The sequence below is a fragment of the Heterodontus francisci genome, chromosome 41 (genome assembly GCF_036365525.1).
Source record: "Heterodontus francisci isolate sHetFra1 chromosome 41, sHetFra1.hap1, whole genome shotgun sequence".
Taxonomy (NCBI): Eukaryota; Metazoa; Chordata; class Chondrichthyes; order Heterodontiformes; family Heterodontidae; genus Heterodontus; species Heterodontus francisci.
In genome coordinates, this window is record NC_090411.1 from 8706199 (window position 1) to 8774689 (window position 68491).

Consider the following 68491-nt stretch of genomic DNA (forward strand, 5'->3'; position numbering starts at 1 on the left):
TCCTGGGTGGGGAGGTTGATGAAAGGGTCTTTGGGATTTCCTGGGGGTAGGCTGATGAATGGGTCTTTCGGATTTCCTGGGGGTGGTGGTAGCGTGATGAAAGGGTCCTTGGGATTTCCTGGGGGGGAGGGTGATGAAGGGGTCTTTGGGATTTCCTGAGGGGGAGAGTGATGAAAGGGTCTTTGGGATTCCGTGGGAGGGGTGGGTGATGAAAGGGTCTTTGGGATTTCCTGAGGGGGAGAGTGATGAAAGTGTCTTTGGGATTTCTTGGGTGGGAGGGTGATGAAAGGGTCTTTGGGATTTCCTGAGGGGGAGAGTGATGAAGGGGTCTTTGGGATTTCCTGGGCAGGGAGGGTGATGAAAGGGTCTTTGGGATCTCCTGGGGGGGAGGGTGATGAAGGGGTCTTTGGGATTTCCTGGGTGGGAGGGTGATGAAAGGGTCTTTAGGATTTCCTGGGAGCAGGGTGATGAAAGGGTCTTTGGGATTTCCTGGGGGGTGGGTGATGAAGGGGTCGTTCAGATTTCCTGTGGGGGGAGGGTGTTGAAAGGGTCTTTGGGATTTCCTGAGGGGGAGAGTGATGAAAGGGTCTTTTGGATTTCCTGGGTGGGAGGGTGATGAAAGGGTCTTTGGGATTTCCTGGGTGGGAGGGTGATGAAAGGGTCTTTGGGATTTCCTGAGTGGGAGAGTGATGAAAGGGTCTTTGGGATTTCCTGGGTGGGAGGGTGATGAAAGGGTCTTTGGGATTTCCTGAGGGGGAGAGTGATGAAAGGGTCTTTTGGATTTCCTATGGGGGGAGGATGATGAAATGATCTTTGGGATTTCCTGGGCGGGGTGGGTGATGAAAGGGGCTTTGGGATTTCCTGGGGGGAGGCTGATGAATGGGTCTTTGGGTTTTCCTGGGGGGGTTTGGGTAGCGTAATGAAAGGGTCCTTGGGATTTCCTGGGAGGGAGGGTGATGAAGGGGTCTTTGGGATTTCCTGAGGGGGAGAGTGATGAAAGGGTCTTTGGGATTCCGTGGGAGGGGTGGGTGATGAAAGGGTCTTTGGGATTTCCTGGGTGGGAGGGTGATGAAAGGGTCTTTGGGATTTCCTGAGGGGGAGAGTGATGAAGGGGTCTTTGGGATTCCGTGGGAGGGGTGGGTGATGAAGCGGTCTTTGGGATTTCCTTGGGGGAGGGTAATGAAAGAGTCTTTGGAATTACATGGGGGGGCGAGGGTGATGAAAGGGTCTTTGGGATTTCCTGGGTGGGGATGTTGATGAAAGGGTCTTTGGGATTTCCTGGGGGTAGGCTGATGAATGGGTCTTTCGGATTTCCTGGGGGTGGTGGTAGCGTGATGAAAGGGTCCTTGGGATTTCCTGTGGGGGAGGGTGATGAAGGGGTCTTTGGGATTTCCTGAGGGGGAGAGTGATGAAAGGGTCTTTGGGATTCCGTGGGAGGGGTGGGTGATGAAAGGGTCTTTGGGATTTCCTGAGGGGGAGAGTGATGAAAGTGTCTTTGGGATTTCTTGGGTGGGAGGGTGATGAAAGGGTCTTTGGGATTTCCTGAGGGGGAGAGTGATGAAAGGGTCTTTGGGATTTCCTGGGGGGGGGAGGGTGAAAAAAGGGTCTTTGGGATTTCCTCGGTGGAGTATGATGAAGGGGTCTTTGGGATTTCCTCGGGCGTTGGGTGATGATAGAGTCTTTGGGATTTCCTGACGGGGAGGGTGATGAAAGGGTCATTGGGATTTCCTGGAGGGGAGAGTGATGAAAGGGTTTTTGAGATATCCTGGTGGTGGGGGAGGGTGATGAAAGGATCTTTGGGATTTCCTGGGTCTGGAGGTTGATGAAAGGGTCTTTGGGATTTCCTGGGGTAGGCGGATGAATGGGTCTTTCGGATTTGCTGGGGGGGCGTGTGGGAGCGAGATGAAAGGGTCCTTGGGATTTCCTGGGGGGGGTTGGGTGATGAAGGGGTCTTTGGGATTTCCTGAGGGGGAGAGTGATGAAAGGGTCTTTGGGATTCCGTGGGAGGGGTGGGTGATGAAAGGGTCTTTGGGATTTCCTGGGTGGGAGGGTGATGAAAGGGTCTTTGGGATTTCCTGAGGGGGAGAGTGATGAAAGGGTCTTTGGGATTCCTCGGGAGGGGTGGGTGATGAAAGGGTCTTTGGGATTTCCTGGGTGGGAGGGTGATGAAAGGGTCTTTGGGATTTCCTGCGGGGGAGAGTGATGAAAGGGTCTTTTGGATTTCCTATGGGGGGAGGATGATGAAATGGTCTTTGGGATTTCCTGGGCGGGGAGGGTGATGAAAGGGGCTTTGGGATTTCCTGGGGGGGGAGGGTGAAAAAAGGGTCTTTGGGATTTCCTCGGGGGAGAATGATGAAGGGGTCTTTGGGATTTCCTCTGGTGTTGGGTGATGAAAGAGTCTTTGGGATTTCCTGACGGGGAGGGTGATGAAAGGGTCATTGGGATTTCCTGGAGGGGAGAGTGATGAAAGGGTTTTTGAGATTTCCTGGTGGTGGGGGAGGGTGATGAAAGGGTCTTTGGGATTTCCTGGGTGGGGAGGTTGATGAAAGGGTCTTTGGGATTTCCTGGGGTGGGGAGGGTGATGAAAGTGTCTTTGGGATTTCCAGGGAGGTGAGGGTGATGAAAGGGTCTTTGGGATTTCCTGGAGGGAGGCTGATGAATGGGTCTTTGCGATTTCCTGGGTGGGAGGGTGATGAAAGGGTCTTTGGGATTTCCTGGAGGGGTGGGTGATGAAAGGGTCTTTGGGATTTCCTCGGTGGGAGGGTGATGAAAGGGTCTTTGGGATTTCCTGAGGGGGAGAGTGATGAAAGGGTATTTTGGATTTCCTATGGGGGGAGGATAATGAAATGGTCTTTGGGATTTCCTGGGCGGGGAGTGTGATGAAAGGGGCTTTGGGATTTCCTGAGGGGGAGAGTGATGAAAGGGTATTTTGGATTTCCTCGGGGGAGAATGATGAAGGGGTCTTTGGGATTTCCTCGGGCGTTGGGTGATGAAAGAGGCTTTGGGATTTCCTGACGGGGAGGGTGATGAAAAGGTCATTGGGATTTCCTGGAGGGGAGAGTGATGAAAGGGTCTTTGGGATTTCCTGGTGGTGGGGGAGGGGGATGAAAGGGTCTTTGGGATTTCCTGGGTGGGAGGGTGATGAAAGGGTCTTTGGGATTTCCTGAGGGGGAGAGTGATGAAAGGGTCTTTGGGATTCCATGGGGGGGTGGGTGATGAAAGGGTCTTAGGGATTCTGTGGGAGGGGTGGGTGATGAAAGGGTCTTTGGGATTTCCTGGGTGGGAGGTGGATGAAAGGGTCTTTGGGATTTCCTGAGTGGGAGAGTGATGAAAGGCTCTTTGGGATTCTGTGGGAGGGGTGCGTGATGAAAGGGTCTTTGGGATTTCCTGGCTGGGAGGGTGATGAAAGGGTCTTTGGGATTTCCTGAGGGGGAGAGTGATGAAAGGGTCTTTGGGATTTCCTGGGTGGGAGGGTGATGAAAGGGTCTTTGGGATTTCCTGATGGGGAGAGTGATGAAAGGGTCTTTGGGATTCCGTGGGAGGGGTGGTTGATGAAAGGGTCATTGGGATTCTGTGGGAGGGGTGGGTGATGAAAGGGTCTTTGGGATTTCCTGGGTGGGAGGGTGATGAAAGGGTCTTTGGGATTTCCTGAGTGGGTCAGTGATGAAAGGGTCTTTGGGATTTCCTGAGGGGGAGAGTGATGAAAGTGTCTTTGGGATTTCTTGGGTGGGAGGGTGATGAAAGGGTCTTTGGGATTTCCTGAGGGGGAGAGTGATGAAAGGGTCTTTGGGATTTCCTGGGGGGGGGAGGGTGAAAAAAGGGTCTTTGGGATTTCCTCGGTGGAGTATGATGAAGGGGTCTTTGGGATTTCCTCGGGCGTTGGGTGATGATAGAGTCTTTGGGATTTCCTGACGGGGAGGGTGATGAAAGGGTCATTGGGATTTCCTGGAGGGGAGAGTGATGAAAGGGTTTTTGAGATATCCTGGTGGTGGGGGAGGGTGATGAAAGGATCTTTGGGATTTCCTGGGTCTGGAGGTTGATGAAAGGGTCTTTGGGATTTCCTGGGGTAGGCGGATGAATGGGTCTTTCGGATTTGCTGGGGGGGCGTGTGGGAGCGAGATGAAAGGGTCCTTGGGATTTCCTGGGGGGGGTTGGGTGATGAAGGGGTCTTTGGGATTTCCTGAGGGGGAGAGTGATGAAAGGGTCTTTGGGATTCCGTGGGAGGGGTGGGTGATGAAAGGGTCTTTGGGATTTCCTGGGTGGGAGGGTGATGAAAGGGTCTTTGGGATTTCCTGAGGGGGAGAGTGATGAAAGGGTCTTTGGGATTCCTCGGGAGGGGTGGGTGATGAAAGGGTCTTTGGGATTTCCTGGGTGGGAGGGTGATGAAAGGGTCTTTGGGATTTCCTGCGGGGGAGAGTGATGAAAGGGTCTTTTGGATTTCCTATGGGGGGAGGATGATGAAATGGTCTTTGGGATTTCCTGGGCGGGGAGGGTGATGAAAGGGGCTTTGGGATTTCCTGGGGGGGGAGGGTGAAAAAAGGGTCTTTGGGATTTCCTCGGGGGAGAATGATGAAGGGGTCTTTGGGATTTCCTCTGGTGTTGGGTGATGAAAGAGTCTTTGGGATTTCCTGACGGGGAGGGTGATGAAAGGGTCATTGGGATTTCCTGGAGGGGAGAGTGATGAAAGGGTTTTTGAGATTTCCTGGTGGTGGGGGAGGGTGATGAAAGGGTCTTTGGGATTTCCTGGGTGGGGAGGTTGATGAAAGGGTCTTTGGGATTTCCTGGGGTGGGGAGGGTGATGAAAGTGTCTTTGGGATTTCCAGGGAGGTGAGGGTGATGAAAGGGTCTTTGGGATTTCCTGAGGGGGAGGCTGATGAAAGGGACTTTGGGATTTCCTGGAGGGAGGCTGATGAATGGGTCTTTGCGATTTCCTGGGTGGGAGGGTGATGAAAGGGTCTTTGGGATTTCCTGGAGGGGAGAGTGATGAAAGGGTCTTTGGGATTCCGTGGGAGGGGTGGGTGATGAAAGGGTCTTTGGGATTTCCTCGGTGGGAGGGTGATGAAAGGGTCTTTGGGATTTCCTGAGGGGGAGAGTGATGAAAGGGTATTTTGGATTTCCTATGGGGGGAGGATAATGAAATGGTCTTTGGGATTTCCTGGGCGGGGAGTGTGATGAAAGGGGCTTTGGGATTTCCTGAGGGGGAGAGTGATGAAAGGGTATTTTGGATTTCCTCGGGGGAGAATGATGAAGGGGTGTTTGGGATTTCCTCGGGCGTTGGGTGATGAAAGAGGCTTTGGGATTTCCTGACGGGGAGGGTGATGAAAAGGTCATTGGGATTTCCTGGAGGGGAGAGTGATGAAAGGGTCTTTGGGATTTCCTGGTGGTGGGGGAGGGGGATGAAAGGGTCTTTGGGATTTCCTGGGTGGGAGGGTGATGAAAGGGTCTTTGGGATTTCCTGAGGGGGAGAGTGATGAAAGGGTCTTTGGGATTCCATGGGGGGGTGGGTGATGAAAGGGTCTTAGGGATTCTGTGGGAGGGGTGGGTGATGAAAGGGTCTTTGGGATTTCCTGGGTGGGAGGTGGATGAAAGGGTCTTTGGGATTTCCTGAGTGGGAGAGTGATGAAAGGCTCTTTGGGATTCCGTGGGAGGGGTGCGTGATGAAAGGGTCTTTGGGATTTCCTGGCTGGGAGGGTGATGAAAGGGTCTTTGGGATTTCCTGAGGGGGAGAGTGATGAAAGGGTCTTTGGGATTTCCTGGGTGGGAGGGTGATGAAAGGGTCTTTGGGATTTCCTGATGGGGAGAGTGATGAAAGGGTCTTTGGGATTCCGTGGGAGGGGTGGTTGATGAAAGGGTCATTGGGATTCTGTGGGAGGGGTGGGTGATGAAAGGGTCTTTGGGATTTCCTGGGTGGGAGGGTGATGAAAGGGTCTTTGGGATTTCCTGAGTGGGTCAGTGATGAAAGGGTCTTTGGGATTTCCTGGGTGGGAGGGTGATGAAAGGGTCTTTGGGATTTCCTGAGGGGGAGAGTGATGAAAGGGTCTTTTGGATTTCCTATGGGGGGAGGATGATGAAATGATCTTTGGGATTTCCTGGGCGGGGAGGGTGATGAAAGGGTCTTTGGGATTTCCTGAGGGGGAGAGTGATGAAAGGGTCTTTGGAATTACATGGGGGGCGAGGGTGATGAAAGTGTCTTTGGGATTTCCAGGGGGGTGCGGTGGGAGGGTGATGAAAGGGTCTTTGGGATTTCCTGGGTGGGGAGGTTGATGAAAGGGTCTTTGGGATTTCCTGGGGGTAGGCTGATGAATGGGTCTTTCGGATTTCCTGGGGGTGGTGGTAGCGTGATGAAAGGGTCCTTGGGATTTCCTGGGGGGGAGGGTGATGAAGGGGTCTTTGGGATTTCCTGAGGGGGAGAGTGATGAAAGGGTCTTTGGGATTCCGTGGGAGGGGTGGGTGATGAAAGGGTCTTTGGGATTTCCTGAGGGGGAGAGTGATGAAAGGGTCTTTGGGATTCCGTGGGAGGGGTGGGTGATGAAGCGGTCTTTGGGATTTCCTTGGGGGAGGGTAATGAAAGAGTTTTTGGAATTACATGGGGGGCGAGGGTGATGAAAGTGTCTTTGGGATTTCCAGGGGCGTGCGGTGGGAGGGTGATGAAAGGGTCTTTGGGATTTCCTGGGTGGGGAGGTTGATGAAAGGGTCTTTGGGATTTCCTGGGGGGAGGCTGATGAATGGGTCTTTAGGATTTCCTGGGGGTGGTGGTAGCGTGATGAAAGGGTCCTTGGGATTTCCTGGGGGGGAGGGTGATGAAGGGGTCTTTGGGATTTCCTGAGGGGGAGAGTGATGAAAGGGTCTTTGGGATTCCGTGGGAGGGGTGGGTGATGAAAGGGTCTTTGCGATTTCCTGAGGGGGAGAGTGATGAAAGTGTCTTTGGGATTTCTTGGGTGGGAGGGTGATGAAAGGGTCTTTGGGATTTCCTGAGGGGGAGAGTGATGAAGGGGTCTTTGGGATTTCCTGGGAGGGGGAGGGTGATGAAAGGGTCTTTGGGATCTCCTGGGGGGGAGGGTGATGAAGGGGTCTTTGGGATTTCCTGGGTGGGAGGGTGATGAAAGGGTCTTTAGGATTTCCTGGGAGCAGGGTGATGAAAGGGTCTTTGGGATTTCCTGGGGGGTGGGTGATGAAGGGGTCGTTCAGATTTCCTGTGGGGGGAGGGTGTTGAAAGGGTCTTTGGGATTTCCTGGGAGGGGAGGGTGATGAAAGCGTCTTTTGGATTTCCTGGGTGGGGGTGGGTGATGAAAGGGTCTTTGGGATTTCCTGGTGGGGGGGGAGGGTGATGAAAGGGTCTTCGGGATTTCCTGGGTGGGGGGGGGTTGATGAAAGGGTCTTTGGATTTTCCTGAGGGGGTGGGAGGGTGATGAAAGGGTCTTCGGGATTTCCTGGGGTGGGGAGTGTGATGAAAGGGTCTTTGGGATTTCCTGGGGGGGAGGGTGATGAAAGGGTCTTTGGGATTTCCTTGGGGGAGGGTAATGAAAGAGTCTTTGGAATATCATGAAGGGGGAAGGTGATGAAAGAGTCTTTGGGATTTTCTGAGGGGGGTGGAGTGTGATGAAAGGGACTTTGGGATTTCCTGGTGAGGGGGAGGGTGATGAAAGAGTCTTTGGAATTTCATGGGTTGGGGTGGGTGATGAATGGGTCTTTGGGATTTCCTGGGGTGGGGGGGAGTGTGATGAAAGGGACTTTGGGATTTCCTGGTGGCGGGGATGGTGACAAAAGGGTCTTTTGGGATTTCCTGCTGGGGTGGGTGATGAAAGGGTATTTGGGAATTCCTGGTGGGTGTGAGTTTAATGAAAGGGTCTTTGGGATTTCCTGGTGTGTGGGAGGGTGATGAATGGGTCTTTGGGATTTCCTGGGGGGAGGGTGATAAAAGGTTCTTTGGGATTTCCTGGGGGGCAGGGTGATGAAGGGGTCTTTGGGATTTCCTGGGGGAGGTGGTGGGTGATGAAGGGGTGTTTGGGATTTCCTGGGTGGGGAGGTTGATGAAAGGGTCTTTGGGATTTCCTGGGGGGAGGCTGTTGAAAGGGTCGTTGGGATTTCCTGGGGGGGGGAGGGTGATGAAAGGGTCTTTGGGATTTCCAGTGGGGGAGGGTGACGAAGGGTTCTTTGGGGTTTCCTGAGGGGGAGAGTGATGAAAGGGTATTTTGGATTTCCTGTTGGGGGAGGGTGATGAAATGGTCTTTGGGATTTCCTGGGGGGGGTGGTTGATGAAAGGGTCTTTGGGATTTCCTGGGTGGGAGGGTGAAGAAAGGGTCTTTTGGATTGCCTGGGGGGGGGTGATGAAAGGGTCTTTGTTATTTCCTGAGAGGGAGGGTGAATAAAGGGTCTTTGGGATTTCCTGGGGGGAGAATGATGAAGGGGTCTTTGGGATTTCCTGGGGGGGCGGTGGTGGGTGATGAAGGGTTGTTTGGGATTTCCTGGGTGGGGAGGTTGATGAAAGGGTCTTTGGGATTTCCTGGGGGGAGGCTGTTGAAAGGGTCTTTGGGATTTCCTGGGGGGGGAGGAGGGTGATGAAAGGGTCTTTGGGATTTCCTGTGGGGGAGGGTGACGGAGGGTTCTTTGGGGTTTCCTGAGGGGGAGAGTGATGAAAGGGTCTTTTGGATTTCCTGTGGGGGGAGGGTGATGAAATGGTCTTTGGGATTTCCTGGAGGGGTGGGTGATGAACGAGTCTTTGGGATTTCCTGAGTGGGAGTGTGATGAAAGGGTCTTTGGGATTTCCTGGAGGGGAGAGTGATGAAAAGGTCTTTGGGATTTCCTGGGGCGGGGGAGGGGAGGGTGATGGAAGGGTCTTTGGAATTTCTTGGGGGGGAGGGTGATGAAAGGGTCTTTGGGATTTCGTGAGGGGGAGGGTGATGAAAGGGTCTTTGGGATTTCCTGGGGTGGGGAGTGTGATGAAAGTGTCTTTGGGATTTCCTGGGTGGGAGGGTGATGAAAGGGTCTTTGGGATTTCCTGAGGGGGAGAGTGATGAAAGTGTCTTTTGGATTTCCTGTGAGGGGAGGGTGATGAAATGGTCTTTTGGATTTCCTGGGGGGGAGGGTGATGAAAGGGTCTTTGTTATTTCCTGAGAGGGAGGGTGAATAAAGGGTCTTTGGGATTTCCTGGAGGGGAGGGTGATGAAAGGGTCTTTGGGATTTCCTGGGGCGGGGGAGGGGAGGGTGATGGAAGGGTCTTTGGAATTTCCTGGGGGGGAGAGTGATGAAAGGGTCTTTGGGACTTCCTGAGGGGGGAGGGTGAGAAAGGGTCTTTGGGGGAGAGGGTGATGAAGGGGACTTTGGGATTTCCGTGGGGGGGAGGGTGATGAAAGGGTCTTTGGGATTTCCTGGGTGGGAGCATGATGAAAGGATCTTTGGGAGTTGCTGGGGGCAGGGTGATGAAAGGGTCTCTGGGATTTCCTGGGCGGTGGGTGATGAAGGGGGCGTTTGGATTTCCGGGGGGGTGGGTGATGAAGGGGGCGTTCGGATTTCCTGGGAGGGGTGGGTGATGAAAGGGTCTTTGGGATTTCCAGGTGGGGGGGGGTAGTTTGATAAAAGGTTCTTTGGGATCTCCTGGGGACAGGGTGATGAAAGGGTCTTTGGGATTTCCTGGGGGGTGGGTGATGAAGGGGGCGTTCGGATTTCCTGGGAGGGGAGGGTGATGAAAGCGTCTTTTGGATTTCCTGGGAGGGGAGGGTGATGAAAGAGTCTTTGGATTTTTCCTGAGGGGTGGGGGTGTGGGTGATGAAAGGGTCTTTGGGATTTCCTGTTGGCGGGGAGGGTGATGAAAGGGTCTGAGGGAATTCCTGGGAGGGGGAGGGTGATGAAAGGGTCTTTGGGATCTCCTGGGGTGGAGGGTGATGAAAGGGTCTTTGGGATTTCCTTGGGGGAGTGTAATGAAAGAGTCTTTGGAATTTCAAGGGGCGGGAGTGCGATGAAAGGGTCTTTGGGATTTCCTGGTGTGGGGGGAGTTTGATAAAAGGTTCTTTGGGATCTCCTGGGGACAGGGTGATGAAAGGGTCTTTGGGATTTCCTGGGGGGTGGGTGATGAAGGGGGCGTTCGGATTTCCTGGGAGGGGAGGGTGATGAAAGCGTCTTTTGGATTTCCTGGGAGGGGAGGGTGATGAAAGAGTCTTTGGATTTTTCCTGAGGGGTGGGGGTGTGGGTGATGAAAGGGTCTTTGGGATTTCCTGGTGGGGGGGAGGGTGATGAAAGGGTCTTAGGGAATTCCTGGGAGGGGGAGGGTGATGAAAGGGTCTTTGGGATCTCCTGGGGGGGACAGTGATGAAAGGGTCTTTGGGACCTCCTGGGGGGGGGGGTGGGAGGGTGATGAAGGGGTCTTTGGGATTTCCTGGGAGCAGGGTGATGAAAGGGTCTTTGGGATTTCCTGGGGGGTGGGTGATGAAGGGGTCGTTCAGATTTCCTGTGGGGGGAGGGTGTTGAAAGGGTAATTGGGATTTCCTGGGAGGGGAGGGTGATGAAAGCGTCTTTTGGATTTCCTGGGTGGGGGTGGGTGATGAAAGGGTCTTTGGGATTTCCTGGTGGGGGGGATGGTGACAAAAGGGTCTTTTGGGATTTCCTGCTGGGTGTGAGTGTAATGAAAGGGTCTTTGGGATTTCCTGGTGGGTGGGAGGGTGATGAATGGGTCTTTGGGATTTCCTGGGGGGAGGGTGATAAAATGTTCTTTGGGATTTCCTGGGGGCAGGGTGATGAAGGGGTCTTTGGGATTTCCTGCGGGGGGGGGTGGTGGGTGATGAAAGGGTGTTTGGGATTTCCTGGGTGGGGAGGTTGATGAAAGGGTCTTTGGGATTTCCTGGGGGGAGGCTGTTGAAAGGGTCTTTGGGATTTCCTGGGCGGGGGGAGGGTGATGAAAGGGTCTTTGGGATTTCCTGTGGGGGAGGGTGACGAAGGGTTCTTTGGGGTTTCCTGAGGGGGAGAGTGATGAAAGGGTCTTTGGGATTTCCTGTGGGGGGAGGGTGATGAAATGGTCTTTGGGATTTCCTGGGCGGGTGGTTGATGAAAGGGTCTTTGGGATTTCCTGGGTGGGAGGTGATGAAAGGGTCTTTGGGATTTCCTGAGGGGGAGAGTGATGAAAGTGTCTTTTGGAGTTCCTGTGGGGGGAGGGTGATGAAATGGTCTTTGTTATTTCCTGAGAGGGAGGGTGAATAAAGGGTCTTTGGGATTTCCTGGGGGGAGACTGATGAAGGGGTCTTTGGGATTTCCTCAGGCGTTGGGTGATGAACGAGTCTTTGGGATTTCCTGAGTGGGAGTGTGATGAAAGGGTCTTTGGGATTTCCTGGAGGGGAGAGTGATGAAAAGGTCTTTGGGATTTCCTGGGGCGGGGGAGGGGAGGGTGATGGAAGGGTCTTTGGAATTTCTTGGGGGTGAGGGTGATGAAAGGGTCTTTGGGATTTCGTGAGGGGGAGGGTGATGAAAGGGTCTTTGGGATTTCCTGGGGTGGGGAGTGTGATGAAAGTGTCTTTGGGATTTCCTGGGTGGGAGGGTGATGAAAGGGTCTTTGGGATTTCCTGAGGGGGAGAGTGATGAAAGTGTCTTTTGGATTTCCTGTGAGGGGAGGGTGATGAAATGGTCTTTTGGATTTCCTGGGGGGGAGGGTGATGAAAGGGTCTTTGTTATTTCCTGAGAGGGAGGGTGAATAAAGGGTCTTTGGGATTTCCTGGAGGGGAGGGTGATGAAAGGGTCTTTGGGATTTCCTGGGGCGGGGGAGGGGAGGGTGATGGAAGGGTCTTTGGAATTTCCTGGGGGGGAGGGTGATGAAAGGGTCTTTGGGACTTCCTGAGGGGGGAGGGTGAGAAAGGGTCTTTGGGGGAGAGGGTGATGAAGGGGACTTTGGGATTTCCGTGGGGGGGAGGGTGATGAAAGGGTCTTTGGGATTTCCTGGGTGGGAGCATGATGAAAGGATCTTTGGGAGTTGCTGGGGGCAGGGTGATGAAAGGGTCTCTGGGATTTCCTGGGCGGTGGGTGATGAAGGGGGCGTTTGGATTTCCTGGGGGGTGGGTGATGAAGGGGGCGTTCGGATTTCCTGGGAGGGGTGGGTGATGAAAGGGTCTTTGGGATTTCCAGGTGGGGGGGGGGTAGTTTGATAAAAAGTTCTTTGGGATCTCCTGGGGACAGGGTGATGAAAGGGTCTTTGGGATTTCCTGGGGGGTGGGTGATGAAGGGGGCGTTCGGATTTCCTGGGAGGGGAGGGTGATGAAAGCGTCTTTTGGATTTCCTGGGAGGGGAGGGTGATGAAAGAGTCTTTGGATTTTTCCTGAGGGGTGGGGGTGTGGGTGATGAAAGGGTCTTTGGGATTTCCTGTTGGGGGGGAGGGTGATGAAAGGGTCTGAGGGAATTCCTGGGAGGGGGAGGGTGATGAAAGGGTCTTTGGGATCTCCTGGGGTGGAGGGTGATGAAAGGGTCTTTGGGATTTCCTTGGGGGAGTGTAATGAAAGAGTCTTTGGAATTTCATGGGGCGGGAGTGCGATGAAAGGGTCTTTGGGATTTCCTGGTGTGGGGGGAGTTTGATAAAAGGTTCTTTGGGATCTCCTGGGGACAGGGTGATGAAAGGGTCTTTGGGATTTCCTGGGGGGTGGGTGATGAAGGGGGCGTTCGGATTTCCTGGGAGGGGAGGGTGATGAAAGCGTCTTTTGGATTTCCTGGGAGGGGAGGGTGATGAAAGAGTCTTTGGATTTTTCCTGAGGGGTGGGGGTGTGGGTGATGAAAGGGTCTTTGGGATTTCCTGGTGGGGGGGAGGGTGATGAAAGGGTCTTAGGGAATTCCTGGGAGGGGGAGGGTGATGAAAGGGTCTTTGGGATCTCCTGGGGGGGACAGTGATGAAAGGGTCTTTGGGACCTCCTGGGGGGGGGGGTGGGAGGGTGATGAAGGGGTCTTTGGGATTTCCTGGGAGCAGGGTGATGAAAGGGTCTTTGGGATTTCCTGGGGGGTGGGTGATGAAGGGGTCGTTCAGATTTCCTGTGGGGGGAGGGTGTTGAAAGGGTAATTGGGATTTCCTGGGAGGGGAGGGTGATGAAAGCGTCTTTTGGATTTCCTGGGTGGGGGTGGGTGATGAAAGGGTCTTTGGGATTTCCTGGTTGGGGGGATGGTGACAAAAGGGTCTTTTGGGATTTCCTGCTGGGTGTGAGTGTAATGAAAGGGTCTTTGGGATTTCCTGGTGGGTGGGAGGGTGATGAATGGGTCTTTGGGATTTCCTGGGGGGAGGGTGATAAAATGTTCTTTGGGATTTCCTGGGGACAGGGTGATGAAGGGGTCTTTGGGATTTCCTGCGGGGGGGGTGGTGGGTGATGAAAGGGTGTTTGGGATTTCCTGGGTGGGGAGGTTGATGAAAGGGTCTTTGGGATTTCCTGGGGGGAGGCTGTTGAAAGGGTCTTTGGGATTTCCTGGGCGGGGGGAGGGTGATGAAAGGGTCTTTGGGATTTCCTGTGGGGGAGGGTGACGAAGGGTTCTTTGGGGTTTCCTGAGGGGGAGAGTGATGAAAGGGTCTTTGGGATTTCCTGTGGGGGGAGGGTGATGAAATGGTCTTTGGGATTTCCTGGGCGGGTGGTTGATGAAAGGGTCTTTGGGATTTCCTGGGTGGGAGGTGATGAAAGGGTCTTTGGGATTTCCTGAGGGGGAGAGTGATGAAAGTGTCTTTTGGAGTTCCTGTGGGGGGAGGGTGATGAAATGGTCTTTGTTATTTCCTGAGAGGGAGGGTGAATAAAGGGTCTTTGGGATTTCCTGGGGGGAGACTGATGAAGGGGTCTTTGGGATTTCCTCAGGCGTTGGGTGATGAACGAGTCTTTGGGATTTCCTGAGTGGGAGTGTGATGAAAGGGTCTTTGGGATTTCCTGGAGGGGAGAGTGATGAAAGGGTCTTTGGGATTTCCTGGGGCGGGGGAGGGGAGGGTGATGGAAGGGTCTTTGGAATTTCCTGGGGGGAGGGTGATGAAAGGGTCTTTGGGATTTCCTGAGGGGGGAGGGTGATGAAAGGGTCTTTGGGGGAGAGGGTGATGAAGGGGACTTTGGGATTTCCGTGGGGGGGAGGGTGATGAAGGGGTCTTTGGGATTTCCTGGGTGGGAGCATGATGAAAGGATCTTTGGGAGTTGCTGGGGGCAGGGTGATGAAAGGGTCTCTGGGATTTCCTGGGGGGTGGGTGATGAAGGGGGCGTTTGGATTTCCTGGGAGGGGAGGGTGATGAAAGCGTCTTTTGGATTTCCTGGCTGGGGGTGGGTGATGAAAGGGTCTTTGGGATTTCCAGGTGGGGGGGTGAGTTTTATAAAAGGGTCTTTGGGATTTCCTGGTGGCGGGGATGGTGACAAAAGGGTCTTTTGGGATTTCCTGCTGGGTGTGAGTGTAATGAAAGGGTCTTTGGGATTTCCTGGTGGGTGGGAGGGTGATGAATGGGTCTTTGGGATTTCCTGGGGGGAGGGTGATAAAATGTTCTTTGGGATTTCCTGGGGGGCAGGGTGATGAAGGGGTCTTTGGGATTTCCTGGGGGGGGTGGTGGGTGATGAAGGAGTGTTTGGGATTTCCTGGGTGGGGAGGTTGATGAAAGGGTCTTTGGGATTTCCTGGGCGGGGGGAGGGTGATGAAAGGGTCTTTGGGGTTTCCTGAGGGGGAGAGTGATGAAAGGGTCTTTTGGATTTCCTGTGGGGGGAGGGTGATGAAATGGTCTTTGGGATTTCCTGGGCGGGTGGTTGATGAAAGGGTCTTTGGGATTTCCTGGGTGGGAGGGTGATGAAAGGGTCTTTGGGATTTCCTGAGGGGGAGAGTGATGAAAGTGTCTTTTGGAGTTCCTGTGGGGGGAGGGTGATGAAATGGTCTTTGTTATTTCCTGAGAGGGAGGGTGAATAAAGGGTCTTTGGGATTTCCTGGGGGGAGACTGATGAAGGGGTCTTTGGGATTTCCTCGGGTGTTGGGTGATGAACGAGTCTTTGGGATTTCCTGGAGGGGAGAGTGATGAAAGGGTCTTTGGGATTTCCTGGGGGGGTGGGGGGTGGAAGGGTGATGAAGGGGTCTTTGGGATTTCCTGTGTGGGAGGGTGATGAAAGGGTCTTTAGGATTTCCTGGGAGCAGGGTGATGAAAGGGTCTTTGGGATTTCCTGGGGGGTGGGTGATGAAGGGGTCGTTCAGATTTCCTGTGGGGGGAGGGTGTTGAAAGGGTCTTTGGGATTTCCTGGGAGGGGAGGGTGATGAAAGCGTCTTTTGGATTTCCTGGGTGGGGGTGGGTGATGAAAGGGTCTTTGGGATTTCCTGGTGGGGGGGGGAGTTTTATAAAAGGGTTTTTGGGATTTCCTGGGGTGGGGAGGGTGATGAAAGGGTCTTTGGAATATCATGAAGGGGGAAGGTGATGAAAGAGTCTTTGGTATTTCATGGGGGCGTGGTGGGTGATGACTGGGTCTTTGGGATTTCCTGGTGGCGGGGATGGTGACAAAAGGGTCATTTGGGATTTCCTGCTGGGGTGGGTGATGAAAGGGTATTTGGGAATTTCTGGTGGGTGTAAGTGTAATGAAAGGGTCTTTGGGATTTCCTGGTGGGTGGGAGGGTGATGAATGGGTCTTTGGGATTTCCTGGGGGGAGGGTGATAAAAGGTTCTTTGGGATTTCCTGGGGAGCAGGGTGATGAAGGGGTCTTTGGGATTTCCTGGGGGGGCGGTGGTGGGTGATGAAGGGTTGTTTGGGATTTCCTGGGTGGGGAGGTTGATGAAAGGGTCTTTGGGATTTCCTGGGGGGAGGCTGTTGAAAGGGTCTTTGGGATTTCCTGGGGGGGGAGGAGGGTGATGAAAGGGTCTTTGGGATTTCCTGTGGGGGAGGGTGACGGAGGGTTCTTTGGGGTTTCCTGAGGGGTAGAGTGATGAAAGGGTCTTTTGGATTTCCTGTGGGGGGAGGGTGATGAAATGGTCTTTGGGATTTCCTGGAGGGGTGGGTGATGAACGAGTCTTTGGGATTTCCTGAGTGGGAGTGTGATGAAAGGGTCTTTGGGATTTCCTGGAGGGGAGAGTGATGAAAAGGTCTTTGGGATTTCCTGGGGCGGGGGAGGGGAGGGTGATGGAAGGGTCTTTGGGATTTCGTGAGGGGGAGGGTGATGAAAGGGTCTTTGGGATTTCCTGGGGTGGGGAGTGTGATGAAAGTGTCTTTGGGATTTCCTGGGTGGGAGGGTGATGAAAGGGTCTTTGGGATTTCCTGAGGGGGAGAGTGATGAAAGTGTCTTTTGGATTTCCTGTGAGGGGAGGGTGATGAAATGGTCTTTTGGATTTCCTGGGGGGGAGGGTGATGAAAGGGTCTTTGTTATTTCCTGAGAGGGAGGGTGAATAAAGGGTCTTTGGGATTTCCTGGAGGGGAGGGTGATGAAAGGGTCTTTGGGATTTCCTGGGGCGGGGGAGGGGAGGGTGATGGAAGGGTCTTTGGAATTTCCTGGGGGGGAGGGTGATGAAAGGGTCTTTGGGATTTCCTGAGGGGGGAGGGTGAGAAAGGGTCTTTGGGGGAGAGGGTGATGAAGGGGACTTTGGGATTTCCGTGGGGGGGAGGGTGATGAAAGGGTCTTTGGGATTTCCTGGGTGGGAGCATGATGAAAGGATCTTTGGGAGTTGCTGGGGGCAGGGTGATGAAAGGGTCTCTGGGATTTCCTGGGCGGTGGGTGATGAAGGGGGCGTTTGGATTTCCTGGGGGGTGGGTGATGAAGGGGGCGTTCGGATTTCCTGGGAGGGGTGGGTGATGAAAGGGTCTTTGGGATTTCCAGGTGGGGGGGGGTAGTTTGATAAAAGGTTCTTTGGGATCTCCTGGGGACAGGGTGATGAAAGGGTCTTTGGGATTTCCTGGGGGGTGGGTGATGAAGGGGGCGTTCGGATTTCCTGGGAGGGGAGGGTGATGAAAGCGTCTTTTGGATTTCCTGGGAGGGGAGGGTGATGAAAGAGTCTTTGGATTTTTCCTGAGGGGTGGGGGTGTGGGTGATGAAAGGGTCTTTGGGATTTCCTGTTGGGGGGGAGGGTGATGAAAGGGTCTGAGGGAATTCCTGGGAGGGGGAGGGTGATGAAAGGGTCTTTGGGATCTCCTGGGGTGGAGGGTGATGAAAGGGTCTTTGGGATTTCCTTGGGGGAGTGTAATGAAAGAGTCTTTGGAATTTCATGGGGCGGGAGTGCGATGAAAGGGTCTTTGGGATTTCCTGGTGTGGGGGGAGTTTGATAAAAGGTTCTTTGGGATCTCCTGGGGACAGGGTGATGAAAGGGTCTTTGGGATTTCCTGGGGGGTGGGTGATGAAGGGGGCGTTCGGATTTCCTGGGAGGGGAGGGTGATGAAAGCGTCTTTTGGATTTCCTGGGAGGGGAGGGTGATGAAAGAGTCTTTGGATTTTTCCTGAGGGGTGGGGGTGTGGGTGATGAAAGGGTCTTTGGGATTTCCTGGTGGGGGGGAGGGTGATGAAAGGGTCTTAGGGAATTCCTGGGAGGGGGAGGGTGATGAAAGGGTCTTTGGGATCTCCTGGGGGGGACAGTGATGAAAGGGTCTTTGGGACCTCCTGGGGGGGGGGGGGGTGGGAGGGTGATGAAGGGGTCTTTGGGATTTCCTGGGAGCAGGGTGATGAAAGGGTCTTTGGGATTTCCTGGGGGGTGGGTGATGAAGGGGTCGTTCAGATTTCCTGTGGGGGGAGGGTGTTGAAAGGGTAATTGGGATTTCCTGGGAGGGGAGGGTGATGAAAGCGTCTTTTGGATTTCCTGGGTGGGGGTGGGTGATGAAAGGGTCTTTGGGATTTCCTGGTTGGGGGGATGGTGACAAAAGGGTCTTTTGGGATTTCCTGCTGGGTGTGAGTGTAATGAAAGGGTCTTTGGGATTTCCTGGTGGGTGGGAGGGTGATGAATGGGTCTTTGGGATTTCCTGGGGGGAGGGTGATAAAATGTTCTTTGGGATTTCCTGGGGGCAGGGTGATGAAGGGGTCTTTGGGATTTCCTGCGGGGGGGGTGGTGGGTGATGAAAGGGTGTTTGGGATTTCCTGGGTGGGGAGGTTGATGCAAGGGTCTTTGGGATTTCCTGGGGGGAGGCTGTTGAAAGGGTCTTTGGGATTTCCTGGGCGGGGGGAGGGTGATGAAAGGGTCTTTGGGATTTCCTGTGGGGGAGGGTGACGAAGGGTTCTTTGGGGTTTCCTGAGGGGGAGAGTGATGAAAGGGTCTTTGGGATTTCCTGTGGGGGGAGGGTGATGAAATGGTCTTTGGGATTTCCTGGAGGGGTGGGTGATGAACGAGTCTTTGGGATTTCCTGAGTGGGAGTGTGATGAAAGGGTCTTTGGGATTTCCTGGAGGGGAGAGTGATGAAAAGGTCTTTGGGATTTCCTGGGGCGGGGGAGGGGAGGGTGATGGAAGGGTCTTTGGGATTTCGTGAGGGGGAGGGTGATGAAAGGGTCTTTGGGATTTCCTGGGGTGGGGAGTGTGATGAAAGTGTCTTTGGGATTTCCTGGGTGGGAGGGTGATGAAAGGGTCTTTGGGATTTCCTGAGGGGGAGAGTGATGAAAGTGTCTTTTGGATTTCCTGTGAGGGGAGGGTGATGAAATGGTCTTTTGGATTTCCTGGGGGGGAGGGTGATGAAAGGGTCTTTGTTATTTCCTGAGAGGGAGGGTGAATAAAGGGTCTTTGGGATTTCCTGGAGGGGAGGGTGATGAAAGGGTCTTTGGGATTTCCTGGGGCGGGGGAGGGGAGGGTGATGGAAGGGTCTTTGGAATTTCCTGGGGGGGAGGGTGATGAAAGGGTCTTTGGGATTTCCTGAGGGGGGAGGGTGAGAAAGGGTCTTTGGGGGAGAGGGTGATGAAGGGGACTTTGGGATTTCCGTGGGGGGGAGGGTGATGAAAGGGTCTTTGGGATTTCCTGGGTGGGAGCATGATGAAAGGATCTTTGGGAGTTGCTGGGGGCAGGGTGATGAAAGGGTCTCTGGGATTTCCTGGGCGGTGGGTGATGAAGGGGGCGTTTGGATTTCCTGGGGGGTGGGTGATGAAGGGGGCGTTCGGATTTCCTGGGAGGGGTGGGTGATGAAAGGGTCTTTGGGATTTCCAGGTGGGGGGGGGTAGTTTGATAAAAGGTTCTTTGGGATCTCCTGGGGACAGGGTGATGAAAGGGTCTTTGGGATTTCCTGGGGGGTGGGTGATGAAGGGGGCGTTCGGATTTCCTGGGAGGGGAGGGTGATGAAAGCGTCTTTTGGATTTCCTGGGAAGGGAGGGTGATGAAAGAGTCTTTGGATTTTTCCTGAGGGGTGGGGGTGTGGGTGATGAAAGGGTCTTTGGGATTTCCTGTTGGGGGGGAGGGTGATGAAAGGGTCTGAGGGAATTCCTGGGAGGGGGAGGGTGATGAAAGGGTCTTTGGGATCTCCTGGGGTGGAGGGTGATGAAAGGGTCTTTGGGATTTCCTTGGGGGAGTGTAATGAAAGAGTCTTTGGAATTTCATGGGGCGGGAGTGCGATGAAAGGGTCTTTGGGATTTCCTGGTGTGGGGGGAGTTTGATAAAAGGTTCTTTGGGATCTCCTGGGGACAGGGTGATGAAAGGGTCTTTGGGATTTCCTGGGGGGTGGGTGATGAAGGGGGCGTTCGGATTTCCTGGGAGGGGAGGGTGATGAAAGCGTCTTTTGGATTTCCTGGGAGGGGAGGGTGATGAAAGAGTCTTTGGATTTTTCCTGAGGGGTGGGGGTGTGGGTGATGAAAGGGTCTTTGGGATTTCCTGGTGGGGGGGAGGGTGATGAAAGGGTCTTAGGGAATTCCTGGGAGGGGGAGGGTGATGAAAGGGTCTTTGGGATCTCCTGGGGGGGACAGTGATGAAAGGGTCTTTGGGACCTCCTGGGGGGGGGGGGGTGGGAGGGTGATGAAGGGGTCTTTGGGATTTCCTGGGAGCAGGGTGATGAAAGGGTCTTTGGGATTTCCTGGGGGGTGGGTGATGAAGGGGTCGTTCAGATTTCCTGTGGGGGGAGGGTGTTGAAAGGGTAATTGGGATTTCCTGGGAGGGGAGGGTGATGAAAGCGTCTTTTGGATTTCCTGGGTGGGGGTGGGTGATGAAAGGGTCTTTGGGATTTCCTGGTTGGGGGGATGGTGACAAAAGGGTCTTTTGGGATTTCCTGCTGGGTGTGAGTGTAATGAAAGGGTCTTTGGGATTTCCTGGTGGGTGGGAGGGTGATGAATGGGTCTTTGGGATTTCCTGGGGGGAGGGTGATAAAATGTTCTTTGGGATTTCCTGGGGGCAGGGTGATGAAGGGGTCTTTGGGATTTCCTGCGGGGGGGGTGGTGGGTGATGAAAGGGTGTTTGGGATTTCCTGGGTGGGGAGGTTGATGCAAGGGTCTTTGGGATTTCCTGGGGGGAGGCTGTTGAAAGGGTCTTTGGGATTTCCTGGGCGGGGGGAGGGTGATGAAAGGGTCTTTGGGATTTCCTGTGGGGGAGGGTGACGAAGGGTTCTTTGGGGTTTCCTGAGGGGGAGAGTGATGAAAGGGTCTTTGGGATTTCCTGTGGGGGGAGGGTGATGAAATGGTCTTTGGGATTTCCTGGGCGGGTGGTTGATGAAAGGGTCTTTGGGATTTCCTGGGTGGGAGGTGATGAAAGGGTCTTTGGGATTTCCTGAGGGGGAGAGTGATGAAAGTGTCTTTTGGAGTTCCTGTGGGGGGAGGGTGATGAAATGGTCTTTGTTATTTCCTGAGAGGGAGGGTGAATAAAGGGTCTTTGGGATTTCCTGGGGGGAGACTGATGAAGGGGTCTTTGGGATTTCCTCAGGCGTTGGGTGATGAACGAGTCTTTGGGATTTCCTGAGTGGGAGTGTGATGAAAGGGTCTTTGGGATTTCCTGGAGGGGAGAGTGATGAAAGGGTCTTTGGGATTTCCTGGGGCGGGGGAGGGGAGGGTGATGGAAGGGTCTTTGGAATTTCCTGGGGGGAGGGTGATGAAAGGGTCTTTGGGATTTCCTGAGGGGGGAGGGTGATGAAAGGGTCTTTGGGGGAGAGGGTGATGAAGGGGACTTTGGGATTTCCGTGGGGGGGAGGGTGATGAAGGGGTCTTTGGGATTTCCTGGGTGGGAGCATGATGAAAGGATCTTTGGGAGTTGCTGGGGGCAGGGTGATGAAAGGGTCTCTGGGATTTCCTGGGGGGTGGGTGATGAAGGGGGCGTTTGGATTTCCTGGGAGGGGAGGGTGATGAAAGCGTCTTTTGGATTTCCTGGCTGGGGGTGGGTGATGAAAGGGTCTTTGGGATTTCCAGGTGGGGGGGTGAGTTTTATAAAAGGGTCTTTGGGATTTCCTGGTGGCGGGGATGGTGACAAAAGGGTCTTTTGGGATTTCCTGCTGGGTGTGAGTGTAATGAAAGGGTCTTTGGGATTTCCTGGTGGGTGGGAGGGTGATGAATGGGTCTTTGGGATTTCCTGGGGGGAGGGTGATAAAATGTTCTTTGGGATTTCCTGGGGGCAGGGTGATGAAGGGGTCTTTGGGATTTCCTGGGGGGGGTGGTGGGTGATGAAGGAGTGTTTGGGATTTCCTGGGTGGGGAGGTTGATGAAAGGGTCTTTGGGATTTCCTGGGCGGGGGGAGGGTGATGAAAGGGTCTTTGGGGTTTCCTGAGGGGGAGAGTGATGAAAGGGTCTTTTGGATTTCCTGTGGGGGGAGGGTGATGAAATGGTCTTTGGGATTTCCTGGGCGGGTGGTTGATGAAAGGGTCTTTGGGATTTCCTGGGTGGGAGGGTGATGAAAGGGTCTTTGGGATTTCCTGAGGGGGAGAGTGATGAAAGTGTCTTTTGGAGTTCCTGTGGGGGGAGGGTGATGAAATGGTCTTTGTTATTTCCTGAGAGGGAGGGTGAATAAAGGGTCTTTGGGATTTCCTGGGGGGAGACTGATGAAGGGGTCTTTGGGATTTCCTCGGGTGTTGGGTGATGAACGAGTCTTTGGGATTTCCTGGAGGGGAGAGTGATGAAAGGGTCTTTGGGATTTCCTGGGGGGGTGGGGGGTGGAAGGGTGATGAAGGGGTCTTTGGGATTTCCTGGGTGGGAGGGTGATGAAAGGGTCTTTAGAATTTCCTGGGAGCAGGGTGATGAAAGGGTCTTTGGGATTTCCTGGGGGGTGGGTGATGAAGGGGTCGTTCAGATTTCCTGTGGGGGGAGGGTGTTGAAAGGGTCTTTGGGATTTCCTGGGAGGGGAGGGTGATGAAAGCGTCTTTTGGATTTCCTGGGTGGGGGTGGGTGATGAAAGGGTCTTTGGGATTTCCTGGTGGGGGGGGAGTTTTATAAAAGGGTTTTTGGGATTTCCTGGGGTGGGGAGGGTGATGAAAGGGTCTTTGGAATATCATGAAGGGGGAAGGTGATGAAAGAGTCTTTGGTATTTCATGGGGGCGTGGTGGGTGATGACTGGGTCTTTGGGATTTCCTGGTGGCGGGGATGGTGACAAAAGGGTCATTTGGGATTTCCTGCTGGGGTGGGTGATGAAAGGGTATTTGGGAATTTCTGGTGGGTGTAAGTGTAATGAAAGGGTCTTTGGGATTTCCTGGTGGGTGGGAGGGTGATGAATGGGTCTTTGGGATTTCCTGGGGGGAGGGTGATAAAAGGTTCTTTGGGATTTCCTGGGGAGCAGGGTGATGAAGGGGTCTTTGGGATTTCCTGGGGGGGCGGTGGTGGGTGATGAAGGGTTGTTTGGGATTTCCTGGGTGGGGAGGTTGATGAAAGGGTCTTTGGGATTTCCTGGGGGGAGGCTGTTGAAAGGGTCTTTGGGATTTCCTGGGGGGGGAGGAGGGTGATGAAAGGGTCTTTGGGATTTCCTGTGGGGGAGGGTGACGGAGGGTTCTTTGGGGTTTCCTGAGGGGGAGAGTGATGAAAGGGTCTTTTGGATTTCCTGTGGGGGGAGGGTGATGAAATGGTCTTTGGGATTTCCTGGAGGGGTGGGTGATGAACGAGTCTTTGGGATTTCCTGAGTGGGAGTGTGATGAAAGGGTCTTTGGGATTTCCTGGAGGGGAGAGTGATGAAAAGGTCTTTGGGATTACCTGGGGCGGGGGAGGGGAGGGTGATGGAAGGGTCTTTGGAATTTCTTGGGGGGGAGGGTGATGAAAGGGTCTTTGGGATTTCGTGAGGGGGAGGGTGATGAAAGGGTCTTTGGGATTTCCTGGGGTGGGGAGTGTGATGAAAGTGTCTTTGGGATTTCCTGGGTGGGAGGGTGATGAAAGGGTCTTTGGGATTTCCTGAGGGGGAGAGTGATGAAAGTGTCTTTTGGATTTCCTGTGAGGGGAGGGTGATGAAATGGTCTTTTGGATTTCCTGGGGGGGAGGGTGATGAAAGGGTCTTTGTTATTTCCTGAGAGGGAGGGTGAATAAAGGGTCTTTGGGATTTCCTGGAGGGGAGGGTGATGAAAGGGTCTTTGGGATTTCCTGGGGCGGGGGAGGGGAGGGTGATGGAAGGGTCTTTGGAATTTCCTGGGGGGGAGGGTGATGAAAGGGTCTTTGGGATTTCCTGAGGGGGGAGGGTGAGAAAGGGTCTTTGGGGGAGAGGGTGATGAAGGGGACTTTGGGATTTCCGTGGGGGGGAGGGTGATGAAAGGGTCTTTGGGATTTCCTGGGTGGGAGCATGATGAAAGGATCTTTGGGAGTTGCTGGGGGCAGGGTGATGAAAGGGTCTCTGGGATTTCCTGGGCGGTGGGTGATGAAGGGGGCGTTTGGATTTCCTGGGGGGTGGGTGATGAAGGGGGCGTTCGGATTTCCTGGGAGGGGTGGGTGATGAAAGGGTCTTTGGGATTTCCAGGTGGGGGGGGGGGTAGTTTGATAAAAGGTTCTTTGGGATCTCCTGGGGACAGGGTGATGAAAGGGTCTTTGGGATTTCCTGGGGGGTGGGTGATGAAGGGGGCGTTCGGATTTCCTGGGAGGGGAGGGTGATGAAAGCGTCTTTTGGATTTCCTGGGAGGGGAGGGTGATGAAAGAGTCTTTGGATTTTTCCTGAGGGGTGGGGGTGTGGGTGATGAAAGGGTCTTTGGGATTTCCTGTTGGGGGGGAGGGTGATGAAAGGGTCTGAGGGAATTCCTGGGAGGGGGAGGGTGATGAAAGGGTCTTTGGGATCTCCTGGGGTGGAGGGTGATGAAAGGGTCTTTGGGATTTCCTTGGGGGAGTGTAATGAAAGAGTCTTTGGAATTTCATGGGGCGGGAGTGCGATGAAAGGGTCTTTGGGATTTCCTGGTGTGGGGGGAGTTTGATAAAAGGTTCTTTGGGATCTCCTGGGGACAGGGTGATGAAAGGGTCTTTGGGATTTCCTGGGGGGTGGGTGATGAAGGGGGCGTTCAGATTTCCTGTGGGGGGAGGGTGTTGAAAGGGTAATTGGGATTTCCTGGGAGGGGAGGGTGATGAAAGCGTCTTTTGGATTTCCTGGGTGGGGGTGGGTGATGAAAGGGTCTTTGGGATTTCCTGGTGGGGGGGATGGTGACAAAAGGGTCTTTTGGGATTTCCTGCTGGGTGTGAGTGTAATGAAAGGGTCTTTGGGATTTCCTGGTGGGTGGGAGGGTGATGAATGGGTCTTTGGGATTTCCTGGGGGGAGGGTGATAAAATGTTCTTTGGGATTTCCTGGGGGCAGGGTGATGAAGGGGTCTTTGGGATTTCCTGGGGGGGGGTGGTGGGTGATGAAGGGGTGTTTGGGATTTCCTGGGTGGGGAGGTTGATGAAAGGGTCTTTGGGATTTCCTGGGGGGAGGCTGTTGAAAGGGTCTTTGGGATTTCCTGGGCGGGGGGAGGGTGATGAAAGGGTCTTTGGGATTTCCTGTGGGGGAGGGTGACGAAGGGTTCTTTGGGGTTTCCTGAGGGGGAGAGTGATGAAAGGGTCTTTTGGATTTCCTGTGGGGGGAGGGTGATGAAATGGTCTTTGGGATTTCCTGGGCGGGTGGTTGATGAAAGGGTCTTTGGGATTTCCTGGGTGGGAGGTGATGAAAGGGTCTTTGGGATTTCCTGAGGGGGAGAGTGATGAAAGTGTCTTTTGGAGTTCCTGTGGGGGGAGGGTGATGAAATGGTCTTTGTTATTTCCTGAGAGGGAGGGTGAATAAAGGGTCTTTGGGATTTCCTGGGGGGAGACTGATGAAGGGGTCTTTGGGATTTCCTCAGGCGTTGGGTGATGAACGAGTCTTTGGGATTTCCTGAGTGGGAGTGTGATGAAAGGGTCTTTGGGATTTCCTGGAGGGGAGAGTGATGAAAGGGTCTTTGGGATTTCCTGGGGCGGGGGAGGGGAGGCTGATGGAAGGGTCTTTGGAATTTCCTGGCGGGAGGGTGATGAAAGGGTCTTTGGGATTTCCTGAGGGGGGAGGGTGATGAAAGGGTCTTTGGGGGAGAGGGTGATGAAGGGGACTTTGGGATTTCCGTGGGGGGGGAGGGTGATGAAGGTGTCTTTGGGATTTCCTGGGTGGGAGCATGATGAAAGGATCTTTGGGAGTTGCTGGGGGCAGGGTGATGAAAGGGTCTCTGGGATTTCCTGGGGGGTGGGTGATGAAGGGGGCGTTTGGATTTCCTGGGAGGGGAGGGTGATGAAAGCGTCTTTTGGATTTCCTGGCTGGGGGTGGGTGATGAAAGGGTCTTTGGGATTTCCAGGTGGGGGGGTGAGTTTTATAAAAGGGTCTTTGGGATTTCCTGGTGGCGGGGATGGTGACAAAAGGGTCTTTTGGGATTTCCTGCTGGGTGTGAGTGTAATGAAAGGGTCTTTGGGATTTCCTGGTGGGTGGGAGGGTGATGAATGGGTCTTTGGGATTTCCTGGGGGGAGGGTGATAAAATGTTCTTTGGGATTTCCTGGGGGGCAGGGTGATGAAGGGGTCTTTGGGATTTCCTGGGGGGCGAAGGTGTTGAAACGGTCTTTGGGATTTCCTGTTCGGGGAGGGTGATGAAAGGGTCTTTGGGATTTCCTAAGGGGGAGAGTGATGAAAGGGTGTTTGGGATTTCCTGGGGGGAGGATGATGAAAGGGTCTTTGGGATTTCCTGGGGGGAGGGTGATGAAAGGGTCTTTGGGATTTGCTGGGGGGTGTGTGATGAAGGGGTCTTTCGGATTTCCTGGGGGGCAGGGTGATGAAGGGGTCTTTGGGATTTCCTGGGGCAGGGAGGGTGATGAAAGGGTCCATGGGATTTCCTGGGGGGGAGGGTGATGAAGGGATCTTTGGGATTTCCTGAGCGGGAGCGTGATGAAAGGGTCTTTAGGATTCCGTGGGAGGGGTGGGTGATGAAAGGGTCTTTGGGATTTCCTGAGGGGGAGAGTGATGAAAGTGTCTTTTGGATTTCCTGTGGGGGGAGGGTGATGAAATGGTCTTTGGGATTTCCTGCGGGGGAGGGTGATGAAAGGGTCTTTGGGATTTCCTGAGAGGGAGGATGATTGCAGGGTCTTTGGGATTTCCTGGGCCGGGAGGGTGATGAAAGGCGCTTTGGGATTTCCTTGGGGGGGAGGGTGAAAAAAGGGTCTTTGGGATTTCCTGGGGGGAGAATGATGAAGGGATCTTAGGGATTTCCTTCGGCGTTGGGTGATGAAAGAGTCGTTGGGATTTCCTGAGGGGGAGTGTGATGAAAGGGTCTATGGGATTTCCTGAGGGGGGAGGGTGATGAAAGGGTCTCTGGGATTTCCTGGAGGGGAGAGTGATGAAAGGGTCTTTGGGATTTCCTGGGAGGGGAGGGTGATGAAAGCGTCTTTTGGATTTCCTGGCTGGGGGTGGGTGATGAAAGGGTCTTTGGGATTTCCAGGTGGGGGGGTGAGTTTTATAAAAGGGTCTTTGGGATTTCCTGGTGGCGGGGATGGTGACAAAAGGGTCTTTTGGGATTTCCTGCTGGGTGTGAGTGTAATGAAAGGGTCTTTGGGATTTCCTGGTGGGTGGGAGGGTGATGAATGGGTCTTTGGGATTTCCTGGGGGGAGGGTGATAAAATGCTCTTTGGGATTTCCTGGGGGGCAGGGTGATGAAGGGGTCTTTGGGATTTCCTGGGGGGCGAAGGTGTTGAAACGGTCTTTGGGATTTCCTGTTCGGGGAGGGTGATGAAAGGGTCTTTGGGATTTCCTAAGGGGGAGAGTGATGAAAGGGTGTTTGGGATTTCCTGGGGGGAGGATGATGAAAGGGTCTTTGGGATTTCCTGGGGGGAGGGTGATGAAAGGGTCTTTGGGATTTGCTGGGGGGTGTGTGATGAAGGGGTCTTTCGGATTTCCTGGGGGGCAGGGTGATGAAGGGGTCTTTGGGATTTCCTGGGGCAGGGAGGGTGATGAAAGGGTCCATGGGATTTCCTGGGGGGGAGGGTGATGAAGGGATCTTTGGGATTTCCTGAGCGGGAGCGTGATGAAAGGGTCTTTAGGATTCCGTGGGAGGGGTGGGTGATGAAAGGGTCTTTGGGATTTCCTGAGGGGGAGAGTGATGAAAGTGTCTTTTGGATTTCCTGTGGGGGGAGGGTGATGAAATGGTCTTTGGGATTTCCTGCGGGGGAGGGTGATGAAAGGGTCTTTGGGATTTCCTGAGAGGGAGGATGATTGCAGGGTCTTTGGGATTTCCTGGGCCGGGAGGGTGATGAAAGGCGCTTTGGGATTTCCTTGGGGGGGAGGGTGAAAAAAGGGTCTTTGGGATTTCCTGGGGGGAGAATGATGAAGGGATCTTAGGGATTTCCTTCGGCGTTGGGTGATGAAAGAGTCGTTGGGATTTCCTGAGGGGGAGTGTGATGAAAGGGTCTATGGGATTTCCTGAGGGGGGAGGGTGATGAAAGGGTCTCTGGGATTTCCTGGAGGGGAGAGTGATGAAAGGGTCTTTGGGATTTCCTGGGGGGGAGGGTGATGAAGGGGAATTTGGGATTTCCGTTGGGGGGGAGGGTGATGAAGAGGTCTTTGGGATTTCCTGGGTGGGAGGGTGATGAAAGGGTCTTTGGGATTCCGTGGGAGGGGTGGGTGATGAAAGGGTCTTTGGGATTTCCTGGGTGGGAGGGTGATGAAAGGGTCTTTGGGATTTCCTGAGGAGGAGAGTGATGAAAGGGTCTTTTGGATTTCCTCGGGGGGAGGGTGATGAAATGGTCTTTGGGATTTCCTGGGGGGGAGGGTGATGAAAGGGTCTTTGGGATTTCCTGAGAGGGAGGGTGATTGAAGGGTCTTTGGGATTTCCTGGATGTGTGAGTGATGAAAGAGTCTTTGGGATTTCCTGAGGGGGAGGGTGATGAAAGGGTCTTTGGGATTTCCTGGAGGGGAGAGTGATGAAAGGGACTTTGGGATTTCCTGGGGTGGGGAGTGTGATGAAAGTGTCTTTGGGATTTCCTGGGGCGGGGGGAGGGTGATGAAAGGGTCTTTGGGATTTCCTGCGGGGGAGGGTGATGAAGGGGAATTTGGGATTTCCGTGGGGGTGGAGGGTGATGAAGAGGTCTTTGGGATTTCCTGGGTGGGAGGGTGATGAAAGGGTCTTTGGGATTTCCTGGGTGGGAGGGTGATGAATGGGTCTTTGGGATTTCCTGAGGGGGAGAGTGATGAAAGGGTCTTTTGGATTTCCTGTGGGGGGAGGGTGATGAAAGGGTCTTTTGGATTTCCTGTGGGGGGAGGGTGATGAAAGGGTCTTTGGGATTTCCTGAGGGGGGAGGGTGATGAAAGGGTCTTTGGGATTTATTGGGGGGGAGGGTGATGAAAGAGTCTTTGGGATATCCTGAGGGGGGAGGTTGATGAAAGGGTCTTTGGGATTTATTGGGGGGGAGCGTGATGAAAGGGTCTTTGGGATTTCCTGAGGAGGAGTGGTTGATGAAAGGGTCTTTGGGATTTCCTGGGTGGGAGGGTGATGAAAGGGTCTTTGGGATTTCCTGAGGGGGAGAGTGATGAAAGGGTCTTTTGGATTTCCTGTGGGGGGAGGGTGATGAAAGGGTCTTTGGGATTTCCTGGGGGGGAGGGTGATGAAAGGGTCTTTGGGATTTCCTGGAGGTGAGAGTGATGATAGGGACTTTGGGATTTCCCAGGGGGGGGAGGGTGATGAAAGGGGCTTTGCAATTTATTGGGGGGGAGGGTGATGAAATGGTCTTTGGGATTTCCTGAGGGGGGGAGGGTGATGAAAGGGTCTTTGGGATTTCCTGGTGTGGGGCGTGTGATGAAAGTGTCTTTGGGATTTCCTGGGGCGGGGGGAGGGTGATGAAATGGTGTTTGGATTTCCTGGGGGGGAAGGTTATGAAGGGGAATTTGGGATTTCCGTGGGAGGGGAGGGTGATGAAGAGGTCTTTGGGATTTCCTGGGTGGGAGGGTGATGAAATGGTCTTTGGGATTTCCTGGGTGGGAGGGTGATGAAATGGTCTTTGGGATTTCCTGGGTGGGAGGGTGATGAAATGGTCTTTGGGATTTCCTGGGATTGGAGGGTGATGAAAGGCGCTTTGGGATTTCTTTGGTGGGGAGGGTGCAAAAAGGGTCTTTGGGATTTCCTGGGGGGTGTGTGATGAAGGGGTCTTTCGGATTTCCTGGGGGGCGAAGGTGTTGAAACGGTCTTTGGGATTTCCTGTTAGGGGAGGGTGATGACAGGGTCTTTGGGATATCCTAAGGGGGAGAGTGATGAAAGGGTGTTTGGGATTTCCTGGGGGGAGGATGATGAAAGGGTCTTTGGGATTTCCTGGGGGGAGGGTGATGAAAGGGTCTTTGGGATTTGCTGGGGGTGTGTGATGAAGGGGTCTTTCGGATTTCCTGGGGGGCAGGGTGATGAAGGGGTCTTTGGGATTTCCTGGGGCAGGGAGGGTGATGAAAGGGTCCATGGGATTTCCTGGGGGGGAGGGTGATGAAGGGATCTTTGGGATTTCCTGAGCGGGAGCGTGATGAAAGGGTCTTTGGGATTCCGTGGGAGGGGTGGGTGATGAAAGGGTCTTTGGGATTTCCTGAGGGGGAGAGTGATGAAAGTGTCTTTTGGATTTCCTGTGGGGGGAGGGTGATGAAATGGTCTTTGGGATTTCCTGCGGGGGAGGGTGATGAAAGGGTCTTGGGATTTCCTGAGAGGGAGGGTGATTGAAGGGTCTTTGGGATTTCCTGGGCCGGGAGGGTGATGAAAGGCGCTTTGGGATTTCCTTGGGGGGGAGGGTGATGAAATGGTCTTTGGGATTTCCTTCGACGTTGGGTGATGAAAGAGTCGTTGGGATTTCCTGAGGGGGAGGGTGATGAAAGGGTCTTTGGGATTTCCTGAGGGGGGAGGGTGATGAAAGGGTCTCTGGGATTTCCTGGAGGGGAGAGTGATGAAAGGGTCTTTGGAATTTCCTGGGGGGGAGGGTGATGAAGGGGAATTTGGGATTTCCGTGGGGGGGGGAGGGTGATGAAGAGGTCTTTGGGATTTCCTGGGTGGGAGGGTGATGAAAGGGTCTTTGGGATTCCGTGGGAGGGGTGGGTGATGAAAGGGTCTTTGGGATTTCCTGGGTGGGAGGGTGATGAAAGGGTCTTAGGGATTTCCTGAGGGGGAGAGTGATGAAAGGGTCTTTTGGATTTCCTGTGGGGGGAGGGTGATGAAATGGTCTTTGGGATTTCCTGGGGGGGAGGGTGATGAAAGGGTCTTTGGGATTTCCTGAGAGGGAGGGTGATTGAAGGGTCTTTGGGATTTCCTGGAGGTGTGAGTGATGAAAGAGTCTTTGGGATTTCCTGAGGGGGAGGGTGATGAAAGGGTCTTTGGGATTTCCTGGAGGGGAGAGTGATGAAAGGGACTTTGGGATTTCCTGGGGGGGAGGGTGATGAAAGGGTCGTTGGAATTTATTGGGGGGGAGGGTGATGAAAGGGTCTTTGGGATTTCCTGAGGGGGGAGGGTGATGAAAGGGTCTTTGGGATTTCCTGGGGTGGGGAGTGTGATGGAAGTGTCTTTGGGATTTCCTGGGGCGGGGGGAGGGTGATGAAAGGGTCTTTGGGATTTCCTGGGGGGGAGGGTGATGAAGGGGAATTTGGGATTTCCGTGGGGGTGGAGGGTGATGAAGAGGTCTTTGGGATTTCCTGGGTGGGAGGGGGATGAATGGGTCTTTGGGATTCCGTGGGAGGGGTGGGTGATGAAAGGGTCTTTGGGATTTCCTGGGTGGGAGGGTGATGAAAGGGACTTTGGGATTTCCTGAGGGGGAGAGTGATGAAAGGGTCTTTTGGATTTCCTGTGGGGGGAGGGTGATGAAAGGGTCTTTGGGATTTCCTGAGGGCAGAGGGTGATGAAAGGGTCTTTGGGATTTATTGGGGGGGAGGGTGATGAAAGAATCTTTGTGATATCCTGAGGGGGGAGGGTGATGAAAGGGTCTTTTGGATTTCCTGTGGGGGGAGGGTGATGAAAGGGTCTTTGGGATTTCCTGGTTGGGAGGGTGATGAAAGGGTCTTTGGGATTTCCTGAGGTGGAGAGTGATGAAAGGGTCTTTTGGATTTCCTGTGGGGGGAGGGTGATGAAAGGGTCTTTGGGATTTCCTGAGGGGGGAGGGTGATGAAAGGGTCTTTGGGATTTATTGGGGGGGAGGGTGATGAAAGAGTCTTTGGGATATCCTGAGGGGGGAGGGTGATGAAAGGGTCTTTGGGATTTATTGGGAGGGAGCGTGATGAAAGGGTCTTTGGGATTTCCTGAGGAGGAGTGGTTGATGAAAGGGTCTTTGGGATTTCCTGGGTGGGAGGGTGATGAAAGGGTCTTTGGGATTTCCTGAGGGGGAGAGTGATGAAAGGGTCTTTTGGATTTCCTGTGGGGGGAGGGTGATGAAAGGGTCTTTGGGATTTCCTGGGGGGGAGGGTGATGAAAGGGTCTTTGGGATTTCCTGAGAGGGAGGGTGATTGAAGGGTCTTTGGGATTTCCTGGAGGTGAGAGTGATGAAAGGGACTTTGGGATTTCCCGGGGGGGGGGGGGGAGGGTGATGAAAGGGGCTTTGGGATTTCCTGAGGGGGGGAGGGTGATGAAAGGGTCTTTGGGATTTCCTGGTGTGGGGCGTGTGATGAAAGTGTCTTTGGGATTTCCTGGGGCGGGGGGAGGGTGATGAAATGGTGTTTGGATTTCCTGGGGGGGAGGGTGATGAAGGGGAATTTGGGATTTCCGTGGGGGGGGAGGGTGATGAAGAGGTCTTTGGGATTTCCTGGGTGGGAGGGTGATGAAATGGTCTTTGGGATTTCCTGGGTGGGAGGGTGATGAAAGGGTCTTTGGGATTTCCTGAGAGGGAGGGTGTTTGAAGGGTCTTTGGGATTTCCTGGGATTGGAGGGTGATGAAAGGCGCTTTGGGATTTCCTTGGTGGGGAGGGTGAAAAAAGGGTCTTTGGGATTTCCTGGGGGGAGAATGATGAAGGGATCTTAGGGATTTCCTTCGGCGTTGGGTGATGAAAGAGTCCTTGGGATTTCCTGAGGGGGAGAGTGATGAAAGGGTCTTTGGGATTTCCTGGGGGGGAGGGTGATGAAAGGGTCTTTGGAATTTATTTGGGGGGAGGATGATGAAAGGGTCTTTGGGATTTCCTGAGGGGGGAGGGTGATGAAAGGGTCTTTGGGATTTCCTGGGTGGGAGGGTGATGAAAGGGTCTTAGGGATTTCCTGAGGGGGAGAGTGATGAAAGGGTCTTTTGGATTTCCTGTGGGGGGAGGGTGATGAAATGGTCTTTGGGATTTCCTGGGGGGGAGGGTGATGAAAGGGTCTTTGGGATTTCCTGAGAGGGAGGGTGATTGAAGGGTCTTTGGGATTTCCTGGAGGTGTGAGTGATGAAAGAGTCTTTGGGATTTCCTGAGGGGGAGGGTGATGAAAGGGTCTTTGGGATTTCCTGGAGGGGAGAGTGATGAAAGGGACTTTGGGATTTCCTGGGGGGGAGGGTGATGAAAGGGTCGTTGGAATTTATTGGGGGGGAGGGTGATGAAAGGGTCTTTGGGATTTCCTGAGGGGGGAGGGTGATGAAAGGGTCTTTGGGATTTCCTGGGGTGGGGAGTGTGATGGAAGTGTCTTTGGGATTTCCTGGGGCGGGGGGAGGGTGATGAAAGGGTCTTTGGGATTTCCTGGGGGGGAGGGTGATGAAGGGGAATTTGGGATTTCCGTGGGGGTGGAGGGTGATGAAGAGGTCTTTGGGATTTCCTGGGTGGGAGGGGGATGAATGGGTCTTTGGGATTCCGTGGGAGGGGTGGGTGATGAAAGGGTCTTTGGGATTTCCTGGGTGGGAGGGTGATGAAAGGGACTTTGGGATTTCCTGAGGGGGAGAGTGATGAAAGGGTCTTTTGGATTTCCTGTGGGGGGAGGGTGATGAAAGGGTCTTTGGGATTTCCTGAGGGCAGAGGGTGATGAAAGGGTCTTTGGGATTTATTGGGGGGGAGGGTGATGAAAGAATCTTTGTGATATCCTGAGGGGGGAGGGTGATGAAAGGGTCTTTTGGATTTCCTGTGGGGGGAGGGTGATGAAAGGGTCTTTGGGATTTCCTGGTTGGGAGGGTGATGAAAGGGTCTTTGGGATTTCCTGAGGTGGAGAGTGATGAAAGGGTCTTTTGGATTTCCTGTGGGGGGAGGGTGATGAAAGGGTCTTTGGGATTTCCTGAGGGGGGAGGGTGATGAAAGGGTCTTTGGGATTTATTGGGGGGGAGGGTGATGAAAGAGTCTTTGGGATATCCTGAGGGGGGAGGGTGATGAAAGGGTCTTTGGGATTTATTGGGAGGGAGCGTGATGAAAGGGTCTTTGGGATTTCCTGAGGAGGAGTGGTTGATGAAAGGGTCTTTGGGATTTCCTGGGTGGGAGGGTGATGAAAGGGTCTTTGGGATTTCCTGAGGGGGAGAGTGATGAAAGGGTCTTTTGGATTTCCTGTGGGGGGAGGGTGATGAAAGGGTCTTTGGGATTTCCTGGGGGGGAGGGTGATGAAAGGGTCTTTGGGATTTCCTGAGAGGGAGGGTGATTGAAGGGTCTTTGGGATTTCCTGGAGGTGAGAGTGATGAAAGGGACTTTGGGATTTCCCGGGGGGGGGGGGGGGGAGGGTGATGAAAGGGGCTTTGGGATTTCCTGAGGGGGGGAGGGTGATGAAAGGGTCTTTGGGATTTCCTGGTGTGGGGCGTGTGATGAAAGTGTCTTTGGGATTTCCTGGGGCGGGGGGAGGGTGATGAAATGGTGTTTGGATTTCCTGGGGGGGAGGGTGATGAAGGGGAATTTGGGATTTCCGTGGGGGGGGAGGGTGATGAAGAGGTCTTTGGGATTTCCTGGGTGGGAGGGTGATGAAATGGTCTTTGGGATTTCCTGGGTGGGAGGGTGATGAAAGGGTCTTTGGGATTTCCTGAGAGGGAGGGTGTTTGAAGGGTCTTTGGGATTTCCTGGGATTGGAGGGTGATGAAAGGCGCTTTGGGATTTCCTTGGTGGGGAGGGTGAAAAAAGGGTCTTTGGGATTTCCTGGGGGGAGAATGATGAAGGGATCTTAGGGATTTCCTTCGGCGTTGGGTGATGAAAGAGTCCTTGGGATTTCCTGAGGGGGAGAGTGATGAAAGGGTCTTTGGGATTTCCTGGGGGGGAGGGTGATGAAAGGGTCTTTGGAATTTATTTGGGGGGAGGATGATGAAAGGGTCTTTGGGATTTCCTGAGGGGGGAGGGTGATGAAAGGGTCTTTGGGATTTCCTGGGGTGGGGAGTGTGATGAAAGTGTCTTTGGGATTTCCTGGGGCGGGGGGAGGGTGATGAAAGAGTCTTTGGGATTTCCTGGGGGGGAGGGTGATGAAGGGGAATTTGGGATTTCCGTGGGGGTGGAGGGTGATGAAGAGGTCTTTGGGATTTCCTGGGTGGGAGGGTGATGAAAGGGTCTTTGGGATTTTCTGGTGGCAGTGTGATGAAATGGTCTTTGGGATTTCCTGGGGGGTGTGTGATGAAGGGGTCTTTCGGATTTCCTGTGGGGGGAGGGTGTTGAAACGGTCTTTGGGATTTCCTGGGAGGGGAGGGTGATGAAAGGGTCTTTGGGATTTCCTAAGGGGGAGAGTGATGAAAGGGTCTTTGGGATTTTCTAGGGGACGGGAGTGCGATGAAAGGGTCTTTGGGATTTGCTGGTGTTGGGGAGAGTGATGAGAGGGTCTTTGGGAATTCCTAGTGGGGGTGAGTGTGATGAAAGGGTCTTTGCGATTTCCTGGGGGGGAGGATGATGAATGGGTCTTTGGGATTTCCTGGTGAGGGGGAGGGTGATGAAAGAGTCTTTGGAATTTCATGAGGGGTGGTGGTTGATGAAAGGGTCTTTGGGATTTCCTGTGGTGAGGGGGAGAGTGATGAAAGGGACTTTGGGATTTCCTGGTGGCGGGGTGGGTGATGAAAGGGTCTTTTGGGATTTCCTGCTGGGGAGGGTGCTGAAAGGGTATTTGGGAATTCCTGGTGGGGGTGAGTGTGATGAAAGGGTCTTTGGGATTTCCTGGTGGGGGGGAGGGTGATACAAGGGTCTTTGGGATTTCCTGGGGGGAGGGTGATAAAATGTTCTTTGGGATTTCCTGGGGGGCAGGGTGATGAAGGGGTCTTTGGGATTTCCTGGGGGTGGTGGAGGGTGATGAAGGGGTGTTTGGGATTTCCTGGGTGGGGAGGTTGATGAAAGGGTCTTTGGGATTTCCTGGGGGGAGGCTGTTGAAAGGGTCTTTGGGATTTCCTGGGGTGGGGGGGTGGGGCGGGTGATGGAAGGGTCTTTGGAATTTCCTGGGGGGGAGGGTGATGAAAGGGTCTATGGGATTTCCTGAGGGGGGAGGGTGATGAAAGGGTCTTTGGGATTTCCTGGGGTGGGGAGTGTGATGAAAGTTTCTTTGGGATTTCCTGGGGGTGTGGAGGGTGATGAAATGGTCTTTGGGATTTCCTGGGGGGGAGGGTGATGAAGGGGACTTTGGGATGTCTGTGGGGGGGAGGGTGATGAAGGGGTCTTTGGGATTTCCTGGGTGGGAGCATGATGAAAGGATCTTTGGGATTTCCTGGGGGGTGGGTGATGAAGGGGGCGTTCGGATTTCCTGGGAGGGGAGGGTGATGAAAGCGTATTTTGGATTTCCTGGGTGGGGGTGGGGGATGAAAGGGTCTTTGGGATTTCCAGGTGGGGGGGAGTTTGATAAAAGTTTCTTTGGGATCTCCTGGGGGCAGGGTGATGAAAGGGTCTTTGGGATTTCCTGGGGGGTGGGTGATGAAGGGGGCGTTCGGATTTCCTGGGAGGGGAGGGTGATGAAAGCGTCTTTTGGATTTCCTGGGAGGGGAGGGTGATGAAAGAGTCTTTGGATTTTTCCTGAGGGGTGGGGGCGTGGGTGATGAAAGGGTCTTTGGGATTTCCTGGTGGGGGGGAGGGTGATGTAAGGGTCTTAGGGAATTCCTGGGAGGGGGAGGGTGATGAAAGGGTCTTTGGGATCTCCTGGGGGGGAGGGTGATGAAAGGGTCTTTGGGATTTCCTTGGGGGAGTGTAATGAAAGAGTCTTTGGAATTTCATGGGGGGGGTGTGTGATGAAAGGGTCTTTGGGATTTTCTAGGGGACGGGAGTGCGATGAAAGGGTCTTTGGGATTTGCTGGTGGTGGGGAGGGTGATGAAAGGGTCTTTGGGAATTCCTAATGGGGGTGAGTGTGATGAAAGGGTCTTTGCGATTTCCTGGGGGGGAGGATGATGAATGGGTCTTTGGGATTTCCTGGTGAGGGGGAGGGTGATGAAAGAGTCTTTGGAATTTCATGAGGGGGGGTGGGTGATGAAAGGGTCTTTGGGATTTCCTGGGGTGGGGGGGAGAGTGATGAAAGGGACTTTGGGATTTCCTGGTGGCGGGGTGGGTGATGAAAGGGTCTTTTGGGATTTCCTGCTGGGGAGGGTGATGAAAGGGTATTTGGGATTTCCTGGTGGGTGGGAGGGTGATGAATGGGTCTTTGGGATTTCCTGGGGGGAGGGTGATAAAATGTTCTTTGGGATTTCCTGGGGGGCAGGGTGATGAAGGGGTCTTTGGGATTTCCTGGGGGTGGGGGGGGTTGGGTGATGAAGGGGTGTTTGGGATTTCCTGGGTGGGGAGGTTGATGAAAGGGTCTTTGGGATTTCCTGGGGGGAGGCTGTTGAAAGGGTCTTTGGGATTTCCTGGGCGGGGCGAGGGTGATGAAAGGGTCTTTGGGATTTCCTGTGGGGGAGGGTGACGAAGGGTTCTTTGGGGTTTCCTGAGGGGGAGAGTGATGAAAGGGTCTTTTGGATTTCCTGTGGGGGGAGGGTGAAGAAATGGTCTTTGGGATTTCCTGGGCGGGTGGTTGATGAAAGGGTCTTTGGGATTTCCTGGGTGGGAGGTGATGAAAGGGTCTTTGGGATTTCCTGAGGGGGAGAGTGATGAAAGTGTCTTTTGGAGTTCCTGTGGGGGGAGGGTGATGAAATGGCCTTTGTTATTTCCTGAGAGGGAGGGTGAATAAAGGGTCTTTGGGATTTCTTGGGGGGAGACTGATGAAGGGGTCTTTGGGATTTCCTCAGGCGTTGGGTGATGAACGAGTCTTTGGGATTTCCTGAGTGGGAGTGTGATGAAAGGGTCTTTGGGATTTCCTGGGGCGGGGGAGGGGAGGGTGATGGAAGGGTCTTTGGAATTTCCTGGGGGGAGGGTGATGAAAGGGTCTTTGGGATTTCCTGAGGGGGGAGGGTGATGAAAGGGTCTTTGGGGGAGAGGGTGATGAAGGGGACTTTGGGATATCCGTGGGGGGGAGGGTGATGAAGGGGTCTTTGGGATTTCCTGGGTGGGAGCATGATGAAAGGAGCTTTGGGAGTTGCTGGGGGCAGGGTGATGAAAGGGTCTCTGGGATTTCCTGGGGGGGTGGGTGATGAAGGGGGCGTTTGGATTTCCTGGGAGGGGAGGGTGATGAAAGGGTCTTTGGGATTTCCTGGGGGGGAGGGTGATGAAAGGGGCTTTGGGATTTCCTGGGGGGAGGCTGATGAATGGGTCTTTGGGATTTATTGGGGGGGAGGGTGATGAAAGGGTCTTTGGGATTTCCTGAGGAGGGGTGGGTGATGAAAGGGTCTTTGGGATTTCCTGGTTGGGAGGGTGATGAAAGGGTCTTTGGGATTTCCTGAGGGGGAGAGTGATGAAAGGGTCTTTTGGATTTCCTGTGGGGGGAGGGTGATGAAAGGGTCTTTGGGATTTCCTGAGGGGGGAGGGTGATGAAAGGGTCTTTGGGATTTATTGGGGGGGAGGGTGATGAAAGAGTCTTTGGGATATCCTGAGGGGGGAGGGTGATGAAAGGGTCTTTGGGATTTATTGGGGGGGAGCGTGATGAAAGGGTCTTTGGGATTTCCTGAGGAGGAGTGGTTGATGAAAGGGTCTTTGGGATTTCCTGGGTGGGAGGGTGATGAAAGGGTCTTTGGGATTTCCTGAGGGGGAGAGTGATGAAAGGGTCTTTTGGATTTCCTGTGGGGGGAGGGTGATGAAAGGGTCTTTGGGATTTCCTGGGGGGGAGGGTGATGAAAGGGTCTTTGGGATTTCATGAGAGGGAGGGTGATTGAAGGGTCTTTGGGATTTCCTGGAGGTGAGAGTGATGAAAGGGACTTTGGGATTTCCCGGGGGGGAGGGTGATGAAAGGGGCTTTGGGATTTCCTGAGTTGGGGAGGGTGATGAAAGGGTCTTTGGGATTTCCTGGTGTGGGGCGTGTGATGAAAGTGTCTTTGGGATTTCCTGGGGCGGGGGGAGGGTGATGAAATGGTGTTTGGATTTCCTGGGGGGGAGGGTGATGAAGGGGAATTTGGGATTTCCGTGGCGGGGGGGGGGAGGGTGATGAAGAGGTCTTTGGGATTTCCTGGGTGGGAGGGTGATGAAATGGTCTTTGGGATTTCCTGGGTGGGAGGGTGATGAAAGGGTCTTTGGGATTTCCTGGGATTGGAGGGTGATGAAAGGCGCTTTGGGATTTCCTTGGTGGGGAGGGTGAAAAAAGGGTCTTTGGGATTTCCTGGGGGGAGAATGATGAAGGGATCTTAGGGATTTCCTTCGGCGTTGGGTGATGAAAGAGTCCTTGGGATTTCCTGAGGGGGAGAGTGATGAAAGGGTCTTTGGGATTTCCTGGGGGGGAGGGTGATGAAAGGGTCTTTGGAATTTATTTGGGGGGAGGATGATGAAAGGGTCTTTGGGATTTCCTGAGGGGGGAGGGTGATGAAAGGGTCTTTGGGATTTCCTGGGGTGGGGAGTGTGATGAAAGTGTCTTTGGGATTTCCTGGGGCGGGGGGAGGGTGATGAAAGAGTCTTTGGGATTTCCTGGGGGGGAGGGTGATGAAGGGGAATTTGGGATTTCCGTGGGGGTGGAGGGTGATGAAGAGGTCTTTGGGATTTCCTGGGTGGGAGGGTGATGAAAGGGTCTTTGGGATTTTCTGGTGGCAGTGTGATGAAATGGTCTTTGGGATTTCCTGGGGGGTGTGTGATGAAGGGGTCTTTCGGATTTCCTGGGGGTGGAGGGTGTTGAAACGGTCTTTGGGATTTCCTGGGAGGGGAGGGTGATGAAAGGGTCTTTGGGATTTCCTAAGGGGGAGAGTGATGAAAGGGTCTTTGGGATTTTCTAGGGGACGGGAGTGCGATGAAAGGGTCTTTGGGATTTGCTGGTGGTGGGGAGAGTGATGAGAGGGTCTTTGGGAATTCCTAGTGGGGGTGAGTGTGATGAAAGGGTCTTTGCGATTTCCTGGGGGGGAGGATGATGAATGGGTCTTTGGGATTTCCTGGTGCGGGGGAGGGTGATGAAAGAGTCTTTGGAATTTCATGAGGGGTGGTGGTTGATGAAAGGGTCTTTGGGATTTCCTGTGGTGAGGGGGAGAGTGATGAAAGGGACTTTGGGATTTCCTGGTGGCGGGGTGGGTGATGAAAGGGTCTTTTGGGATTTCCTGCTGGGGAGGGTGCTGAAAGGGTATTTGGGAATTCCTGGTGGGGGTGAGTGTGATGAAAGGGTCTTTGGGATTTCCTGTTGGGGGGGAGGGTGATGCAAGGGTCTTTGGGATTTCCTGGGGGGAGGGTGATAAAATGTTCTTTGGGATTTCCTGGGGGGCAGGGTGATGAAGGGGTGTTTGGGATTTCCTGGGTGGGGAGGTTGATGAAAGGGTCTTTGGGATTTCCTGGGGGGAGGATGTTGAAAGGGTCTTTGGGATTTCCTGGGGTGGGGGGTTGGGGCGGGTGATGGAAGGGTCTTTGGAATTTCCTGGGGGGGAGGGTGATGAAAGGGTCCATGGGATTTCCTGAGGGGGGAGGGTGATGAAAGGGTCTTTGGGATTTCCTGGGGTGGGGAGTGTGATGAAAGTTTCTTTGGGATTTCCTGGGGGTGTGGAGGGTGATGAAATGGTCTTTGGGATTTCCTGGGGGGGAGGGTGATGAAGGGGACTTTGGGATGTCTGTGGGGGGGAGGGTGATGAAGGGGTCTTTGGGATTTCCTGGGTGGGAGCATGATGAAAGGATCTTTGGGATTTCCTGGGGGGTGGGTGATGAAGGGGGCGTTCGGATTTCCTGGGAGGGGAGGGTGATGAAAGCGTATTTTGGATTTCCTGGGTGGGGGTGGGGGATGAAAGGGTCTTTGGGATTTCCAGGTGGGGGGGAGTTTGATAAAAGTTTCTTTGGGATCTCCTGGGGGCAGGGTGATGAAAGGGTCTTTGGGATTTCCTGGGGGGTGGGTGATGAAGGGGGCGTTCGGATTTCCTGGGAGGGGAGGGTGATGAAAGCGTCTTTTGGATTTCCTGGGAGGGGAGGGTGATGAAAGAGTCTTTGGATTTTTCCTGAGGGGTGGGGGCGTGGGTGATGAAAGGGTCTTTGGGATTTCCTGGTGGGGGGGAGGGTGATGAAAGGGTCTTAGGGAATTCCTGGGAGGGGGAGGGTGATGAAAGGGTCTTTGGGATCTCCTGGGGGGGAGGATGATGAAAGGGTCTTTGGGATTTCCTTGGGGGAGTGTAATGAAAGAGTCTTTGGAATTTCATGGGGGGGTGGCTGATGAAAGGGTCTTTGGGATTTTCTAGGGGACGGGAGTGCGATGAAAGGGTCTTTGGGATTTGCTGGTGGTGGGGAGGGTGATGAAAGGGTCTTTGGGAATTCCTAGTGGGGGTGAGTGTGATGAAAGGGTCTTTGCGATTTCCTGGGGGGGAGGATGATGAATGGGTCTTTGGGATTTCCTGGTGAGGGGGAGGGTGATGAAAGAGTCTTTGGAATTTCATGAGGTGGGGTGGGTGATGAAAGGGTCTTTGGGATTTCCTGGGGTGGGGGGGAGAGTGATGAAAGGGACTTTGGGATTTCCTGGTGGCGGGGTGGGTGATGAAAGGGTCTTTTGGGATTTCCTGCTGGGGAGGGTGATGAAAGGGTATTTGGGATTTCCTGGTGGGTGGGAGGGTGATGAATGGGTCTTTGGGATTTCCTGGGGGGAGGGTGATAAAATGTTCTTTGGGATTTCCTGGGGGGCAGGGTGATGAAGGGGTCTTTGGGATTTCCTGGGGGTGGGGGGGGTTGGGTGATGAAGGGGTGTTTGGGATTTCCTGGGTGGGGAGGTTGATGAAAGGGTCTTTGGGATTTCCTGGGGGGAGGCTGTTGAAAGGGTCTTTGGGATTTCCTGGGCGGGGGGAGGGTGATGAAAGGGTCTTTGGGATTTCCTGTGGGGGAGGGTGACGAAGGGTTCTTTGGGGTTTCCTGAGGGGGAGAGTGATGAAAGGGTCTTTGGGATTTCCTGGGCGGGGGCAGGGTGATGAAAGGGTCTCTGGGATTTCCTGGGGGGTGGGTGATGAAGGGGGCGTTTGGATTTCCTGGGAGGGGAGGGTGATGAAAGCGTCTTTTGGATTTCCTGGCTGGGGGTGGGTGATGAAAGGGTCTTTGGGATTTCCAGGTGGGGGGGTGAGTTTTATAAAAGGGTCTTTGGGATTTCCTGGTGGCGGGGATGGTGACAAAAGGGTCTTTTGGGATTTCCTGCTGGGTGTGAGTGTAATGAAAGGGTCTTTGGGATTTCCTGGTGGGTGGGAGGGTGATGAATGGGTCTTTGGGATTTCCTGGGGGGAGGGTGATAAAATGTTCTTTGGGATTTCCTGGGGGGCAGGGTGATGAAGGGGTCTTTGGGATTTCCTGGGGGGGTGGTGGGTGATGAAGGGGTGTTTGGGATTTCCTGGGTGGGGAGGTTGATGAAAGGGTCTTTGGGATTTCCTGGGCGGGGGGAGGGTGATGAAAGGGTCTTTGGGGTTTCCTGAGGGGGAGAGTGATGAAAGGGTCTTTTGGATTTCCTGTGGGGGGAGGGTGATGAAATGGTCTTTGGGATTTCCTGGGCGGGTGGTTGATGAAAGGGTCTTTGGGATTTCCTGGGTGGGAGGGTGATGAAAGGGTCTTTGGGATTTCCTGAGGGGGAGAGTGATGAAAGTGTCTTTTGGAGTTCCTGTGGGGGGAGGGTGATGAAATGGTCTTTGTTATTTCCTGAGAGGGAGGGTGAATAAAGGGTCTTTGGGATTTCCTGGGGGGAGACTGATGAAGGGGTCTTTGGGATTTCCTCGGGTGTTGGGTGATGAACGAGTCTTTGGGATTTCCTGGAGGGGAGAGTGATGAAAGGGTCTTTGGGATTTCCTGGAGGTGAGAGTGCTGAAAGGGTCTTTGGGATTTCCTGGGGCGGGGGAGGGGAGGGTGATGGATGGGTCTTTGGAATTTCCTGGGGGGGAGGGTGATGAAAGGGTCTTTGGGATTTCCTGAGGGGGGAGGGTGATGAAAGGGTCTTTGGGGGAGAGGGTGATGAAGGGGACTTTGGGATTTCCGTGGGGGGGGAGGGTGATGAAGGGGTCTTTGGGATTTCCTGGGTGGGAGCATGATGAAAGGATCTTTGGGAGTTGCTGGGGGCAGGGTGATGAAAGGGTCTCTGGGATTTCCTGGGCGGTGGGTGATGAAGGGGGCGTTTGGATTTCCTGGGAGGGGAGGGTGATGAAAGCGTCTTTTGGATTTCCTGGCTGGGGGTGGGTGATGAAAGGGTCTTTGGGATTTGCAGGTGGAGGGGGGGAGTTTGATAAAAGGTTCTTTGGGATCTCCTGGGGACAGGGTGATGAAAGGGTCTTTGGGATTTCCTGGGGGGTGGGTGATGAAGGGGGCGTTCGGATTTCCTGGGAGGGGAGGGTGATGAAAGCGTCTTTTGGATTTCCTGGGAGGGGAGGGTGATGAAAGAGTCTTTGGATTTTTCCTGAGGGGTGGGGGTGTGGGTGATAAAAGGGTCTTTGGGATTTCCTGGTGGGGGGGGAGGGTGATGAAAGGGTCTTAGGGAGTTCCTGGGAGGGGGTGGGTGATGATAGGGTCTTTGGGATTTCCTGAGGGGGAGAGTGATGAAAGTGTCTTTTGGAGTTCCTGTGGGGGGAGGGTGATGAAATGGTCTTTGTTATTTCCTGAGAGGGAGGGTGAATAAAGGGTCTTTGGGATTTCCTGTGGGGAGACTGATGAAGGGGTCTTTGGGATTTCCTCGGGCGTTGGGTGATGAACAAGTATTTGGGATTTCCTGAGTGGGAGTGTGATGAAAGGGTCTTTGGGATTTCCTGGAGGGGAGAGTGATGAAAGGGTCTTTGGGATTTCCTGGGGCGGGGGAGGGGAGGGTGATGGAAGGGTCTTTGGAATTTCCTGGGGGGGAGGGTGATGAAAGGGTCTTTGGGATTTCCTGAGGGGGGAGGGTGATGAAAGGGTCTTTGGGGGAGAGGGTGATGAAGGGGACTTTGGGATTTCCGTGGGGGGGAGGGTGATGAAGGGGTCTTTGGGATTTCCTGGGTGGGAGCATGATGAAAGGATCTTTGGGAGTTGCTGGGGGCAGGGTGATAAAAGGGTCTCTGGGATTTCCTGGGCGGTGGGTGATGAAGGGGGCGTTTGGATTTCCTGGGAGGGGAGGGTGATGAAAGGGTCTTTGGGATTTCCAGGTGGAGGGGGGGAGTTTGATAAAAGGTTCTTTGGGATCTCCTGGGGACAGGGTGATGAAAGGGTCTTTGGGATTTCCTGGGGGGTGGGTGATGAAGGGGGCGTTCGGATTTCCTGGGAGGGGAGGATGATGAAAGCGTCTTTTGGATTTCCTGGGAGGGGAGGGTGATGAAAGAGTCTTTGGATTTTTCCTGAGGGGTGGGGGTGTGGGTGATAAAAGGGTCTTTGGGATTTCCTGGTGGGGGGGAGGGTGATGAAAGGGTCTCAGGGAATTCCTGGGAGGGGGAGGGTGATGAAAGGGTCTTTGGGATCTCCTGGGGTGGAGGGTGATGAAAGGGTCTTTGGGATTTCCTTGGGGGAGTGTAATGAAAGAGTCTTTGGAATTTCATGTGGGGGAGGGTGATGAAAGGGTCTTTGGGATTTTCTAGGGGGCGGGAGTGCGATGAAAGGGTCTTTGGGATTTCCTGGTGGTGGGGAGGGTGATGAAAGGGTCTTTGGGATTTCCTGGTGAGGGGGAGGGTGATGAAAGAGTCTTTGGAATTTCATGTGGGGGGGTGGGTGATGAAAGGGTCTTTGGGATTTCCTGGGGTGGCGGGGAGAGTGATGAAAGGGACATTTGGATTTCCTGGTAGCGGGGAGGGTGATGAAAGGGTCTTTTGGGATTTCCTGCTGGGGAGGGTGATGAAAGCGCATTTGGGAAAACCTGGTGGGGGAGAATGTGATGAAAGGGTCTTTGGGATTTCCTGGTGGGGGGGAGGGTGATGAAAGGGTCTTTGGGATTTCATGGGGGGAGGGTGATAAAATGTTCTTTGAGATTTCCTGGGGGGCAGGGTAATGAAGGGGTCTTTGGAATTTCCTGGGGGGTGGTGGAGGGTGATGAAGGGGTGTTTGCGATTTCCTGGGTGAGGAGGTTGATGAAAGGGTCTTTGGGATTTCCTCGGGGGAGGCTGCTGAAAGGGTCTTTGGGATATCCTGGGGCGGGGAGGGTGATGAAAGTGTCCATGGGATTTCCTGAGGGGGAGAGTGACGAAAGGGTCTTTGGGATTCAGTGGGAGGGGTGGGTGATGAAAGGGTCTTTGGGATTTCCTGGGTGGGAGGGTGATGAAAGGGTCTTTGGGATTTCCTGAGGGGGAGAGTGATGAAAGGGTCTTTTGGATTTCCTGTGGGGGGAGGGGGATGAAATGGTCTTTGGGATTTCCTGGGGGGGAGGGTGATGAAAGTGTCTTTGGGATTTCCTGGGGGGTGGTGGAGGGTGATGAAGGGGTGTTTGCGATTTCCTGGGTGAGGAGGTTGATGAAAGGGTCTTTGGGATTTCCTCGGGGGAGGCTGCTGAAAGGGTCTTTGGGATTTCCTGGGGCGGGGAGGGTGATGAAAGTGTCCATGGGATTTCCTGAGGGGGAGAGTGACGAAAGGGTCTTTGGGATTCTGTGGGAGGGGTGGGTGATGAAAGGGTCTTTGGGATTTCCTGGGTGGGAGGGTGATGAAAGGGTCTTTGGGATTTCCTGAGGGGGAGAGTGATGAAAGGGTCTTTTGGATTTCCTGTGGGGGGAGGGTGATGCAATGGTCTTTGGGATTTCCTGTTAGGGGAGGGTGATGAAAGGGTCTTTGGGATTTCATGAGAGGGAGGGTGATTGAAGGGTCTTTGGGATTTCCTGGGCGGGGAGGGTGATGAAAGGCGCTTTGGGATTTCCTTGGGGGGGAGGGTGAAAAAAGGGTCTTTGGGATTTCCTGGGGGGAGAATGATGAAGGGATCTTCGGGATTTCCTTCGGCGTTGGGTGGTGAAAGAGTCTTTGGGATTTCCTGAGGGGGAGGGTGATGAAAGGGTCTTTGGGATTTCCTGGAGGGGACAGTGATGAAAGGGACTTTGGGATTTCCTGGGGGGGAGGGTGATGAAAGGGACTTTGGGATTTCCCGGTGGGGGGGGGGGGGCGGTGATGAAAGGGTCTTTGGGATTTCCTGTGGGGGTAGGGTGATGAAAGGGTCTTTGGGATTTCCTGTGGTGGGGAGTGTGATGAAAGTGTCTTTGGGATTTCCTGGGGCGGGGGAAGGGTGATGAAAGGGTCTTTGCGATTTCCTGGGGGGGAGGATGATGAATGGGGCTTTGGGATTTCCTGGTGAGGGGGAGGGTGATGAAAGAGTCTTTGGAATTTCATGAGGGGGGGTGGGTGATGAAAGGGTCTTTGGGATTTCCTGGGGTGGGGGGGAGAGTGATGAAAGGGACTTTGGGATTTCCTGGTGGCGGGGTGGGTGATGAAAGGGTCTTTTGGGATTTCCTGCTGGGGAGGGTGATGAAAGGGTATTTGGGAATTCCTGGTGGGGGTGAGTGTGATGAAAGGGTCTTTGGGATTTCCTGGTGGGGGGGAGGGTGATGAAAGGGTTTTTGGGATTTCCTGGGGGGAGGGTGATAAAATGTTCTTTGGGATTTCCTGGGGGCAGGGTGATGAAGGGGTGTTTGGGATTTCCTGGGTGGGGAGGTTGATGAAAGGGTCTTTGGGATTTCCTGGGGGGAGGCTGTTGAAAGGGTCTTTGGGATTTCCTGGGGCGGGGAGGGTGATGAAAGGGTCCATGGGATTTCCTCGGGGGGAGGGTGATGAAGGGGTCTTTGGGATTTCCTGAGGGGGAGAGTGATGAAAGGGTCTTTGGGATTCCGTGGGAGGGGTGGGTGATGAAAGGGTCTTTGGGATTTTCTGGGGGCAGGGTGATGAAAGGGTCTTTGGGATTTCCTGGGGGGTGTGTGATGAAGGGGTCTTTCGGATTTCCTGGGGGGCGAAGGTGTTGAAACGGTCTTTGGGATTTCCTGTTCGGGGAGGGTGATGAAAGGGTCTTTGGGATTTCCTAAGAGGGAGAGTGATGAAAGGGTGTTTGGCATTTCCTGGGGGGAGGATGATGAAAGGGTCTTTGGGATTTCCTGTGGGGAGGGTGATGAAAGGGTCTTTGGGATTTGCTGCGGGGTGTGTGATGAAGGGGTCTTTCGGATTTCCTGGGGGGCAGGGTGATGAAGGGGTCTTTGGGATTTCCTGGGGCAGGGAGGGTGATGAAAGGGTCCATGGGATTTCCTGGGGGGGAGGGTGATGAAGGGATCTTTGGGATTTCCTGAGCGGGAGCGTGATGAAAGGGTCTTTGGGATTCCGTGGGAGGGGTGGGTGATGAAAGGGTCTTTGGGATTTCCTGAGGGGGAGAGTGATGAAAGTGTCTTTTGGATTTCCTGTGGGGGGAGGGTGATGAAATGGTCTTTGGGATTTCCTGCGGGGGAGGGTGATGAAAGGGTCATTGGGATTTCCTGAGAGGGAGGGTGATTGAAGGGTCTTTGGGATTTCCTGGGCCGGGAGGGTGATGAAAGGCGCTTTGGGATTTCCTTGGGGGGGAGGGTGAAAAAAGGGTCTTTGGGATTTCCTGGGGGGAGAATGATGAAGGGATCTTAGGGATTACCTTCGGCGTTGGGTGATGAAAGAGTCGTTGGGATTTCCTGAGGGGGAGGGTGATGAAAGGGTCTATGGGATTTCCTGAGGGGGGAGGGTGATGAAAGGGTCTCTGGGATTTCCTGGAGGGGAGAGTGATGAAAGGGTCTTTGGGATTTCCTGGGGGGGAGGGTGGTGAAGGGGAATTTGGGATTTCCGTGGGGGCGGGGAGGGTGATGAAGAGGTCTTTGGGATTTCCTGGGTGGGAGGGTGATGAAAGGGTCTTTGGGATTCCGTGGGAGGGGTGGGTGATGAAAGGGTCTTTGGGATTTCCTGGGTGGGAGGGTGATGAAAGGGTCTTTGGGATTTCCTGAGGAGGAGAGTGATGAAAGGGTCTTTTGGATTTCCTCGGGGGGAGGGTGATGAAATGGTCTTTGGGATTTCCTGGGGGGGAGGGTGATGAAAGGGTCTTTGGGATTTCCTGAGAGGGAGGGTGATTGAAGGGTCTTTGGGATTTCCTGGAGGTGTGAGTGATGAAAGAGTCTTTGGGATTTCCTGAGGGGGAGGGTGATGAAAGGGTCTTTGGGATTTCCTGGAGGGGAGAGTGATGAAAGGGACTTTGGGATTTCCTGGGGGGGAGGGTGATGAAAGGGTCTTTGGAATTTATTGGGGGGGGGGTGATGAAAGGGTCTTTGGGATTTCCTGAGGGGGGAGGGTGATGAAAGGGTCTTTGGGATTTCCTGGGGTGGGGAGTGTGATGAAAGTGTCTTTGGGATTTCCTGGTGCGGGGGGAGGGTGATGAAAGGGTCTTTGGGATTTCCTGGGGGGGAGGGTGATGAAGGGGAATTTGGGATTTCCGTGGGGGTGGAGGGTGATGAAGAGGTCTTTGGGATTTCCTGGGTGGGAGGGTGATGAAAGGGTCTTTGGGATTTCCTGGGTGGGAGGGTGATGAAAGGGTCTTTGGGATTTCCTGAGGGGGAGAGTGATGAAAGGGTCTTTTGGATTTCCTGTGGGGGGAGGGTGATGAAAGGGTCTTTTGGATTTCCTGTGGGGGGAGGGTGATGAAAGGGTCTTTGGGATTTCCTGAGGGGGGAGGGTGATGAAAGAGTCTTTGGGATATCCTGAGGGGGGAGGTTGATGAAAGGGTCTTTGGGATTTATTGGGGGGGAGCGTGATGAAAGGGTCTTTGGGATTTCCTGAGGAGGAGTGGTTGATGAAAGGGTCTTTGGGATTTCCTGGGTGGGAGGGTGATGAAAGGGTCTTTGGGATTTCCTGAGGGGGAGAGTGATGAAAGGGTCTTTTGGATTTCCTGTGGGGGGAGGGTGATGAAAGGGTGTTTGGGATTTCCTGGGGGGGAGGGTGATGAAAGGGTCTTTGGGATTTCCTGAGAGGGAGGGTGATTGAAGGGTCTTTGGGATTTCCTGGAGGTGAGAGTGATGAAAGGGACTTTGGGATTTCCCGGGGGGGTGGGAGGGTGATGAAAGGGGCTTTGCAATTTATTGGGGGGGAGGGTGATGAAATGGTCTTTGGGATTTCCTGAGGGGGGGAGGGTGATGAAAGGGTCTTTGGGATTTCCTGGTGTGGGGCGTGTGATGAAAGTGTCTTTGGGATTTCCTGGGGCGGGGGGAGGGTGATGAAATGGTGTTTGGATTTCCTGGGGGGGAAGGTGATGAAGGGGAATTTGGGATTTCCGTGGGGGGGGGAGGGTGATGAAGAGGTCTTTGGGATTTCCTGGGTGGGAGGGTGATGAAATGGTCTTTGGGATTTCCTGGGTGGGAGGGTGATGAAAGGGTGTTTGGGATTTCCTGAGAAGGAGGGTGTTTGAAGGGTCTTTGGGATTTCCTGGGATTGGAGGGTGATGAAAGGCGCTTTGGGATTTCCTTGGTGGGGAGGGTGAAAAAAGGGTCTTTGGGATTTCCTGGGGGGTGTGTGATGAAGGGGTCTTTCGGATTTCCTGGGGGGCGAAGGTGTTGAAACGGTCTTTGGGATTTCCTGTTAGGGGAGGGTGATGACAGGGTCTTTGGGATATCCTAAGGGGGAGAGTGATGAAAGGGTGTTTGGGATTTCCTGGGGGGAGGATGATGAAAGGGTCTTTGGGATTTACTGGGGGGAGGGTGATGAAAGAGTCTTTGGGATTTGCTGGGGGTGTGTGATGAAGGGGTCTTTCGGATTTCCTGGGGGGCAGGGTGATGAAGGGGTCTTTGGGATTTCCTGGGGCAGGGAGGGTGATGAAAGGGTCCATGGGATTTCCTGGTGGGGAGGGTGATGAAGGGATCTTTGGGATTTCCTGAGCGGGAGCGTGATGAAAGGGTCTTTGGGATTCCGTGGTAGGGGTGGGTGATGAAAGGGTCTTTGGGATTTCCTGAGGGGGAGAGTGATGAAAGTGTCTTTTGGATTTCCTGTGGGGGGAGGGTGATGAAATGGTCTTTGGGATTTCCTGCGGGGGAGGGTGATGAAAGGGTCTTTGGGATTTCCTGAGAGGGAGGGTGATTGAAGGGTCTTTGGGATTTCCTGGGCCGGGAGGGTGATGAAAGGCGCTTTGGGATTTCCTTGGGGGGGAGGGTGAAAAAAGGGTCTTTGGGATTTCCTGGGGGGAGAATGATGAAGGGATCTTAGGGATTTCCTTCGGCGTTGGGTGATGAAAGAGTCGTTGGGATTTCCTGAGGGGGAGGGTGATGAAAGGGTCTTTGGGATTTCCTGAGGGGGGAGGGAGATGAAAGGGTCTCTGGGATTTCCTGGAGGGGAGAGTGATGAAAGGGTCTTTGGGATTTCCTGGGGGGGAGGGTGATGAAGGGGAATTTGGGATTTCCGTGGGGGGGGGGAGGGTGATGAAGAGGTCTTTGGGATTTCCTGGGTGGGAGGGTGATGAAAGGGTCTTTGGGATTCCGTGGGAGGGGTGGGTGATGAAAGGGTCTTTGGGATTTCCTGGGTGGGAGGGTCATGAAAGCGTCTTTGGGATTTCCTGAGGGGGAGAGTGATGAAAGGGTCTTTGGGATTCCGTGGGAGGGGTGGTTGATGAAAGGGTCTTTGGGATTTCCTGGGGGGTGTGTGATGAAGGGGTCTTTCGGATTTCCTGGGGGGGGAGGTTGTTGAAAGAGCCTTTGGGATTTCCTGCGTGGGGAGGGTGATGAAAGGGTCTTTGGGATTTCCTAAGGGGGAGAGTGATGAAAGGGTCTTTGGGATTTCTTGGGGGTAGGATGATGAAAGGGTCCTTGGGATTTCCTGGGGGGAGGGTGATGAAAGGGTCTTTGGGATTTCCTGGGGGGTGTGTGATGAAGGGGTCTTTGGGATTTCCTGGGGGGCAGGGTGATGAAGGGGTCTTTGGGATTTCCTGGGGGGGAGGGGTGGAGGGTGATGAAGGGGTGTTTGGGATTTCCTGGGGGGAGGCTGTTCAAAGGGTCTTTGGGATTTCCTGGGGCGGGGAGCGTGATGAAAGGGTCCATGGGATTTCCTGGGGGGGAGGGTGACGAAGGGGTCTTTGGGATTTCCTGAGGGGGAGAGTGATGAAAGGGTCTTTGGGATTTCCAGGAGGGGAGAGTGATGAAAGGGACTTTGGGATTTCCTGGTGGGGAGGGTGATGAAAGGGTGTTTGGAATTTATTGGGGGGGAGGGTGATGAAAGGGTGTTTGGGATTTCCTGAGGGGGGAGGGTGATGAAAGGGTCTTTGGGATTTATTGGGGGGGAGGGTGATGAAAGGGTCTTTGGGATTTCCTGAGGAGGGGTGCGTGATGAAAGGGTCTTTGGGATTTCCTGGGTGGGAGAGTGATGAAAGGGTCTTTTGGATTTCCTGTGGGGGGAGGGTAATGAAAGGGTCTTTGGGATTTCCTGGGGGGGAGGGTAATGAAAGGGTCTTTGGGATTTCCTGAGAGGGAGGGTGATTGAAGGGTCTTTGGGATTTCCTGGGCGGGGAGGGTGATGAAAGGCGCTTTGGGATTTCCTTGGGGGGGAGGGTGAAAAAAGGATCTTTGGGATTTCCTGGGGGGAGAATGATGAAGGGATCTTAGGGATTTCCTTCGGCGTTGGGTGATGAAAGAGTCCTTGGGATTTCCTGAGGGGGAGAGTGATGAAAGGGTCTTTGGGATTTCCTGGGGGGGAGGGTGATGAAAGGGTCTTTGGAATTTATTTGGGGGGAGGGTGATGAAAGGGTCTTTGGGATTTCCTGAGGGGGGAGGGTGATGAAAGGGTCTTTGGGATTTCCTGGGGTGGGGAGTGTGATGAAAGTGTCTTTGGGATTTCCAGGGGCGGGGGGAGGGTGATGAAAGAGTCTTTGGGATTTCCTGGGGGGGAGGGTGATGAAGGGGAATTTGGGATTTCCGTGGGGGTGGAGGGTGATGAAGAGGTCTTTGGGATTTCCTGGGTGGGAGGGTGATGAAAGGGTCTTTGGGATTTTCTGGTGGCAGTGTGATGAAATGGTCTTTGGGATTTCCTGGGGGGTGTGTGATGAAGGGGTCTTTCGGATTTCCTGGGGGGGGAGGGTGTTGAAACGGTCTTTGGGATTTCCTGGGAGGGGAGGGTGATGAAAGGGTCTTTGGGATTTCCTAAGGGGGAGAGTGATGAAAGGGTCTTTGGGATTTCCTGGGGCGGGGGGAGGGTGATGAAAGGGTCTTTGGGATTTCCTGGGGGGGAGGGTGATGAAGGGGAATTTGGGATTTCTGTGGGGGTGTCGGGTGATGAAGAGGTCTTTGGGATTTCCTGGGTGGGAGGGGGATGAAAGGGTCTTTGGGATTCCGTGGGAGGGGTGGGTGATGAAAGGGTCTTTGGGATTTCCTGGGTGGGAGGGTGATGAAAGGGTCTTTGGGATTTCCTGAGGGGGAGAGTGATGAAAGGGTCTTTTGGATTTCCTGTGGGGGGAGGGTGATGAAAGGGTCTTTGGGATTTCCTGAGGGGGGAGGGTGATGAAAGGGTCTTTGGGATTTATTGGGGTGGAGGGTGATGAAAGAGTCTTTGGGATTTCCTGAGGGGGGAGGGTGATGAAAGGGTCTTTGGGATTTATTGTGGGGGAGGGTGATGAAAGGGTCTTTCGGATTTCCTGAGGAGGAGTGGGTGATGAAAGGGTCTTTGGGATTTCCTGGGTGTGAGGGTGATGAAAGGGTCTTTGGGATTTCCTGAGGGGGAGAGTGATGAAAGGGTCTTTTGGATTTCCTGTGGGGGGAGGGTGATGAAAGGGTCATTGGGATTTCCTGGGGGGGAGGGTGATGAAAGGGTCTTTGGGATTTCCTGAGAGGGAGGGTGATTGAAGGGTCTTTGGGATTTCCTGGAGGTGAGAGTGATGAAAGGGACTTTGGGATTTCCCGGGGGGGAGGGTGATGAAAGGGTCTTTGCAATTTATTGGGGGGGAGGGTGATGAAAGGGTCTTTGGGATTTCCTGAGGGGGGGAGGGTGATGAAAGGATCTTTGGGATTTCCTGGTGTGGGGCGTGTGATGAAAGCGTCTTTGGGATTTCCTGGGGCGGGGGGAGGGTGATGAAAGGGTGTTTGGATTTCCTGGGGGGGAGGGTGATGAAGGGGAATTTGGGATTTCCGTGGGGGGGGGGAGGGTGATGAAGAGGTCTTGGCGATTTCCTGGGTGGGAGGGTGATGAAAGGGTCTATGGGATTTCCTGGGGGGAGGGTGATGAAAGGGACTTTGGGATTTCCTGGGGGGGAGGGTGATGAAAGGGACTTTGGAATTTATTGGGGGGGAGGGTGATGAAAGGGTCTTTGGGATATCCTGAGGGGGGAGGGTGATGCAAGGGTCTTTGGGATTTCCTGGGATGGGGAGTGTGATGAAAGTGTCTTTGGGATTTCCTGGGGCGGGGGGAGGGTGATGAAAGGGTCTTTGGGATTTCCTGGGGGGAAGGGTGATGAAGGGGAATTTGGGATTTCCGTGGGGGTGGAGGGTGATGAAGAGGTCTTTGGGATTTCCTGGGTGGGAGGGTGATCAAAGGTTCTTTGGGATTTTCTGGTGGCAGGGTGATGAAAGGGTCTTTGGGATTTCCTGGGGGGTGTGTGATGAAGGGGTCTTTCGGATTTCCTGGCGGGGTGAGGGTGTTGAAACGGTTTTTAGGATTTCCTGGGAGGGGAGGGTGATGAAAGGGTCTTTGCGATTTCCTAAGGGGGAGAGTGATGAAAGGGTCTTTGGGATTTCCTGGGGGGAGGGTGATGAAAGGGTCTTTGGGATTTCCTGGGGGGTGTGTGATGAAGGGGTCTTTCGGATTTCCTGGGGGGGGAGGTTGTTGAAAGAGTCTTTGGGATTTCCTGGGTGGGGAGGGTGATGAAAGGGTCTTTGGGATTTCCTAAGGGGGAGAGTGATGAAAGGGTCTTGGGATTTCTTGGGGGTAGGATGATGAAAGGGTCCTTGGGATTTCCTGGGGGGAGGGTGATGAAAGGGTCTTTGGGATTTCCTGGGGGGTGTGTGATGAAGGGGTCTTTGGGATTTCCTGGGGGGCAGGGTGATGAAGGGGTCTTTGGGATTTCCTGGGGGGAGGGTGATGAAAGGGTCTTTGGGATTTCCTGGGGGGTGTGTGATGAAGTGGTCTTTTGGATTTCCTGGGGGGGGGAGGGTGTTGAAACGGTCTTTGGGATTTCCTGGGGGGGAGGGTGATGAAAGGGACTTTGGAATTTATTGGGGGGGAGGGTGATGAAAGGGTCTTTGGGATATCCTGAGGGGGGAGGGTGATGCAAGGGTCTTTGGGATTTCCTGGGATGGGGAGTGTGATGAAAGTGTCTTTGGGATTTCCTGGGGCGGGGGGAGGGTGATGAAGAGGTCTTTGGGATTTCCTGGGTGGGAGGGTGATCAAAGGTTCTTTGGGATTTTCTGGTGGCAGGGTGATGAAAGGGTCTTTGGGATTTCCTGGGGGGTGTGTGATGAAGGGGTCTTTCGGATTTCCTGGGGGGGGAGGGTGTTGAAACGGTTTTTGGGATTTCCTGGGAGGGGAGGGTGATGAAAGGGTCTTTGCGATTTCCTAAGGGGGAGAGTGATGAAAGGGTCTTTGGGATTTCCTGGGGGGAGGGTGATGAAAGGGTCTTTGGGATTTCCTGGGGGGTGTGTGATGAAGGGGTCTTTCGGATTTCCTGGGGGGGGAGGTTGTTGAAAGAGCCTTTGGGATTTCCTGGGTGGGGAGGGTGATGCAAGGGTCTTTGGGATTTCCTAAGGGGGAGAGTGATGAAAGGGTCTTTGGGATTTCTTGGGGGTAGGATGATGAAAGGGTCCTTGGGATTTCCTGGGGGGAGGGTGATGAAAGGGTCTTTGGGATTTCCTGGGGGGTGTGTGATGAAGGGGTCTTTGGGATTTCCTGGGGGGCAGGGTGATGAAGGGGTCTTTGGGATTTCCTGGGGGGGAGGGGTGGAGGGTGATGAAGGGGTGTTTGGGATTTCCTGGGGGGAGGCTGTTGAAAGGGTCTTTGGGATTTCCTGGGGCGGAGAGTGTGATCAAAGGGTCCATGGGATTTCCTGGGGGGGAGGGTGATGAAGGGGTCTTTGGGATTTCCTGAGGGGGAGAGTGATGAAAGGGTCTTTGGGATTTCCTGGAGGGGAGAGTGTTGAAAGGGACTTTGGGATTTCCTGGTGGGGAGGGTGATGAAAGGGTCTTTGGAATTTATTGGGGGGGAGGGTGATGAAAGGGTGTTTGGGATTTCCTGAGGGGGGAGGGTGATGAAAGGGTCTTTGGGATTTATTGGGGGGGAGGGTGATGAAAGGGTCTTTGGGATTTCCTTGGGGGGAGGGTGATGAAAGGGTCTTCGGAATTTCCTGAGAGGGAGGGTGATTGAAGGGTCTTTGGGATTTCCTGGAGGTGAGAGTGATGAAAGGGACTTTGGGATTTCCTGGGGGGGAGGGCGATGAAAGGGTCTTTGGAATTTATTGGGGGGGAGGGTGATGAAAGGGTCTTTGGGATTTCCTGAGGGGGGGAGGGTGATGAAAGGGTCTTTGGGATTTCCTGGTGTGGAGCGTGTGATGAAAGTGTCTTTGGGATTTCATGGGGCGGGGGGAGGGTGATGAAAGGGTCTTTGGGATTTCCTGGGGGGGGAGGGTGATGAAAGGGTCTTTGGGATTTCCTGGGTGGGAGGGTGATGAAATGGTCTTTGGGATTTATTGGGGGGGAGGGTGATGAAAGGGTCTTTGGGATATCCTGAGGGGGGAGGGTGATGCAAGGGTCTTTGGGATTTCCTGGGATGGGGAGTGTGATGAAAGAGTCTTTGGGATTTCCTGGGGCGGGGCGAGGGTGATGAAAGGGTCTTTGGGATTTCCTGGGGGGAAGGGTGATGAAGGGGAATTTGGGATTTCCGTGGGGGTGGAGGGTGATGAAGAGGTCTTTGGGATTTCCTGGGTGGGAGGGTGGTCAACGGTTCTTTTGGATTTTCTGGTGGCAGGGTGATGAAAGGGTCTTTGGGATTTCCTGGGGGGTGTGTGATGAAGGGGTCTTTCGGATTTCCTGGGGGGGGAGGGTGTTGAAACGGTTTTTGGGATTTCCTGGGAGGGGAGGGTGATGAAAGGGTCTTTGCGATTTCCTAAGGGGGAGAGTCATTAAAGGGTCTTTGGGATTTCCTGGGGGGAGGGTGATGAAAGGGTCTTTGGGATTTCCTGGGGGGTGTGTGATGAAGGGGTCTTTCGGATTTCCTGGGGGGGGGAGGTTGTTGAAAGAGTCTTTGGGATTTCCTGGGTGGGGAGGGTGATGAAAGGGTCTTTGGGATTTCCTAAGGGGGAGAGTGATGAAAGGGTCTTTGGGATTTCCTGGGGGGTGTGTGATGAAGGGGTCTTTGGGATTTCCTGGGGGGCAGGGTGATGAAGGGGTCTTTGGGATTTCCTGGGGGGGAGGGGTGGAGGGTGATGAAGGGGTGTTTGGGATTTCCTGGGGGGAGGCTGTTGAAAGGGTCTTTGGGATTTCCTGAGAGGGAGGGTGTTTGAAGGGTCTTTGGGATTCCCTGTGCCTGGAGGGTGATGAAAGGCGCTTTGGGATCTCCTTGGTGGGGAGGGTCAAAAAAGGGTCTTTGGAATTTCCTGGGGGGAGAATGATGAAGGGATCTTAGGGATTTCCTTCGGCGTTGGGTGATGAAAGAGTCTTTGGGATTTCCTGAGGGGGAGGGTGATGAAAGGGTCTTTGGGATTTCCTGGAGGGGAGAGTGATTAAAGGGACTTTGGGATTTCCTGGGGGGGAGGGTGATGAAAGGGACTTTGGAATTTATTGGGGGGGAGGGTGATGAAAGGGTCTTTGGGATATCCTGAGGGGGGAGGGTGATGCAAGGGTCTTTGGGATTTCCTGGGATGGGGAGTGTGATGAAAGTGTCTTTGGGATTTCCTGGGGCGGGGGGAGGGTGATGAAAGGCTCTTTGGGATTTCCTGGGGGGAAGGGTGATGAAGGGGAATTTGGGATTTCCATGGGGGTGGAGGGTGATGAAGAGGTCTTTGGGATTTCCTGGGTGGGAGGGTGATCAAAGGTTCTTTGGGATTTTCTGGTGGCAGGGTGATGAATGGGTCTTTGGGATTTACTGGGGGGTGTGTGATGAAGGGGTCTTTCGGATTTCCTGGTGGGGGAGGGTGTTGAAACGGTTTTTGGGATTTCCTGGGAGGGGAGGGTGATGAAAGGGTCTTTGGGATTTCCTAAGGGGGAGAGTGATGAAAGGGTCTTTGGGATTTCCTGGGGGGAGGGTGATGAAAGGGTCTTTGGGATTTCCTGGGGGGTGTGTGATGAAGGGGTCTTTCGGATTTCCTGGGTGGGGAGGTTGTTGAAAGAGTCTTTGGGATTTCCTAAGGGGGAGAGTGATGAAAGGGTCTTTGGGATTTCTTGGGGGTAGGATGATGAAAGGGTCTTTGGGATTTCCTGGGGGGAGGGTGATGAAAGGGTCTTTGCGATTTCCTTTGGGGTGTGTGATGAAGGGGTCTTTGGGATTTCCTTGGGGGGCAGGGTGATGAAGGGGTCTTTGGGATTTCCTGGGGGGGAGGGGTGGAGGGTGATGAAGGGGTGTTTGGGATTTCCTGGGGGGAGGCTGTTGAAAGGGTCTTTGGGATTTCCTGAGAGGGAGGGTGTTTGAAGGGTCTTTGGTATTCCCTGGGCCTGGAGGGTGATGAAAGGCGCTTTGGGATTTCCTTGGTGGGGAGGGTGAAAAAAGGGTCTTTGGGATTTCCTGGGGGGAGAATGATGAAGGGATCTTAGGGATTTCCTTCGGCGTTGGGTGATGAAATAGTCTTTGGGATTTCCTGAGGGGGAGGGTGATGAAAGGGTCTTTGGGATTTCCTGGAGGGGAGAGTGATTCAAGGGACTTTGGGATTTCCTTGGGGGGAGGGTGATGAAAGGGACTTTGGAATTTATTGGGGGGGAGGGTGATGAAAGGGTCTTTGGGATATCCTGAGGGGGGAGGGTGATGCAAGGGTCTTTGGGATTTCCTGGGACGGGGAGTGTGATGAAAGTGTCTTTGGGATTTCCTGGGGCGGGGGGAGGGTGATGAAAGGGTCTTTGGGATTTCCTGGGGGGAAGGGTGATGAAGGGGAATTTGGGATTTCCGTGGGGGTGGAGGGTGATGAAGAGGTCTTTGGGATTTCCTGGGTGGGAGGGTGATCAAAGGTTCTTTGGGATTTTCTGGTGGCAGGGTGATGAAAGGGTCTTTGGGATTTCCTGGGGGGTGTGTGATGAAGGGGTCTTTGGGATTTCCTGGGGGGGAGGGTAATGAAAGGGTCTTTGGGATTTCCCGAGAGGGAGGGTGATTGAAGGGTCTTTGGGATTTCCTGGGCGGGGAGGGTGATGAAAGGTGCTTTGGGATTTCCTTGGGGGGGAGGGTGAAAAAAGGATCTTTGGGATTTCCTGGGGGGAGAATGATGAAGGGATCTTAGGGATTTCCTTCGGCGTTGGGTGATGAAAGAGTCTTTGGGATTTCCTGAGTGGGAGGGTGATCAAAGGGTCTTTGGGATTTCCTGCAGGGGAGAGTGATGAAAGGGACTTTGGGATTTCCTGAGGGGGGAGGGTGATGAAAGGGTCTTTGGGATTTCCTGGGGTGGGTAGTGTGATGAAAGTGTCTTTGGGATTTCCTGGGGGGGGGGGGAGGGTGATGAAAGGGTCTTTGGGAATTCCTGGGGGGGAGCGTGATGAAGGGGAATTTGGGATTTCCGTGAGGGGGGAGGGTGATGAAGGGGTCTTTGGGATTTCCTGGGTGGGAGGGTGATGAAGGGGTCTTTGGGATTTTCTGGGGGCAGGGTGATGAAGGGGAATTTTGGATTTCCGTGGAGGGGGAGGGTGATGAAGGGGTCTTTGGGATTTCCTGGGTGGGAGGGTGATGAAGGGGTCTTTGGGATTTTCTGGGGGCAGGGTGATGAAGGGGAATTTGGGATTTCCGTGGGGGTGGAGGGTGATGAAGAGGTCTTTGGGATTTCCTGGGTGGGAGGGTGATCAAAGGTTCTTTGGGATTTTCTGGTGGCAGGGTGATGAAAGGGTCTTTGGGATTTCCTGGGGGGTGTGTGATGAAGGGGTCTTTCGGATTTCCTGGGGGGGGAGGGTGTTGAAACGGTTTTTGGGATTTCCTGGGAGGGGAGGGTGATGATAGGGTCTTTGGGATTTCCTAAGGGGGAGAGTGATGAAAGGGTCTTTGGGATTTCCTGGGGGGAGGGTGATGAAAGGGTCTTTGGGATTTCCTGGGGGGGGTGTGATGAAGGGGTCTTTCGGATTTCCTGGGGGGGGAGGTTGTTGAAAGAGTCTTTGGGATTTCCTGGGTGGGGAGGGTGATGAAAGGGTCTTTGGGATTTCCTAAGGGGGAGAGTGATGAAAGGGTCTTTGGGATTTCTTGGGGGTAGGATGATGAAAGGGTCCTTGGGATTTCCTGGGGGGAGGGTGATGAAAGGGTCTTTGGGATTTCCTGGGGGGTGTGTGATGAAGGGGTCTTTGGGATTTCCTGGGGGGCAGGGTGATGAAGGGGTCTTTGGGATTTCCTGGGGGGGAGGGGTGGAGGGTGATGAAGGGGTGTTTGGGATTTCCTGGGGGGAGGCTGTTGAAAGGGTCTTTGGGATTTCCTGGGGCGGGGAGCGTGATGAAAGGGTCCATGGGATTTCCTGGGGGGGAGGGTGACGAAGGGGTCTTTGGGATTTCCTGAGGGGGAGAGTGATGAAAGGGTCTTTGGGATTTCCTGGAGGGGAGAGTGATGAAAGGGACTTTGGGATTTCCTGGTGGGGAGGGTGATGAAAGGGTCATTGGAATTTATTGGGGGGGAGGGTGATGAAAGGGTGTTTGGGATTTCCTGAGGGGGGAGGGTGATGAAAGGGTCTTTGGGATTTATTGGGGGGGAGGGTGATGAAAGGGTCTTTGGGATTTCCTGAGGAGGGGTGCGTGATGAAAGGGTCTTTGGGATTTCCTGGGTGGGAGGGCGATGAAAGTGTCTTTGGGATTTCCTGAGGGGGAGAGTGATGAAAGGGTCTTTTGGATTTCCTGTGGGGGGAGGGTAATGAAAGGGTCTTTGGGATTTCCTGGGGGGGAGGGTAATGAAAGGGTCTTTGGGATTTCCTGAGAGGGAGGGTGATTGAAGGGTCTTTGGGATTTCCTGGGCGGGGAGGGTGATGAAAGGGTCTTTGGGATTTCCTTGGGGGGGAGGGTGAAAAAAGGATCTTTGGGATTTCCTGGGGGGAGAATGATGAAGGGATCTTAGGGATTTCCTTCGGCGTTGGGTGATGAAAGAGTCTTTGGGATTTCCTGAGTGGGAGGGTGATCAAAGGGTCTTTGGGATTTCCTGATGGGGAGAGTGATGAAAGGGACTTTGGGATTTGCTGAGGGGGGAGGGTGATGAAAGGGTCTTTGGGATTTCCTGGGGTGGGTAGTGTGATGAAAGTGTCTTTGGGATTTCCTGGGGGGGGGGGAGGGTGATGAAAGGGTCTTTGGGATTTCCTGGGGGGGAGGGTGATGAAGGGGAATTTGGGATTTCCGTGAGGGGGGAGGGTGATGAAGGGGTCTTTGGGATTTCCTGGGTGGGAGGGTGATGAAGGGGTCTTTGGGATTTTCTGGGGGCAGGGTGATGAAAGGTTCTTTGGGATTTCCTGGGGGGGACAGTGATGAAAGGGTCTTTGGGATTTCCTGTGGGCGGAGGGTGATGAAAGGGTCTTTGGGATTTCCTGGGGGGAGGATGGTGAAGGGGTATTTGGGATTTCCTCGGTGTTTGGGTGATGAAAGGGTCTTTGGGATTTCCTGAGGGGGAGGTTGATGAAAGGGTCTTTGGGATTTCCTGGAGGGGAGAGTGATGAAAGGGTCTTTGGGATTTCCTGGAGTGGGGGAGGGTGATGAAAGGGTCTTTGGAATTTCCTGGGGGGAGGGTGATGAAAGGGTCTTTGGGATTTCCTGAGGGGGGAGGGTGATGAAAGGGTCTTTGGGATTTCCTGGGGTGGGGAGTGTGATGAATGTGTCTTTGGGATTTCCTGGGGGGGGGAGGGTGATGAAGGGGACTTTGGGATTTCCTGGGGGGAGGATGATGAAGGGGTATTTGGGATTTCCTCGGTGTTTGGGTGATGAAAGGGTCTTTGGGATTTCCTGAGGGGGAGGGTGATGAAAGGGTCTTTGGGATTTCCTGGAGGGGAGAGTGATGAAAGGGTCTTTGGGATTTCCTGGAGTGGGGGAGGGTGATGAAAGGGTCTTTGGAATTTCCTGGCGGGAGGGTGATGAAAGGGTCTTTGGGATTTCCTGAGGGGGGAGGGTGATGAAAGGGTCTTTGGGATTTCCTGGGGTGGGGAGTTTGATGAATGTGTCTTTGGGATTTCCTGGGGGGGGAGGGTGATGAAGGGGACTTTGGGATTCCCGGGGGGGCGAGGTTGATGAAGGGGTCTTTTGGATTTCCTGGGGGGGGAGGGTGTTGAAAGGGTCTTTGGGATTTCCTCGGGGGCGGTGTGTGATGAAGGGGTCTTTCTGATTTCCTGTGGGGGGGAGGGTGTTGAAAGGGTCTTTGGGATTTCCTGGGAGGGGAGGGTGATGAAAGGTTCTTTGGGATTCTGCTGGAGGGTAAGGTGATGAAAGGGTCTTTGGGATTACCTTGGAGGGGAGGGTGATGAAAGGGTCTTTGGGATTTCCTGAGGGGGAGGGTGATGAAAGGGTCTTTGGGATTTCCTGGGGGGGAGGGTGATGAAGGGGCTTTGGGATTTCCTGGAGGGGGAGGGTGATGAAAGGTTCTTTGGGATTTTCTGGGGTGGTGGGTGATGAAGGGGTCTTTCGGATTTCCTGGGGGGGGGAGGGTGTTGAAAGGGTCTTTGGGATTTCCTGGGAGGGGAGGGTGATGAAAGGGTCTTTGGGATTTCCTGAGGCGGACAGTGATGAAAGGGTCTTTGGGATTTCCTGTGGGGGTAGGGTGATGAAAGGGTCTTTGGGATTTCCTGGGTGGGAGGGTGATGAAAGGGTCTTTGGGATTTCCTGGGTGTGGAGGGTGATGAAAGGGTCTTTGGGATTTCCTAAGGGGGAGAGTGATGAAAGGGTCTTTGGGATTTCCTGGGGGGAGGATGATGAAAAGTTCTTTGGGATTTTCTGTGGGGAGGGTGATGAAATGGTCTTTGGGATTTCCTGGGGGGTGTGTGATGAAGGGGTCTTTCGGATTTCCTGGGGGGCAGGGTGATGAAGGGTTCCTTGGGATTTCCTGGGGGGGTGGTGAAGGGTGATGAAGGGGTCTTTGGGATTTCCTGGGTGGGAGGGTGATGAAAGGGTCTTTGGGATTTTCTGGGGGCACGGTGATGAAAGGGTCTTCGGGATTTCCTGGGGGGTGTGTGATGAAGGGGTCTTTCGGATTTCCTGGGGGGGGGGGAGGGTGTTGAAACGGTCTTTGGGATTTCCTGGGGGGGGGAGGGTGATGAAAGGTTCTTTGGGATTCTGTTGGAGGGTAAGGTGATGAAAGGGTATTTGGGATTACCTGGGAGGGGAGGGTGATGAAAGGGTCTTTGGGATTTCCTGAGGGGGAGGGTGATGAAGGGGCTTTGGGATTTCCTGGGGGGGAGGGTGATGAAAGGTTCTTTGGGATTTCTTGGGGTGGTGGGTGATGAAGGGGTCTTTCGGATTTCCTGGGGGCGGAGGGTGTTGAAAGGGTCTTTGGGATTTCCTGGGAGGGGAGGGTGATGAAAGGGTCTTTGGGATTTCCTGAGGTGGACAGTGATGAAAGGGTCTTTGGGATTTCCTGTGGGGGTAGGGTGATGAAAGGGTCTTTGGGATTTCCTGGGTGGTAGGGTGATGAAAGGGTCTTTGGGATTTGCTGAGGCGGACAGTGATGAATGGGTCTTTGGGATTTCCTGTGGGGATAGGTTGATGAAAAGGTCTTTGGGATTTCCTGAGAGGGAGGGTGATTAATGGGTCTTTGGGATTTCCTGGAGGGGGTGGTGATGAAAGGGTATTTGAGATTTCCTGGGAGGGGAGGGTGATGAAAGGGTCTTTGGGAATTCCTGAGGGTGTGGGTGATGAAAGGGTCTTTGGGATTTCCTGGGAGGGATGGTGATGAAAGGGTATTTGGGATTTCTTGAGGGGGTCAGTGATGAAAGGGTCTTTGGGATTTCCTGTGGGCGGAGGGTGATGAAAGGGTCTTTGGGATTTCCTGGGAGGGGAGGGTGATGAAAGGGTCTTTGGGAATTCCTGAGGGGGTGGGTGATGAAAGGGTCTTTGGGATTTCCTGGGTGGGATGGTGATGAAAGGGTCTTTGGGATTTCCTGAGGGGGAGGGTGATGAAAGGGTCTTTGGGATTTCCTGGGGGGGAGGGTGATGAAGGGGCTTTGGGATTTCCTGGAGGGGGAGGGTGATGAAAGGTTCTTTGGGATTTTCTGGGGTGGTGGGTGATGAAGGGGTCTTTCGGATTTCCTGGGGGGGGGAGGGTGTTGAAAGGGTCTTTGGGATTTCCTGGGAGGGGAGGGTGATGAAAGGGTCTTTGGGATTTCCTGAGGCGGACAGTGATGAAAGGGTCTTTGGGATTTCCTGTGGGGGTAGGGTGATGAAAGGGTCTTTGGGATTTCCTGGGTGGGAGGGTGATGAAAGGGTCTTTGGGATTTCCTGGGTGTGGAGGGTGATGAAAGGGTCTTTGGGATTTCCTAAGGGGGAGAGTGATGAAAGGGTCTTTGGGATTTCCTGGGGGGAGGATGATGAAAAGTTCTTTGGGATTTTCTGTGGGGAGGGTGATGAAATGGTCTTTGGGATTTCCTGGGGGGTGTGTGATGAAGGGGTCTTTCGGATTTCCTGGGGGGCAGGGTGATGAAGGGTTCCTTGGGATTTCCTGGGGGGGTGGTGAAGGGTGATGAAGGGGTCTTTGGGATTTCCTGGGTGGGAGGGTGATGAAAGGGTCTTTGGGATTTTCTGGGGGCACGGTGATGAAAGGGTCTTCGGGATTTCCTGGGGGGTGTGTGATGAAGGGGTCTTTCGGATTTCCTGGGGGGGGGGGAGGGTGTTGAAACGGTCTTTGGGATTTCCTGGGGGGGGGAGGGTGATGAAAGGTTCTTTGGGATTCTGTTGGAGGGTAAGGTGATGAAAGGGTATTTGGGATTACCTGGGAGGGGAGGGTGATGAAAGGGTCTTTGGGATTTCCTGAGGGGGAGGGTGATGAAGGGGCTTTGGGATTTCCTGGGGGGGAGGGTGATGAAAGGTTCTTTGGGATTTCTTGGGGTGGTGGGTGATGAAGGGGTCTTTCGGATTTCCTGGGGGCGGAGGGTGTTGAAAGGGTCTTTGGGATTTCCTGGGAGGGGAGGGTGATGAAAGGGTCTTTGGGATTTCCTGAGGTGGACAGTGATGAAAGGGTCTTTGGGATTTCCTGTGGGGGTAGGGTGATGAAAGGGTCTTTGGGATTTCCTGGGTGGTAGGGTGATGAAAGGGTCTTTGGGATTTGCTGAGGCGGACAGTGATGAATGGGTCTTTGGGATTTCCTGTGGGGATAGGTTGATGAAAAGGTCTTTGGGATTTCCTGAGAGGGAGGGTGATTAATGGGTCTTTGGGATTTCCTGGAGGGGGTGGTGATGAAAGGGTATTTGAGATTTCCTGGGAGGGGAGGGTGATGAAAGGGTCTTTGGGAATTCCTGAGGGTGTGGGTGATGAAAGGGTCTTTGGGATTTCCTGGGAGGGATGGTGATGAAAGGGTATTTGGGATTTCTTGAGGGGGTCAGTGATGAAAGGGTCTTTGGGATTTCCTGTGGGCGGAGGGTGATGAAAGGGTCTTTGGGATTTCCTGGGAGGGGAGGGTGATGAAAGGGTCTTTGGGAATTCCTGAGGGGGTGGGTGATGAAAGGGTCTTTGGGATTTCCTGGGTGGGATGGTGATGAAAGGGTCTTTGGGATTTCTTGAGGGGGACAGTGATGAAAGGGTCTTTGGGATTTCCTGTGGGCGGAGGGTGATGAAAGGGTCTTTGGGATTTCCGGGGGGGGAGGGTGATGAAAGGGTCTTTGGGATTTCCTGCAGGGGAGAGTGATGAAAGGGACTTTGGGATTTCCTGAGGGGGGAGGGTGATGAAAGGGTCTTTGGGATTTCCTGGGGTGGGTAGTGTGATGAAAGTGTCTTTGGGATTTCCTGGGGGGGGGGGGAGGGTGATGAAAGGGTCTTTGGGATTTCCTGGGTGGGAGGGTGATGAAGGGGTCTTTGGGATTTTCTGGGGGCAGGGTGATGAAGGGGAATTTGGGATTTCCGTGGGGGGGGAGGGTGATGAAGGGGTCTTTGGGATTTCCTGGGTGGGAGGGTGATGAAGGGGTCTTTGGGATTTTCTGGGGGCAGGGTGATGAAGGGGAATTTGGGATTTCCGTGGGGGTGGAGGGTGATGAAGAGGTCTTTGGGATTTCCTGGGTGGGAGGGTGATCAAAGGTTCTTTGGGATTTTCTGGTGGCAGGGTGATGAAAGGGTCTTTGGGATTTCCTGGGGGGTGTGTGATGAAGGGGTCTTTCGGATTTCCTGGGGGGGGAGGGTGTTGAAACGGTTTTTGGGATTTCCTGGGAGGGGAGGGTGATGATAGGGTCTTTGGGATTTCCTAAGGGGGAGAGTGATGAAAGGGTCTTTGGGATTTCCTGGGGGGAGGGTGATGAAAGGGTCTTTGGGATTTCCTGGGGGGTGTGTGATGAAGGGGTCTTTCGGATTTCCTGGGGGGGGAGGTTGTTGAAAGAGTCTTTGGGATTTCCTGGGTGGGGAGGGTGATGAAAGGGTCTTTGGGATTTCCTAAGGGGGAGAGTGATGAAAGGGTCTTTGGGATTTCTTGGGGGTAGGATGATGAAAGGGTCCTTGGGATTTCCTGGGGGGAGGGTGATGAAAGGGTCTTTGGGATTTCCTGGGGGGTGTGTGATGAAGGGGTCTTTGGGATTTCCTGGGGGGCAGGGTGATGAAGGGGTCTTTGGGATTTCCTGGGGGGGAGGGGTGGAGGGTGATGAAGGGGTGTTTGGGATTTCCTGGGGGGAGGCTGTTGAAAGGGTCTTTGGGATTTCCTGGGGCGGGGAGCGTGATGAAAGGGTCCATGGGATTTCCTGGGGGGGAGGGTGACGAAGGGGTCTTTGGGATTTCCTGAGGGGGAGAGTGATGAAAGGGTCTTTGGGATTTCCTGGAGGGGAGAGTGATGAAAGGGACTTTGGGATTTCCTGGTGGGGAGGGTGATGAAAGGGTCATTGGAATTTATTGGGGGGGAGGGTGATGAAAGGGTGTTTGGGATTTCCTGAGGGGGGAGGGTGATGAAAGGGTCTTTGGGATTTATTGGGGGGGAGGGTGATGAAAGGGTCTTTGGGATTTCCTGAGGAGGGGTGCGTGATGAAAGGGTCTTTGGGATTTCCTGGGTGGGAGGGCGATGAAAGTGTCTTTGGGATTTCCTGAGGGGGAGAGTGATGAAAGGGTCTTTTGGATTTCCTGTGGGGGGAGGGTAATGAAAGGGTCTTTGGGATTTCCTGGGGGGGAGGGTAATGAAAGGGTCTTTGGGATTTCCTGAGAGGGAGGGTGATTGAAGGGTCTTTGGGATTTCCTGGGCGGGGAGGGTGATGAAAGGGTCTTTGGGATTTCCTTGGAGGGGAGGGTGAAAAAAGGATCTTTGGGATTTCCTTGGGGGAGAATGATGAAGGGATCTTAGGGATTTCCTTCGGCGTTGGGTGATGAAAGAGTCTTTGGGATTTCCTGAGTGGGAGGGTGATCAAAGGGTCTTTGGGATTTCCTGATGGGGAGAGTGATGAAAGGGACTTTGGGATTTGCTGAGGGGGGAGGGTGATGAAAGGGTCTTTGGGATTTCCTGGGGTGGGTAGTGTGATGAAAGTGTCTTTGGGATTTCCTGGGGGGGGGAGGGTGATGAAAGGGTCTTTGGGATTTCCTGGGGGGGAGGGTGATGAAGGGGAATTTGGGATTTCCGTGAGGGGGGAGGGTGATGAAGGGGTCTTTGGGATTTCCTGGGTGGGAGGGTGATGAAGGGGTCTTTGGGATTTTCTGGGGGCAGGGTGATGAAAGGTTCTTTGGGATTTCCTGGAGTGGGGGAGGGTGATGAAAGGGTCTTTGGAATTTCCTGGCGGGAGGGTGATGAAAGGGTCTTTGGGATTTCCTGAGGGGGGAGGGTGATGAAAGGGTCTTTGGGATTTCCTGGGGTGGGGAGTTTGATGAATGTGTCTTTGGGATTTCCTGGGGGGGGAGGGTGATGAAGGGGACTTTGGGATTTCCTGGAGGGGAGAGTGATGAAAGGGTCTTTGGGATTTCCTGGAGTGGGGGAGGGTGATGAAAGGGTCTTTGGAATTTCCTGGCGGGAGGGTGATGAAAGGGTCTTTGGGATTTCCTGAGGGGGGAGGGTGATGAAAGGGTCTTTGGGATTTCCTGGGGTGGGGAGTTTGATGAATGTGTCTTTGGGATTTCCTGGGGGGGGAGGGTGATGAAGGGGACTTTGGGATTCCCGGGGGGGCGAGGTTGATGAAGGGGTCTTTTGGATTTCCTGGGGGGGGAGGGTGTTGAAAGGGTCTTTGGGATTTCCTCGGGGGCGGTGTGTGATGAAGGGGTCTTTCTGATTTCCTGTGGGGGGGAGTGTGTTGAAAGGGTCTTTGGGATTTCCTGGGAGGGGAGGATGATGAAAGGTTCTTTGGGATTCTGCTGGAGGGTAAGGTGATGAAAGGGTCTTTGGGATTACCTTGGAGGGGAGGGTGATGAAAGGGTCTTTGGGATTTCCTGAGGGGGAGGGTGATGAAAGGGTCTTTGGGATTTCCTGGGGGGGAGGGTGATGAAGGGGCTTTGGGATTTCCTGGAGGGGGAGGGTGATGAAAGGTTCTTTGGGATTTTCTGGGGTGGTGGGTGATGAAGGGGTCTTTCGGATTTCCTGGGGGGGGGAGGGTGTTGAAAGGGTCTTTGGGATTTCCTGGGAGGGGAGGGTGATGAAAGGGTCTTTGGGATTTCCTGAGGCGGACAGTGATGAAAGGGTCTTTGGGATTTCCTGTGGGGGTAGGGTGATGAAAGGGTCTTTGGGATTTCCTGGGTGGGAGGGTGATGAAAGGGTCTTTGGGATTTCCTGGGTGTGGAGGGTGATGAAAGGGTCTTTGGGATTTCCTAAGGGGGAGAGTGATGAAAGGGTCTTTGGGATTTCCTGGGGGGAGGATGATGAAAAGTTCTTTGGGATTTTCTGTGGGGAGGGTGATGAAATGGTCTTTGGGATTTCCTGGGGGGTGTGTGATGAAGGGGTCTTTCGGATTTCCTGGGGGGCAGGGTGATGAAGGGTTCCTTGGGATTTCCTGGGGGGGTGGTGAAGGGTGATGAAGGGGTCTTTGGGATTTCCTGGGTGGGAGGGTGATGAAAGGGTCTTTGGGATTTTCTGGGGGCACGGTGATGAAAGGGTCTTCGGGATTTCCTGGGGGGTGTGTGATGAAGGGGTCTTTCGGATTTCCTGGGGGGGGGGGAGGGTGTTGAAACGGTCTTTGGGATTTCCTGGGGGGGGGAGGGTGATGAAAGGTTCTTTGGGATTCTGTTGGAGGGTAAGGTGATGAAAGGGTATTTGGGATTACCTGGGAGGGGAGGGTGATGAAAGGGTCTTTGGGATTTCCTGAGGGGGAGGGTGATGAAGGGGCTTTGGGATTTCCTGGGGGGGAGGGTGATGAAAGGTTCTTTGGGATTTCTTGGGGTGGTGGGTGATGAAGGGGTCTTTCGGATTTCCTGGGGGCGGAGGGTGTTGAAAGGGTCTTTGGGATTTCCTGGGAGGGGAGGGTGATGAAAGGGTCTTTGGGATTTCCTGAGGTGGACAGTGATGAAAGGGTCTTTGGGATTTCCTGTGGGGGTAGGGTGATGAAAGGGTCTTTGGGATTTCCTGGGTGGTAGGGTGATGAAAGGGTCTTTGGGATTTGCTGAGGCGGACAGTGATGAATGGGTCTTTGGGATTTCCTGTGGGGATAGGTTGATGAAAAGGTCTTTGGGATTTCCTGAGAGGGAGGGTGATTAATGGGTCTTTGGGATTTCCTGGAGGGGGTGGTGATGAAAGGGTATTTGAGATTTCCTGGGAGGGGAGGGTGATGAAAGGGTCTTTGGGAATT